Source organism: Panthera onca, chromosome B2 (assembly GCF_046562875.1).
Source record: "Panthera onca isolate mPanOnc1 chromosome B2, mPanOnc1 haplotype 2, whole genome shotgun sequence".
In the NCBI taxonomy this organism is placed as follows: domain Eukaryota; kingdom Metazoa; phylum Chordata; class Mammalia; order Carnivora; family Felidae; genus Panthera; species Panthera onca.
Window position 1 is genome coordinate 85,156,308 of NC_138343.1, and position 72,089 is coordinate 85,228,396.

The 72,089-nt window shown below is 34.8% G+C and overlaps 1 long non-coding RNA gene across 1 annotated transcript; it reads right to left on the minus strand.

The window, feature by feature from the left end:
* Positions 1 to 12,332: 12,332 nt before the first annotated feature.
* Positions 12,333 to 51,280, minus strand: LOC132666460 (uncharacterized). Its single transcript, XR_009604675.3, has 3 exons — positions 51,209 to 51,280; positions 14,298 to 14,350; positions 12,333 to 12,429 (listed from the first exon to the last, which is right to left on the minus strand). It is a non-coding gene; the product is annotated as an uncharacterized LOC132666460 (long non-coding RNA).
* Between the last annotated feature and the right edge of the window lie 20,809 nt (positions 51,281 to 72,089).

Below are 72,089 nucleotides of genomic sequence, written 5' to 3' on the forward strand. Positions count from 1 at the left end.
TTTTTTCCAAATTTTATTTGTAAAGCATTAAGAAAAGCCCCACAAAAGGAATAATTGATGTCCTATTGTGTGAATGGTGACTGATATGTTTCTGGAAGGATGGATAGATGAGAAAGAGAATATAGATGCACAGATAATTAATCTGTCCAAACTAATTTTTGCTACTCATAATCATAAATTTTGCATTATCTTCTGTATATTGGTAAGTGCTTAGTGGTAATTATGAAATAAATTGCACTTAGACATTTGCCAGGCCTATGGCTCCATTAACAATGTGTGTGTGTGTGTGTGTATTGTATATACATATATGCAGTATATGTGTATAATATATATATACCATATGTGTATATGTCTATATACATTTTTTTTTAACTCAGCACTTTAGGTAACCAGGCCAAGTACTTTCTATCCTATAGGACACATATTCAATTGCTATCCTGCCCCTTTGACAGTTCTGTGCTCTCTCAGAACAGTGAACATAATTATTTTAATGCCACATGCTGATCATAACAAAATCTCAATGTAACTATATGTTGAATTGTTCCTCTCTTACTAAGGTTATTGTGTTACTCGTATCTGGATGCCAGAGTCTAGCTCAGTGGTTGGCACAAAGTAGGTTCTCATATATTTTAAAATAACATCCCAACTTTGCTCCAGAACTGAGTATGTCAAGGAAGAGGTTGAGATCAGAACTAAAGACATGTGCATAAAAAATTGCCCAGATCCAGGGAATACATAGACACCAGATATACACACACACATTTATTTCAAACAGGGCAAAGTCTCAGAAGTAAACGAACATACAGAAGATAGAGGTGAAGAAAGTGCATCAAAATTACAGTGGAAGCGGATGTAATAAACAAGAAACAAGCATAAAAAAGAACATTTTAATACTCTTTCTGCTAAAAAATGCATCCACAGGCTACATCTTAAGAGGGCAGAAAACATAGGTCTCTTCGGTCCAGTAACTTTTCAACTTGGAAGATTTATTATTTGTGCAATTTTATGCCTGATTAGGAGAAATGAGACAGTCCAACATGGGTTGGTCAGTGCATACATGTCATCAAAATAGCAAAAACAACTCAAAGCACAGTACTTATACAGTGACTGACACATGACTTTTGCTTCAATGTGTAATCATGAAATAAGGCACCATCTGGCATGAATAGGGAAGACATCAGAATCCACAATGAAAAGCATACCAGAGAGTTTTTAATGTAGAATATGTGGCCAACTACCTCTCCAGCCTTGTCTTAAGGCCTAAGTTCTGATACCAGAGAAACTCTGATATGAAAGAGAAGTTGAACTTCTCTGGTGTTTGAAACGAGGCTTTTTGGATTAATTTAATGTATATTATCTAATATGTAGAAATGTAGTCCCTTCTCTGAACACTCACCTCAGTTTGCAACTGATCTGGAAGAGCCTTTCCAATAAAAAGTATGCTCCACTTATCTAAAATGAACAAGAAGATATTTAAAAAAGTTTTTTTTATGTTTATTTATTCTTGAGAGAGAGAGAGACAGAGCATGAGTGGGGGAGGGCCAAAAAGAAAGGGAGACACAGAATCCGAAGCAGGCTCCAGGCGCCAAGCTGTCAGCACAGAGCCCGATGCAGGGTTCAAACTCACAAACCATGAGATCATGACCTGAATCAAAGTGGGATGATTAACTAACTGAGCCGCCCAGGAACCCCAACAAGCAGATATTCTTAAGGGCAACCTTAATATCTTTACAAAACTCTGTTGTCATACCACATCTAATCTCTGTAACAGTGTGGTGAGAACCAGGGACAACCACTGAGAGTGGAGGCTGCTGAAGGGAGGCAAGAAGAAACTTTTTTCCCCCCAAATACTCAGGATGTAATTATTTATGTTTTAGAATAGGCTAGGTCATGCTAAGGTAATGAATAATATTAAAAACAATATGGTACAAAATGATAAGGTTTATTTGTACACAGGTCCATCATGGCTTGCCTGGGGATGTTTCTCAATTATCCAGGTTGATGATGTATCCAACATTTAGAGCATTACTGGATAGGTGGGGGAATGCACCTTGGCTCTTAATTAAAGACTTCTGCCTAGAAATGAAATCACTTCCATTATCATTTATCAGCCAGAGCCCAGTATGTGACTATACCGAACTTCAAGGGAAGGGGAAGGTGCCATCCTACCAGGTACAGAGACAGAATGGGGGACCTATAAATTTTTGTAAAGTTATCACAGTTTATCATTGTAAGCAATGTTTCTTCAATTTTCTATTTTGGGGAACTAAAAAGCAACTGACATGTTATTTAAATGTTAAGAGACTCAGTTGTTTTCCATGTGCCATGTTATTGAGCAAAGACCATAAGACCTCATCTAAAGTGGAGAACGTAAACTATCCTATTATTGATGATAGATATGTTTAAAAGTTATGATGCTATTGATTCATTGCAGGAATAAAATTTAAAATCCCTTAAGGATAATCTTTTGAAAACTATGATTGTAGCTTAAATGACTAGCTGAATGTTAGAGAACTATTTTTTTAAAAGAACAAATGACATTTTTATTTAAGTACTATTTCGTCTTGTTTTGCATTTCTCTGATTAGTGATGTCGAACATTTTTTTTCATGTGTCTCTTGGCCATTTGTATGTCTTCTTGAGAAAAATGTCTATTCAGATCTTCTGCCCATTTTTATTTCACTTTTTAAAAATGTTTATGTATTTTGAGAGAGAGAGAAGAGAAGAGAAGAGAAAAGAGACAGCTAGAGCACAACTAGTGGAGGGGCAGAAAGAGGGAGAGAGAGAATTCCAAGCAAGTACTACACTGTTAGCTCAGAGCCCAGTGCGGGGCTTGAACTCACAAACTGTGATATCATGACCTGAGCCAAAATCAAGAGTCAGACACTTAACCGAGTAAACCACCTAGGTGCTCCAAGATCTTCTGCCCATTTTAAAATCAGATTATGTGTAGGTTTTTTTTTTTTTTTTTTGGTGTTGAGTTGTATAAGTTCTTTATACATCTTGGATATTGACTCCTTACTGAATATATCATTTGAAAGTATCTTCTCCCATTCAGTAGATTGCTTTTCATTTTGTTGATTTTTTTCCCTGTGCAAAACTTTTTTATTTTGCCATAGTCTTGCTACTTTATTTTTGCTTTTGTTTCTCTTGCCTGAGAAGACGTATTCATAAATATGTTGCTAAGGCTGATGTCTAAGAGATTACTGCCTATGTTGTCCTCTAAGAATTTTATGGCTTCAGGTCTGACATTTAAATCTTTAATCCATTTTGAGTTTATTTTTGTGTATGATGTAAGAAAGTGGTTCAGTTTCATTCTTTTACATGTAGCTGTCCAGCTTTCCCAGCACCATTTGTTGAAGAGACTTTCTTTTCCCAATTGTATATTCTTGCCTCCTTTGTCATAGATTAATTGACCATATGAGTGTGGTTTTACATTTGAGTTCTCTTCTGTTTTATTGATCTCTGTGTCTGTTTTTGTGCCAGTACCATACTGTGTTAATTATTATAGACTTTTAGTACATCTTGAAATCAGGAATTGTGATACCTCCAGCTTTGTTCTTTTTGTTGTTTCTTCTTTTTCAAGATAAGTTTGGGATTCCATACAAATTTCGGTTGCACAAAAACTAGATATGGGAGTCCTAGCAAGCCCCAGTTCATGTGAAAAACAACTGAGGTGTTTATCTGATGACAAAATCCATACAACTCAAGAGTGTTATTTGTCTGGTGATGAAGCTTAAGAAATTTTACCCTGGATTCATAGAAGTCTGGTGCCCCATTACGGGCTAGAATGGTACCTCTGGCAGCTGCACTGATGAGTCCAAATAGTAAATGTTATGTTGATTCTATTCCCCCATACATGTATATATTTATAAGCTAGAACTGTGTCTAGAGTATCAGTAACAGTATATGTAAATAATTTTAGGAATGCCCACTTAATAAATTGTTGAAAGAAATGCTTAGAAAGAAAAGGTTAAATGGAGAGTGGCATCTGTCCTAAAATGGATGAAACATTATCAGGAACAAGAAAGGGATTCATCCCTGAGTTGTTTCAGAGATAACTGAAATCAAATTCATATTCTGGGAGGCAAAATTTATCTCAGGATAAATAATTGTCAGTTGATTTGTACATTGGAACTAATCTTGTGATGAAATCACAAATTCCCCATTCCTGGAGATTTTAAGCACAACTCATGGAAGATTACCTGTCCTTACCTGGACGTGCCTTGTACTAGATGATTTCTAAGCCACTATCTGTTCTAAAGTTCCTATTTTAATCATGTAAATTTGTTTGTGGTTGTTTGCTGCATATTTTTCAAAAAACTTTCAAAGTTCCTATTCAAATTTAATGTGTTGATTTCAAATGAAACACCCCCTTATAAACTGCGTATATGTAAAAAGACTGCTGTTATGGCCAAATGAACTCACACAGATAAAGCTAATCTTGTTCCAACATAGCACAGACTCACCACACACATATACATACACACAAACTCACAACACACACACACACACACACACACACCAGTTCACACATTGTTACAGCTAGAAGTGCCTCTGCTAAGTGCTATCTTCAGATGTGGGTCCTTTCTCACTGTCATTTATCAGACTTCTTTCTTGGTTTGAGACACAGTGAGATGCAGAGAATGAGTGAGGACTGCATGGGGGATGGAGGCTCTTTGTCTCTCACTGACCTAACAAGCTGGTGCATTTCATGTTCTTGCAGAACACGCTTGCTTTCACTACAGCCCCCTTCTCTCAGCTCCTTCATTTTGTTTTCATTTTACTTGCACCCCTGGCTGAAGTTTTCCTTAATAAATTCGAGGTAAAAAACAAAAGTTCTTTGCATGATTAGGTTACACTCATTACATTAAGGACCTGAGAATTATCATATATATAATTTTGGAAAACAGGGCACTTTGCGAAGGCCAGCTGTGGGATGCCTGGTAACTTAGAAGACCAGGAAGACATGTGGGATGGTGAGGGGGAGAAGATCAAAGAACAAGGAACAATAATGGTTAAAGACCTTTCTGTGTTATGGAATATTTTGTAAACCTTATGTCACTGAATCCTAACAGCAACCTATAAAATGAGTATTATTAAGCCTTTCTGTAGTTCAGAAAGAGCACTTAAATAACTTGCTTAAGATCACATCACTAATCCATGGCATAGCTAGACTTGAAATCAGAATTTTTGATTCTAAACCATTAGTTTTCATTTATTTAGCAGATGTATGCTAGGGAATTTCCACAATAATCTTATAAGCCTTGTTTGAAGATTAAGGAGATGAAAGCTCTGAGAAGGAAATGAGCATTCCTACAGACAAAGAATTAAGAAATGTTACAGGTGGAATGTCAGTCGATGTTCACGATCAGAGTCTGTTCTCCCTTCACACGTGGATAGAGAGTGACCCTCTGTATTTTGTCTGTTGCTTTCCCTGGATTTGAAGAGCATTCTTAAAATAGGGGGGTAATCAAGATTTCTGGCATTACTTTGGAAAGTTGGGAGTCATCCCCTTCAACTGTTTTTTTCTGTCATTCTTTATTGTCTGCTTAATCATATTTTGTCTCTTCCTTTGCTATCCTGGGATTAGTTTTTCTTTATTCCCTAGAAGTTTTCTTGTGATACAAAAACTTGCTAAAATATTAACATTTATGTAAAGTCAAGACTAATGGGAGAGTAACATATTATAGTAGTTAATGGCCTAAGGACTTGGTGTCAGCCAGTGTTCAGTTTGAGTCTAGTTCTGATTGCTTAGCTCTTTGCAAGCTGTGAAACCCAGAGCAAGTTTCTTAGTTTCTAACCCACTTATTCTCATCTGGGTATAAAGATATTAATGCCTCTCTTATAGTAGGGAGCATGGTTAGTAGGACTATGAGAAATTATGAGTATAAAAGAGCTTACTCTGGGACCAGACATGTACTATACATCTCATATATTATCATATAATGCCAGACGTGCTCAATCCATGTAAAATACAGTATAATTTCCCAGATGATTGTGTTAAATTTTGTGTTCTATCAAATGATGCCCGACCACATCAAGAAAAAAGACATTAAAGACATATTTTGAAAGTAATTTTTATTGGTTTCAGAAAAGGAAGTTTAAGGGATTTTGGTGACAACAATCTCACAGTGACATAATGTCAAATCTGGGCATTAAATTCAGAATTCTCAGCCTTTGTTTTGCTTCCAAAATGCATGCATCCAAGAGAAACACAAGAAAGAAATATAGCCCTGTAACCTAATAATGCACTGCTGAACCCTGTACCACTCCTAACACATTTTCAGATTCAGATGGCTTTAAAGCAAATTTCTCAAATGCACTTAAATTTGTTTAGATACAAAGCATAACAATAGCTATGTCGAAAAATCAGTTTGTGGGCTTATCAGAATTCTATTTTAGTTATGTGCAAAATGTCTGCTGTACTCACTCATGGCTCTGCTTTAAAGACTTGGCTGTTAGACATTTATACATCCATTAATTAGCAGCTAAGCATGATTTAAAGGATAACGTTCCTGGCGTTCGGTGTACATGAAGCAGTAAACAGCTTTTGTGGAAGATTAAACGCTGTAGCAAATCAGAGACATTTGGTGACCCCCAGCAGCCATTTGTTGCCAGAAAACTGCAATGCTAGGATTTTTGTGCCAGGGGGGGAAAACATAGTCAACTCATAACACAACAAACAGAAGAATGCATTTGAATTTGCCTCTTGCATGTTTAGAAATAGGTCTCCTTTTTTTTTTCTATTTTAATTGAATTTCATTTGGAAAAAAGTTCATATGAGTCATTACATACAATGTATGTAAACATACCATAGATTGTAAGGAGTTAACAGTTCTGGAGATCAATGTATGTTTGTAACTGAGAAGTAAGGGTGATGTGCCTTATTTTTATTTCCCTTATTAAAATTGAATTTAAATTTGAAAGAGGTTTACCTATTCCTATTTATTAACTCTCAATAAATACATGGATTTTATACTGATATATATTTCTAAACATAGTATTTTTATTGGTCATTATCAAAATATATTTTGGCTTAAAAAGTAGAGAAATGAATTCTAATTATTGTTTGGAAAAATCTGACTATTAACAGTTTTGTAAATTAATATATTGATTTGGAAATGTATGTTTATATGGACAAAGACAAACTAATTTAAGTTAGGATAATAATATTTTTCTAATGCATTTGTAAGACCACTGGATTTACATGTTGTTCTATCATTAATTTTGCAATTTCTTGATCCGTGTAAATCGATTCTAAATGAAATATAATTGAAGTTTAAAACAAGAGGAAAATATTCTGCAAGAATAAAAAAGATGTTTGATAACACAGTAGCCAATGCATAGAGAAAAGTCCTTTTAATACATATACATGTTTATGTTCTAGGCTTACTGGAAAAAAATTACATGGTTTAGTAAGCTGGTTTAGCTCTCTATAAGAAAAGAATTTCCACCGTTCTTTCTCCGTAATTGGATTTGGTATGCATTGTAAAAGAAACAGCGCCTTTCACTGAGCAGTGTTAGTAACCCATTTTATAATAATACAAAAGGCTTCTCACACCACGTGTTGATCACCATAAATGCTTGTCTAACTCACTTCTCTCTCTTCCTTCAGGGGCCTTTTTCTCCAGGCCCATGGTTGTGGTTGGGGGGTGGGGGTGGTGGGTAGTGAAAACCTTTCACAGGAATCTGGGATCCTCGTTTTCAATGTTCCTGTTTGATTTTTCGGCAGCACAACTTTTAAAGTGCCATCAGAAGTTTCTAAGTCTCAAAATTGCTTTAACGCCAAAGGTGCATTTTGTTTGGCGAAGTGGGATGCTGCACTCCGTGAAATCTCTATCTTTTCAATGACTGTTGGGGAAGAGACATTCCAATAGTTCCAAGCAGGGCTTTAATACCTACAGAAAAGGCTGAGGATACATGGAGGCATCTGCCGGCACTGTGACTAAAATGTTTACTTTAGCAAACACTGCTCTATTAAATTTCAAAGTGGTGCTCTTTGAATTTTAAATTGTAAGGGAAACCTGGCCTCCATTCTTGAAAGCTTTGGTTTAAACATAAAAAGGAGAAAGTAGCTTTGAAGTTTGAATGAGATGCATGAACTCTTCTTTTTTCTGCAGTTTGAAGAACTTACAGGGCGAGTGTGTGTGCTATTTATTATTCTAACGTAGGACTTGAGTGATATTCTTATTTCGTTCACCCTTGACCATTTTTCCTTTTTAAAGAAAATAGGATTTGAATGTCAATGTGAGGTTTCATTTATTTTTCTCCAATCAGGGAACGTATCTAACAAGATAATTTTAGGCATTTTTAAACAAACCCATTTCATTGCTCTTTAATGGACATCTAATTTTTTTCAAATTATATCTAGACTCCATGGTTTTTAATTGGTGCTGTAAATCTATTTCTCTAGAGTTTACAGTATACATACATAGTCAAAATGCAGAAAATTTGTATTTTTGGCATAGATGCTCACCTTAATGAGTATTTATTTTGGCAGATGAGTGCTTGCATAATTGAACAATTCATGGACCAGAGATAATTGAGCATTACAATAAGTTATGTCACCTATTTACAAATGGGAGCCATTAACTCTCTACTTTGCTTGCTGGAATGAACTTTTTAAACCAAATAATTACAAATGCACATTCACAAAATAAACCTTTACAGGGTCAGTTCATTTTTATCTACTTTGATAAATAATAATTGTGACAGCATTCAGTTTCTGTTTTAAAATGAAATAAGCATTTTATCATAAAATCTGTTAAAGCGTAATTCTTAGTAAGTCAATAAAAACTAATTATAAGGGTCATAGAATATTGAGTAAACTTAATTAGTTCACTTCATATTTTCTTTCTAGAAATTACACATAACATTTACAGTAAAAAATTCATAACATTTTAATATTATAAATTATTACATTTGTGTCCTAGTTCAACAATAGCTCCTCCCTCCAATAAAATCTTTTCTAAGTAGAATAGGTTCTTTCCTTATTAAAACAAAGAGATGGCTAATTTGTTTCTGAATGTGGCAACAAGAGAAGAGAGCCATTTAGGAGTTATTTTTTTCATCCCCCAAACATCTCTTTTACACTCCTTCCTTACTTCTGTCTTGAATTAAGTGATGTCTTGGGTTAAGACATTAAGGATGTTTATACAAAGTATGGAAAATATTTAAGAATGAGTAAGGCATGACAAGGCCTTACTAAAACAACTGATCAGTTGGGACTGATGTTGGCTGTTAGCCTACACAGCCATCTACCCCACACATACCAATACTGTCCCTAATGCATCTCCAATTTTAGGGGGGGGGGGGAGGCAAGTGGACATTAACAAGGGATTCAAGGAACTGAGTGGCCTTCTTCCCTGGTATTGCCCCAATTGCTAATTTTGTGGAAGAAGATCTTTTGGCAGTGGTTTTGGGTCAGACAAATTCTAATAAAGGCTGCATGCCATTTTCCTTTTGGGGAGATTTCCCATGCATTGCTTTGGGTCCTTTTGTACAGGAATCAGGGCATTGTAAAAAGGCCCATACTCTTGTCTCTATTTGGTAATTGTTTGACCTGGTGCCTGGCACTTAAGAATAAGAAAATCAAGAAGAAGTAATGCAAGTAAAATTTTTATGGCCAAGTAACTTCTGCATATAAATATTTTGTAATTTCATTTTAACATGAAGATTCTCTTTCTGATATTGGACCATTCAATAATGGAGTGGAGTGCATTATGAGATAGTGAGATTTCTGTGTCATTTGTTGGTATTCCAGCAAACACTGGTATGTGTTTAGCAGTCTTCTGTGTTATAAAGATATCTGCCCTACTTTTTTGTACTAACAATCCCCCCCCACAGAAAACTCAAAAGTCTATGACTTTTCAATACCTTATTTAAAACTTTGTTGTTCATACACATAACTTTGAATATTAATAAATTAAGTAATTTAACAGATGAGGAACCCATATCAAATACTTAAAATCATAATTGTATATGTATGTAAATAACTGTATTACTAATATATATATTTAAGTCAATGTATACTATTTTTACTCAATGCCAGTGATTGGAAATTAATTCAAGTGAATTAAATTATGTATAAACTATGAATTAAACATCTTTTGAAATAACTGACATGAATGAATACCAAACCACTAAAAATACTATCTTGAGTTAATGCCAATTAGTTATAAAATGCTAACAGGTTTTTAAATGCTTTTGTTCTACCATGATTTTTCAGTTTTTGTTTTTTTTTTTTTTTTTTTTTTTTTTAGTGTTTGTTTATTAGAGAGAGAGATGGAATGTGAGCAGGAGAGGGGCAGAGAGAGAGGGAGGCACAGCATCCAAAGCAAGTTCCAGACTCTGAGCTGTCAGCACAGAGGCCCAAAACAGGGCTTGAACTCACAAATTGTGAGATCATGATCTGAGCTGAAGTTGGATGCTTAACTGACTGAGCCACCAGGGTGCCCCTACGATGCTTTCTAAATAGCATGTCAACTATAATGCTTAAAATAGTAAACACTTGTTTAATATAAATTGTAATATTCATGTCAATTTCTACTAGATATTTAGGAAAGAGAGCCTTTAGATATGAATCACATGTTGGCCTTCTCGGAAGTTTCTCAGCACGTGAATCAAGTTACTTAAAATACATATGCCTATGACCAGATGCCTCTCAATGTTATCAATATTCTTTTGTGAAATATTTAAGAACTATTATAATAATATCATATGAAAACTGAAATGGATTAAAAACTCCTGAAATAGAGAGAGAGAAGGGGAAGGAAGGAGAGGGATACATATCTGCAAAAAGGAACTTAAAGGGTTCTAATCTCTCTGATTATAATAAATATATGTACTCTTGAATGTACTGATGTTTGTGGCATCAAATAAACAGTAAAGTTTAACATTTCCCAACTATAGCATATTATAAAGTTTCTATAAAAAGATAGTGTTTTTTTCTAACTACTCTAAGTATTTTTAAATCCCTAGATTTTATTGAAAATTCAAAAATATACTAACTACTTAGCATCACTGGAACAAAGGAATCTATTTGAAGGACTAGATAGAAAAAAATTTGAATTATCACTGTGTGAGTATCTATAGTGCTAAACTTGAAATCATTTTAGACTTTTGGAGGTGTGTTTGACTTTGCATAAGATGTGGATAATTTCTTTGACTTACTTGATTTAAATAAGACGAGATTACTACGTAATGCTGTAACTCAATCATTATGCAGTAATCCAGAGCGAAAGTGAAACGTTCAGAAACATTTTCACATATGTAATTTGTATAAACCATAAGGTTATGATTAAGAAATCTTAGGAATATGTATTACTGTGGCAAAAGCAGTAGTACCAGCCTTTTTATCTTCTTGCTATAGACAGGAATATCCTCAAGGTTAGAAGGTTGCCTGCCTGTTATTTTATGAACCAAGAAAGTATTTCTGCTTTACAGGTATGGAATTTTCTAAAACCTCTTACAAGCCATAAGTAAATGTTAACAATGTGCTACTTTACTCCAAACTCTCGTCACCAAAAGTACCTACATTAGGAGGATTTCAGACTAATTCTAGCATGCAGTTTTGCCCTAAGAAGATCTCAGTATGTAATGTACAGCCATTTTTTAATGGCCAAGTTCTTAATGAACTGAACACATTACAGGAGTATTTCTATTCTCTGTAGTGTGCACAGTTCAAATAAAGTTGCCCAACTTCCACAAAATATCTCACCTCATATCAACCATTGCACAGTTAAAATAAATTTTCCAGGGGCGCCTGAGTGGCTCAGTAGGTTAAGTGTCTGACTTTGGCTCAGGTCATGATTTCACATGGCTTGTGAGTTTGAGCTCCATGTCAGGCTCTGTGCTGACAGCTCAGAGCCTGGAGCCTGCTTTGGATTCTGTGTCTTCCTCTCTCTGCCCCTCTCCCACTCATTCTCTCTCTCTCTCTCTCTCTCTCTCTCTCTCTCTCTCTCAATCTTTCTCTCTCTCTCCTTCAAAAATAAACGTTAAAAAAATTAAAAAATAACTAACTAAATAAATAAAGTTTCCATCTAGCCTTTAATGAGAACTTAAGTAAGTCCTTAAATAAAGACCCTTTCATTGGTTTTATACTTCCACAAATGTCATTCAGTTTAAATGACTGACTTATTTGCATAGCTTGTTGGAGGAATTGGTAAAACATTATTGCTGCATTTCTGATAGTTTCCTAATATTTTGCTACGTTTGTTTTATCCACATTACTTTGTCTCACATTACTTTCTTTTCTTATAGATGTTCAAAATCGTACTGACATGTTTTATTCAATAAACAAACACATTTTAAGCATTACCATATGAAAAACACTTTGTTAGATGTTATGAGAGACAAAAAGATACATCAATCCTGGTCCCAGACTTCACAGTCCGGGGGAAGTAGGTATATAAATAATTCTTATGTCCTGAAAGAGAAAACAAAAATTTCCATGATGAAAGAATACAATGGGAAAAGGAGAGATTATTCCCAGTTGTGGAATTTTAGAGGAAAGCTAGTGTTTCCACAGGTGACAGAAATATTCTATGGAGAGGGAATTCCCATTATTGGCAAGCAGTATCCGTTTCACTGGGATTTCTGCTAACCATGGCCTAGTGAGGTATCTGGTGCAGTGTCTTCAATCCAAAATCAAAACAACACATTTCTAAGAGCACTTCATTTATTTTGGAAAACCATTTTTCTGAGTTTTCAATTTCTTTCTCTGTAAAGTACAGCTTTTCTAATCTATATTCATGAGAAGCTCTATAAGTTTGAGTAACAAATGGAATAATGTACAAAAAAGCACTTTGAAAATTACTATTCAAAATCGCAGGCTTTTTTTTGTCAAGCTCTTCATGTGTATTTAAGATATTGATATAGGTTTTTGAGTGAAAGTTCTTGAGAAATAGAAAATCTAAATGTATTGCTGATGCATCACTGCTCATTACAAGAGCATCCCAATTCTAAGGAGACATCAGAGAATTGAGACTTGAAAGTCAGAAAGGTATTTGCTGTCCTGTTTCAGGCCCCAGTTAGTTACAAAGAGACAAGGATGCCCCTTAGATTATTTATTATTTTTCCTTCCAAAAACTTAAGTTCTCCAAAAGAAAAAGGACTTAGAAGGCAATTGTTACCTATTTCCTCCCCAGCCTGTGCATGGGGTAAGAGATGAAGCTAAGAAATTTTGCCATTTGATGATAAAAATATAGTCAACTTACTTTTTTAATAGCCAACTTATTTTTGACAACACATTATTAAGCATGAGTTGAAAGAATATCTGTGTAAACAAATCAGAATCCAAGGAGATTCAGGCTTTATGATGCTCAAGTCATTCTCTTGAACCATGTAACTACACTTCTAGCACTATATTTGATGTTCTCACTCCCAGAACTCTTTAACTGCCCTAAATCACAATGTTCTACTTTTTAAGAGACAAATAATTTAAATTTCCCCTGTGGCTTCCTGTTAAAATCATAATTCTTCCCTAAAAATCGTAGACTATTCCAATGAGTTATTGGTGAAGTTACCACCTTGATGAATAAATGGATTCCAGATAAATGAAAAGAAAAAAAATCATCAATTTTTCATCAATATTTTATTGGCAAGCTCTTAAGAAGTAGTTTCCTACTATAAAAAAATGCACACTGACAGTAAATTTTGAAATTTCTAAAAGATAACCAAAATACAATAACAAATCACATTCAAAATGGAAACATGAACATTATAAATGTATTCAAATTCACATCTAGTAAATTTGTGAACTGAAAAATCTCAAGTCTTAAAAATAGTGAAGTATGACTGAACACAGGAAAGATCATTTGAGATTTTCTCTTTATTCATTCAAAGATGATCATATGATATACTCCCATTTTCCATAGAATCTATTGCAGTAGGCAAACTATTTAAATATTAACAAGTTTTCATCAAATATTAACTTTAAACACATTAGAGATCATTTAAATCTAAGGAATACAATAACTTAAAATAATACAGTTATGGTGGCATATAATTAGTGGCACTTTGTAATAAGCTATTTCGCTTCACATTACATACTCTGAATGGGAACAGGTTTAGAAAGACATTAACAGAAAATGTGACAGAATTTGCCTGAAGACTATAAACTGATTGATGTTTTGGAACTTTCCTCAGACCTTACTGAATGATGTTCTCATTCAGGCAACACTAAATGTACTAAAATATTCAAATTCGGTTTTATAATTTTCAAGAAAGAAAAATGAAAGAAAGGTCAGCAACAATCGTGGCTTAGAATTTAGGTTAAAAGAAAATGTTACATACTTGTCAATGTTGTTTGTATGTCATCCTGAAGGAGACATATGTGGGCATATTCACTGAAAATAAATGAGCAACGATAAGTATTTCCTCTTAATATTATCTTCCACTTTACAATTTTGTAGAGTTCATTTGCAAGTTCTTTCACAAAAACAGAGGGCTTCAAATCAACTATTCTAGGAAGAAATACAGCCATATTTTTGTTGATACTTTAGAATGCAAGCACAGAAGACAAGATACCCTATTATAATCTCAAAGATATTTAACCTCATGTTAACAAAATTAAATAGGATTCATACATTTTATGTAGCCTTACTTTTAGAAAGCTTCATCTGTAATAATAAAGACCCCATCTCACTGCCAGAGCTTTGATTCTGCATTAATTAAATATTTATTTCCTCTTTTATTCTTAACCTAATTTCTAACCCAGAGCTTTAGTTTCATGTTTTTGCTTCTGTAAACTTTAAACCACTGCTGCTAATTACAATAGCAGGATATATATGCTGAGTTATCCAAACCAACCTAAAACATTTGAGGTCCACCTGATTTTGTCTCATTATAGGTAGAAAATGGGTCAAAGCAAAAATTTCTTTGTAGGCATACAAACATTTGGTTCTTAATTTCACTGACACTGAGTTTCTGGGGAATGGATGTATTTTTCTCAGAATTGTCTTGGATATATGTACGTGACTCGGACTTTGTGTCAACACAGTAAGAAAGAATTCTGGTTCATTGATCTTTTTTAACTGAGATACCTGCAAAGCTAAGTCATTATAATATTACAAGGCTGAACTTACTTCCTAACTAAATATGTTAAGCATTTCAAATGTAGTACCCGAATTTTCAAATTATTTAATGGAAAGTCAACAATACCCTGATGCAAGGCAATGTGTAATTAGCAAAAATGTTTCCAAGATATGCTTAACATTTCAAGTTTATGTTCATTAACGTATAAAAATATATATTCATCAACAGAATAAATATGAATTCAAAATCCTACAGGATTTATTTCCCCCATTGATCATGAACGAAAGCCATTAAAGGGTGAAGTGTATCTACATCAGTGAGTAGCTTTGTTCTTCATTTCTGGATAAGGATTTAGGTTGTCTTCTTTAGATTTTTCTCATGTCTATAACTCAGATGTCTCAATGGCTTCTTCCCATTTTTAAGTCAATAAATCACGTCAAATAATGTGCAATTATGTTTTCCCAAAATCTGACTACTAATATCCTTTCTTGGATGACAATTAGTTATATGTACTCTTTATTCTCATTAAGAAGAGCAATATCAGAGATCCAGTAGAAGTATTTACCTTGACATTCAAGTCAGTGTTAATTTCGGCATCTATGAACCCCAGCCCATAAAAACAAACTTCCTCTATCCTCCTAGGTAATGTACCCTCCGTGCCACGGCAATTTAAAGTTGCTGCTTTGCATGAACATTTAAGTATCCTCTAGACTACATAGCCAATTTTAAGATCTTTGGTGATAGACCATGCTAGCCTTGGGACCAATTGTTCCCAAACTCATCCCTCTTCCCATTTTCCATTCTTTATGAGAGGGGCTCACCTCTTCATCCATTTCCCAGGTACATTTCCCAGGACCACTGTCAGTTGGCTTCTAGCTGCATTGGACAGTGGAGACACTGGTGGGATTTTTAGAGTGTAGTGAGAACGGAAATGCCAGGTTATTTTCACCTTCATCTTTGTTGGGCAGTATTTTCTGTTTAAGCTTATATCTGGCCCACTGTGGTTCGAGCTTTGAAAGAATGATTCTGACTAGTACCAACATTTAGTCCTCCAGGTTAAGGGTGACAGTAACCTCCCACTTTTGCTAATCTCTGGGTTAGGTCATAATCACTTTTATGGCTTCCCCAAATCCACAACACCTTTGTAACTAGTTCCCAGAATTAAATAACCTGTTACAGGGGCACCTGTATGGCTCAGTTGGTTGAGCATCTGACTTTGGCTCAGGTCACAATCTCACGGTTTGTGGGTTCGAGCCCCACATCTGTCTCTGTGCTGAACTCTTGCTCAGAGCCTGGAGCCTGCTTCAGATTCTCCTCTCAGTCTCTCTCTGACCCTTTCCCGCTCGCACTCTGTCTCACTCTATCTCTAAAAAATAAATAAATGTAAAAAAAAATTTCAAATACCCTGTTATAAACATTTTAGGTGGTTTCTTTCTTCCTGGTTAGACTTTGATATACCAATCCTATACATTGTTATAGTCATATAAAATGTTATGACATTGTTTTGATCCCATTTTATGTATCAGAATATTGATATTTGGAGACATTAATCAGATTTCTTAAGTCATAATTGATGATAGTTGGTAGTGGAAATTGAATTTGGATTCAGATTGGTCTGTCTCTTTAGCCAGTGCTTTTAAACACGGAACATATGTTTTGTTTGGTGCTCTGTATATCTACTAGACAAATATCTAAACTTTTCCTTACTGGATCAAAGTCTTTAATGATCATAATACACAGCTAAAAGGAGCTTATATTCCTTTACTTTGTGAGAGGGCCTTCTGAGTGACACAGGGTAACCATGTTTTCAAACGTAACAGGATGCTGTACTGTACATGGGAGCAGTGAGACCAGAGAGGACGCTGTGTGATAATCCAGGCGGGAGCTCTTGTTGGTCTGGCCCAGGGTGGCAATATTGGGGTGGTAATAAGTGTTCAGATTCTGGATATACTTTGAAAATAGAGCCATCAGTATTTTTGGATGGATTAAAAGTGATCTTAGAACGAACTATTGCCATCATTTGAGATGAAGATATGTACGGGAGGAACATATCTACAGGAGTGCCATAGGTAGTTTTACATATGTGAAGTTATATTTGTAACAAGTGCATTATGTTATTATGAAAACTAGCTTTCCAGTGATAGAAATATGTCTATCATGTAAGCACCCACATGTATGATTGTAATCTAAGGAATTCAGAGAGAAGTTAACCCAATTTTGTAAACCACTGAGACCAAAATAACAACATTTTGAAAAAGTCGCTTTCAAAAAAGGAGCAAATGATCAAGGATGCGCAAGTCATGGGTAAAGTTCCTAAAGGAAGAGTCAGTCCTGAGGTTTGGGCCTTCCTGAGTGGGGGACAGCCCCACCCCCCTCTAGCCTCGCAGACTCAAAAGCTTGACAAAACCTATGGTTCAATGCAAATGAGAGATTTACAGAGTTTATAATTAAGCATAACTTATTTTAGATACTCAGCCTAACTTGTGTGTACATGTCTATTTTCTGCTCATTGGCTGTTGATCTAGAAAGCAGATTTTTGCCATCTTTCTACCATTTGCCCCTTTGTTGTTTCAAGCCAAGTTCTCAAATAGACAGGCAATTCCTTAAATACTGAGGTAAGTTTGCCAAAGGGTTTAGTGTAAAAATGAGTTCATATATAGTACATGACAGTCTATAAAAATGAAACCAGAGCAAAAGAAAAAAAAATAGTATATAAGGAATACATTGCACACGGCAATCATAAATCCAAGTTTGGAACTTGTATTCTAGACACAGCATTGTTGCTCTATGTGTAACTAAAGCTTCAGTTTCATTATGGGTCCTTTCTTAGAGACTTCACTTTCTCAATTAAAGATTTCCTGTTTGTTGTAGTCCGCAGGAAACTATTTTTATAAGTTTCCTCCTTTTATTTTGATGTTTATGAGTGTGTCTAACAGTAATATTTTTATATCGTATTTGTACTTTGATATTTAAAGGTAAGCTTAGGCCTAGAAGCAGATAGTATCAAAATTTTGGAGAAAACTAGGTAAGTTTTTTTTTTCTGTTTAATGAATCTTTGTATGTAGAGTTCAGAACAGTGCATTCATTCACTAAAATAATTCTTTGCTTTTAGAAGTTTGAGAATTCAAAGTCATAAAATAAATTATATTTCCCTTTAAGGGACTTTACCTACATTCGTAGAACAAATAATAAATGCCACAAAAGGTAGAAATTATTTCCAGCTGTTTTTCCAGTGTGGGAAATAAAATTCATCTAGAGGGTGTTGATTTCCACTGGAAGGCCGGATGATGGGTAGAGAATTTCCTTAAACTATCATTTGGAAGACAGGCCTCAGGCATACTTCACTTAATGCATGGGCATTTAGTTCCCTTAAGACACCAAACTGGAACTTATATCTGCAAGTTGATGACTATTCATGTATCACCCATTGGTTGAGGTATACAGCAATGACAGTTTACTATTCAGACACTGTTATACACATTGTTTGCACTACAATTGCAAAGAAGTTAACAGTGTGAATCTCATATCCTATACAAAAATAGGAAAACACAGTAAAAATTAGTTATAGTAATACTTCTGGTAATGATCATGGTAATTTATCAAAGCCTAATAAATACTACTTTTCCTCAGTGAAATATACATATAATAAAAAAGTTAAAATATTTGCAGTTATCAAAAAAAGTAAAGGGAACAATCTGATACTACAAACCTCAAAAGATGATGACAAAGGAAAAAAAAAAAAAAGATTAGAGCTTCATGGTATTGTTTCTAACTTCCTTCCAGGCCCCCTTGCTTAAAGACATAGTGTCTAAGAAATGTGGTTGGAATATAAAATGTGTCCCCAAAAGTTAGTTCAGAGAGGATACTGAACAGGTCTCAGAAGAAAGTCAAGGGGAAACTGAACAAAATGTATCAGCACAAGGAGAAAATCAGGGCAAAGTTCTCCAAGTATCATTCAAATAAAATGATGTATGAAATATACAAATACACCGTAGAATAAAAAAATTATAACTATTCAATCTAGAAAAAAAGGAAAGCCAAGGAATAAAAGGTATGATTGACTGCTACTGTTAGAATACGTGGGGTGTCTGGGTGGCTCAGTTGGTTAAGCATCCTATTTCCACTCATGTCATGATCTCGCGGTTTGTGAGTTCGAGCCCTGTGTTGGGCTCTGTACTGACAGCTCAGTGCCTGGAGCCTGCTTCGGATTCTGTGTCTTGCTCTCTCTCTGCCTCTCCCCTGCTTGCATTCTCTCTCTCTCTCTGTCTCTCTCTCTCTCTCTCAAAAATGAACAAACATTAAAAGAAAATTTAGAATATGTGTCTTTCTTGCTTAAGGGAAACTCTCCGGCCCTGGGTATTTATGTTTTCCACTTTTGTCTGATAAGATGACAGTGACTACAGTGAGCTTGAAAGCTGTGTGTTGAAGACCCAGAGTCTCCATTAGCCCCAGTCCATGAATACCCATAGGGAGAGCCACCCACTAACCTGGAATATCCACCCAGAGCTGTTAGCTAAATGGGAAATAAAAAGTCTCTCTGGTTTGAGCACTTGTATTTTGGGGGTTTCTTTATTATTAAATCTAGTAGAGCCCTAAATGAGTCACATGAAAATTTTGATCTTGGTGTGAAGGAGAGCGTGGTGTATAGAACAGCTAAGTAAGAGCATGCAATCAGTTAAAAAACAAAAAGACACACAACATTAGAGTTTAAAAAAGAAAATAAGGGGTCTCAGGGTGGCTCAGTCAGTTAAGCATGAGACTCTTGGTTTCGGCGCAGGTCTGGATCTCACCCTTCATGAGACTGAGCCCCACATCGGGTTCTGCAATGAGAATGGAGCCTGCTTGAGACTCTTTCTCTCTCTCTATTTCTCTCTCTCTTCCTCTGCCCCTTCCCTACTCATACCCGCACACTCTATCTACAAGAAGGAGAAGGAGAAGGAGATGAAGAAAATGTGATTTTAAAGACTACAAAGCTAAACAAATAGGTAGAATGCCAAAAACAAAAAACAACAAAAAAAAGGGGGGGGTGGGAAGAAAAGGAAAAAGATGTGGAAAGATTCAGAAACTGAGGAACCGTACAGAAAAAAAATGAAAGGGAAATTCTGATGCAGAGATAGATCCTGAAATAATCACAATGCGAAAAGATAATAGTTGTACAATTCAGATATTCCTTTATCAAGATAGTTTATGTTCCTGAAACAAAGAACTCAACACATAGAATCAGAAATTATTCAATAATGCAGTTCAGGAAAAAAATGTCTGAAATGAAGGAAGAAATTATCTACAGGCCAAGTGATACACCACTTTCCAGGAAAAGCTTGATATGTACAGCTAACAATGACTTGTATCCTAATTATATTATTGAATACCCAGCATGAAGAAAGGATTTTTAGTCATCCTGGAAGATAAATAAAGACCCTTACAGGAAGAAAAAAATGACTTGAGACTTCCTTTCATAACATTCAACACTAGAAAAAAGTCCATGTGAACAAATTTCTGAGAGAAATTAAAAGGCGCCCAAGATTCCTTGGACACTGAACAGATATTACTCAGTTACAAAAGCAAGAGATTTTATCAAACATAAAATTACTCAGGTAATGGAATACCTATAGTCCCTTTGTGAAAAATAAATTCCTGAACACCAGACCCAGTAAATCAACAAATGAACCAAAATATAAAATTAATGAAGATGCTAACAAGGGGAACCAAAAGTAAGCATTGTTATGTTTAAAAAGTGGAGATGAATCTCATAAACCATAACAATAAAATATAATGTAATTGGTACAGCTTTATGCGAAGGAAGAAAGTGTGAATATTATGATGTATTTCCACTTTATTAGACTATCAGAACTAGGAACACAATGATGAAAAGACCTCGCACACAAACGAGATCAACAGCCAGGGTTATCCAAAGAATGTCAAGGTAAGCGAAATCAGAGTTACACAAAGGAGAAATCAACATGTTCTACAGCCAATGGAAAGACAAAATTCTGCACCCGAAAATCTTCGCAAAGTGTTGCCAGTAGTAATTTTCTAATTGTGTGTGAGTCACTTCAGACGTTTTCAGTCCCCCTCTTAGCCCTCTGTCTTGTATACATTGGCTTATATACCTAAACCTGGACTAGTCTTCATTCAAGCTAGTTGATATGTGCCAGGACTATCTCTTCTGGACTAAGTGCTTCTCATCAGTTTTAGAATTTACATAATACAAAATACTGTAACAAGGTAAGGTTTCATATACACAACATCTACCCAGATTCCATTTATCAGCCCCCTGCAGGCTTACACAGCCTGATATAAGTACATTACTTGACTTTGGGCTGTAAAATAAGAACAAAGATCAGTTACCCAGATGTCTTAGGTAGTCATGTTTATAGGTCTATTGATAAGTTCTATCTTGCAGCTAATTAACTCATCATTTATAAACAGAGTAAATTAATACTGTAAAAAACTGAAAAATGTAGATTAAAAACATACTAATTCAACCTCATAATGGGTTTCATAAATCCTTGACCTTAGCTTGATCTTTTGCAAATAAGTTCTTCTATGACAAAGAAACATTTTTCTCATGATCATCAGATTCTTTGTTTTTTCCTGTTTCTTTTCCCGCTGTTCAATTCAAATAAAATTGAGTGTTTGCTAACACAGTTTATGTATTATCCCATTTTAGTCAAATGACTTGAATGTTCGCTCTATCCATTATTTAATCGCTATGGCTGCATAGAATGTGGAGGTATCCGAAATGGCATCACCTGATGTTAATGGTGACTGTGAGCACTGTAGCAATGATGTCCAAGCACTGTCTCCCAGGTTAGAAAATTTATTAGAGTGTGACTCAGATTCATGTCTTTTTACTTCTATGCCATTAGTCACCATGTCTCCTTAAGGCTCCCCTTCACTGTAACATTTTCTCAGCCTTGTTTTTGATGGTCTTGAGAGTTTTGAGGAGTAATCATCAGAAATTTTGTTGACTCTTCTTCAATTGATATTTGTCTGATGTTTATCTGCTGGTTAGACTGAGGTTATGGGTTTCTGTGGTGAGGACCACAGAGGTAAGGTGATGTTTCATCAGATCACATCAAGGATCCATATCCTCAAAATGACACCACTGTTGAAACAAACCCTGATCGCGTAAGGTAGTGTTTGTCAGGTTTCTCTGTAAACAATAACATTATGCTGCCCCCTTCCTTCTTTGATACTGTACTCTTTAGAATCAGTGAAGTAGTTTTTAACCATTTCTTTCTTTCATATGTATATGACAGGAAACAAAGTGTGTCAAGGTTAATAATTAAGTATTTTGAGGAGATTTGGGGAGATTTTTAAAAATTAAATGTTTGTTAGAAAGAGAAACTATTAACTAATTAGCTAACTAGTTAATTCTTATTGAGTGTTTACTCAACACTAAACGCTAAGCACTATATATGAATTATCTCATACAAACATTCATCTAACCATGAGGGAAGTAAGTATTATCCCTATTTTACAGACACATAAGGGATAGACTCAAAAAGTGGCTATTTGCTTAAGACCATACTATAGCAAGTGGCAGAACTATATTTCAAATCCAGGCTTGCATGTGATTCAATAACATAATTTATATTACTACACATTAGTGCCCCCTAAAGTGTCAGATGCTGTTCAAAAGAAGAAATCTCTAATAGTCATGCCATACTATCTAGACATTAAGTTTTAGGGAAATACCAGAAGTTATGTGATCTCCTTTCATCAGATTAAGCCTAGTTTGTTACTATCTATTAAACATTTTTGTTATTTGAGTTTTTTCCCAAAATGAACTACCTGGCTTTCTTTGCCCTCATTGACTTAAATTATGCTGGCATGAACTTTTTCTCAAGGTTATATAAATGATATTTCTGTACTCTATAGAATAAATAATGCTATGTAATATATCTATCATCAATAAATGAGTCTACTATTTATTCTGTCCATAAAACTGAGGATAAAGCATTATTTAAATAAGTCTATTTTATGCCAAAATAAGTGAAAAGTGCAATTCTTTCTTCCCTATTATTTGAAAATACGAGTCAGCTTCTAGTAAAGAAAATGCAAAAATATAAAAAGAAAAGTAAATTAACATTACTGCTGACATTTAAATAAGTGATATGTCAGGGTAAAAATACTGAGTGGAAAAAAAATCAGTAAAGGGTATAATTACATTTCACAAGTCCTCAGCAGAGGTTCTGGGTTATTTTTTCTTTTTAGTAGCCAAAACCTCTAATAAGATAAATAGATTGAGGTATAAAGAAGCATCTCAGAAAATTGTTATAGGTGCCAATCCAAAATCTGCCAAGGATATCAACATACACAAAACAGCCAAATTTCTCTACTGATTTTCAGTAAACAAACATGTCAATGATTAAAAATAATAATAACCTCTCAATTTGTTTTACAAACATTACAAACATCTCAAGAACTGCCGTAAAAATGTTAGTATTAAAGTATCCATAATTGAATTAAAAATCAGGCCCAGAAAGGTTATTTAATTTTACTGATGTCACACAGGAAATCTGACATTGGAAGAGGAGCCCACATTATCATTTAGATTCTCTATGCGGAGTAATGATAAATACAGAGAAAGGCTGATATGAAAAAAAGCCTCACTTTTTGTAGTATTTAAATACATATAGTAAGTTGGCAAATGGTGATTAGCATTTGAATAGATAGACCGCAGTGAAGTCTTGGTCTTCATTAATGGTACAGGTCAGTAGATTTGGAATTAAAAGATGAGCTTAGATTTTCATTTACAAAACCAGTGAAATAGTTGGTTGTCAGTACAAAGAGCCACTAAGAACTAGGAATACACTTTAACTTTTCACTCATGTTTCATAAAGCACATATTTTTATTCCCTTAAGGCCAGGGCCTCTGCAGCCACTGCAAATATCGCAGGCCATAGAACCCCGTAAACTACTGAAAAATGAACATTTCATCCTTGGGTGAATATTGTTATTGGCTCTGTATTTACATTGTGCAGTGTATATAGATATAACTTATCTATTTTTCCATTAAACGAAATCATAACTGGCATGTAGCAGTATGGAATTGGCTTCTTCTGTATGCTTGCTCTCTTTGTAAGAGATGATGTCCTCATTCTAGCTTTGCCAGGTCTTGGTAACAGTAGTTTTTGTTTGTAAAATGAAACAGCACCACCTTGTATCCTCAAGTAAAGCTACAACCTCTCTAAAATCTAAGAACATTCAGATCTGTGTTTCAAACATATGTACTGATGACTATCTTATGAAGCAGATGAAATTTAATTACTAGTGTGGTCTGTGCTGTGTTCTATCGTACCATTATTAAACCACTAGATTCACGCTACCATATTCACCCTCCAGAAATTACTCCTTCTCTTACTATCAAAATATACTCTGATGCAAACAAATGCAGAAAAATGTCATCTGCTTAATTGTGCAATATCTATCAATTGCCAAAAAGCCTATAATACCTCGCAAAAATTATGATTGATCCTCTCTAACCTTGTTATTTTATGACTCCAGTAATGTTTATGTACCTACAAAATAAGACAGGGTTCCTAATCTATACAGCACATGCGTTAGACAGCTCTTAAACTTACAAATAACATAGGCAAATGCTTTGATGTGATATATACATATAGATATAATTTACTGAATTATATAGTTGGAGTTATAATTATGGCATTTATTTTTGTTACTGTTGGTTTCTTTTTCAGTTTTAGTTTTCAAAATACATGATTTATTTACACCTTTATTTCATCCTCAAGAAAGGATCTTTGTCATTTATTTAGCATACTTTTAAATAGATTTAATTGGCCGTAAAAATGATTCCAGGCAAATACAGGCATAGATTTTCAAACTCCTCACCAATATCATGAAATGATATTCAGTCAGTTCCTCATACAGGTGGAAAATCAAAGTTCCTAATTGCTTTTGTGACTTAACAAAATGGTGAAGTGTGCCATGATCTATGCTAATATACTAAAATGTTTAAGTGCATTTTTATAATGATACGAATCTTATTTAACAACAAGATATTCTGCTTTCTAAACCCTTGCACATTGCAAACAAATCTAATTCACAACTCACTGAAAATGTAAAGAATATTAAAAATGTACTTATACAAATTATAAACGTTCTAAAAGCAAGTATATGCATTTGCGATTGCTGGAGCTATGTTTGCATTATGATTTCTAGGTCAGTGGCGTCATAACCTCTTTAAATTGTTGGCCAGAACTACAACATTGTTAAAGGTGGAATGAGATCTCTTATTTTTCTCCTTGCCAACACAATATTACACTCCCTGCGCACAATTGCCAAGTAAGGGTGACCCCGTATTTTGGGTTTCAGAATAGATTCCGTGCCATAAAATCAAATTACAATATAGGAATACTTAAGCCCAGCCAGGTGCCTGGAATTTTATTCCCCATCCATTTGATTGCTTACAATTAGATATTCTATAAGGAAGGTTCACTTGTCACATTCCACTCTGCATTTAGAAGTGCTTGTTTGTATGCCTCTGCTCCTAGACTGTAAAATAGCATAAGGCTTGCACTGTACCTGACTTATTGTTTTAAGTCAAGCCCCAACACCAGTGAAGGGTCCATAAGAGGCACACAAAAATAGGTTTCTATAAATACATTTTCTCATGCGACTGACAGAATGAAGAGTATGTAGTATTGAAAAACTTCACAGAGCTGAAGTTTCAGGCTGCACCCTTACTGTCAACTGAAAATATTGATAGTATGATATGCTTAATGAAATAGGGTGAGGGAAAGAACATATCTTTCCTTAGGGTTCCTGGTAGCCAACAGTAAACCATTTCCATTTTGTTCCCTCCATTATCTGTTTTGTCAATTTTAAGGATGATATAAATGCTGCTTACTTTTATCAGAATTAGAAAGGCTGTGGCTCGGGTCATGGCAGCTTCTGCTTTCTGCACCTATGGAGTAATTATAACCCGTTAAGATTTTATACATATTTTGTTTCAAACTCAGGGATACTTCAATTTCGGTTGGTCTTGTTTTACTCTTCTGGGAGAGTCTAAGTTAATGCCTAGTGTATCAAAAGGCAGTTCAATAAATGTTTGTTAAAGGAATAAATGAATCATATTCTATATAAAATATGTATTAAAATATACCTATACCTGTGTACAGGTATTTAAATAAATATGGAGGTAAAGGCCTTATGTAACTAAAGTACACCTGATATAAGAAAACTTTGCAAATATTTTCTACTATTTACTTGTATGGCATTATTAAGAATAAGTAGAGAATCCATCCAACATTGTGTCTATATAGGAGTTTAAAAAATATATCTGGAAGCTGAGAAGATTTTTTAAGATTGGTAAGTGACCTTGGAATCCATCAGATCTTCAAGTTCCCAGCATATCCATTCTCTCATAACGTAGACAATATTTTAGTTCTCATCTGCTGTGAATCTTATTTTGACCTGAAATTGAGCTCTATTCCTTTGACACGTTGATAGTAAAACCCCCTAGATTCTACAATGAATTTCAAAGATCCCGGAAGTTGAAAAACAGGATGGGGGTGAAATGTTAAGTTATAACAAATTCATTTAAGCATTTCATTTCATTAAAGTATGAAACTGAAATTAGATAATATATTCAATAAATATGATTCAAAGTGTAGCATATGGTATATTCGGAAAATAATATTTTAAAATATTCTGAACTTATGATTTCTAGGAAATGAAGAAAATTGGAGAATATGTAGAGATGGGATTGATTCAAAATTGAGGCTTAATCAAATGTGAAAAACATTACCAAACTCTAAAGAGAATAGGGAGTAGAATGTGCTTGCTGATGACCTTACAGTTATTAACTGTGAATTAAACTGAATGGTTCAAATTAGATGCTGGGGAAGAGAGGACAGGAGGAAGCAGAATTTAGTAACTAATTTATTATTACTTATAATAAGGAACCATTAGATCATACCCCCACCCCTCAAAAAAAGGATTAGGAATGCTGTGGAAAGGTACTGTGTATGAAGGCAACCACTAGAAACCTTCCTACATACCAGAAGTTTGAAAGAGGGATCTGTTTACATTAAAACACAAAAATAAGTACACGATAGAAGACTAAACATTAAGGGGGACAACTGTTGGCTCTAAGAAGAGAGAGAGAATAGCATAGAGGGGCAAACCCAGATCCTGGACTTCCTTGTTTTGTAGATATGACTTTAGAAATCTACAAACATTTTACATTTACCTTTAGAATTAAATTTTTAAAAGAAGCAAAACAAGAAGCATGCAAAACTAAATGTGTATTTAGTTCATAGTATAAAGAGAGGAAATTTTTAAAAAGTGACTTTAAGTCATAGTAATTTGACAAAAATAAACTGCAAAAGAAAATCTTAAACATTTAAGCAATCATTTTTGTTTTAGTGTTTGTGTTTTTATACTGATATATTTGTACACGTACTGTGGGATAAAGCAAATGAGTAATGTTTTCTTTGTCTAATTCTACAGTCTCAGTGTTATTGAGAACTGGAATTCTCAGTATAGATATGAGAGAAACATATAATGCAAAAGAGATTAAATAAAAACCTTGGAGGCCCTAAATTTGAATTGGATGCATCATTATGAGTTCATGAGAAATTTTAATAAAAATATCTTTAAGAAAAAATAAACACATTTCCTATATGTTTCTAGAAAAAAGTTTAGAAACAATAACCAACCATTAACAATGAATAAAATTTGGTCTTAAATTATATAGGTATTTCATATGTATCTATCTCTATTTATCTATTATCTATCTATCATTTTTTTTTCTCTCTCATCAGAAGGAACTAGAACTTCTTACAGAAAAGACAAGCAGGAGGGATCAAGATGAAATGGACCATATTGTCATGACACAGAGTACAGAATGTTTCAAAGATGTTGAGTGCTGTGTCAAAATGATGCAGGAGTCATCTTAGAAAGGATCCCACTTGGACAAAATATGAAAAGTTTGAATACCAGTATTACTTGCAATAGATAAAAATGTACAAAATATATTTAAAACCATGAAATTACAATGAGACCAGAGCACAAAACATAAAAGAACTACCATCCACCAATTGGTTATGGTTGAAAGATGTTTTCCATTATTTTGAAGCCGAAAAAAAAGGAAATAATCACACATTTATCTCATCTTTCCCCCACTAACTATTCTACTGGGTAACCAAGCACTAGATAACTAGACAAAGGAACCTTCTCTTTAGGGAAGTATTCTGCCTAAGATACAAAGAAGACATGATCTAATTAGAATAGCACTTTTTTGGGGCGCCTGGGTGGCTCAGTTGGTTAAGCATCCGACTTCGGCTCAGGTCACGATCTCACTGTCCATGAGTTTGAGCCCGGCGTTGGGCTCTGTGCTGACTGCTCAGATCCCAGAGCCTGGTTCAGATTCTGTGTCTCCCTCTCTCTCTGACCCTCCCCCGTTCATGCTCTGTCTCTCTCTGTCTCAAAAATAAATAAACGTTAAAAAAATTTTAGAATAGCACTTTTTTGGTCTGAATTAATGGATCTATGCTGTTATCATATATAACTGCTAATATCAATAGAGACAACCAAACATTATGTGCATCCTGAGGGAGAAACAGAACACCACATGAATAGTAGCCATGCCAAATAAAGCAAAACAACACAAATTACACACACACATACACACACACTCATGCACATGAAAACTAAATCTAACCAAGCTTCTAAGTTTTATCTTTATTCATAGGACATAAAAAAAGAAAAACATATTGAATAATGCCATTGTTATGTAGTCAAAAAATTCCAAAATGTGGGAAACTGGTGGACAAAGAACCAAATTGCTTCAATGACCAATTGTAACCAAATAAAATTTTGCAGAGAAAGAAAGCAAGAGAGTCTGCAGTGTAAAAGACAGTTAATTATATCCTGTTCAACAAGCAATCTACAAAAAGAAAAATATATAAATTTTATGAGACAAGTGAATATTTGAACACAGTATTTTACACTGTTAAGGAAGCATTCTTATATTTAGGTGTGATGGCAATCTTTGTTTTTGATTTTTATGTTGGACTGTAATTTTCTAAAGCAGATTTAGGTTCACAGCAAAATTAAACAGAAATTACATTCTGGGCTCTTCTTCAGATACAGCCTCTCCCACTTGAGATATTTTAACAGGCTTTTGTTAAAATTGATAAGCCTACATTGAGTCATCATTATACACTAAATCCAGAGTTTATAGTAGCATCCATTCTTGGTATTGTATAATCCATGGGTTTTGACAAACATATGATGGCGTGTACCCCCCATGACAGTATCATACAGAATAATTCCACTGCCTTAAAAATCCTCTGTGTTCTGCCTATCCATCCCTCTCTACAACCCCTGGCAACCACTGATCCATCTACTGTCTCCATAATTTCACCTTTTCCAGAATATCAAATAGTGTCATACAATATGGGGCCTTTTTAGAGTGGTTTCTTGTAGTCAGTCATATTCATTTAAGTCTTTTCATGACTTGATAATTCATTTCTTTTTAGTGCTGAATGATATTCCTTTGTCTGGTTCTAGCACAGTTTGTCTATTACACACTAAAAGACATCTTGGTTGCCTGCATGTTTGGGAATTATGAAGAAAGCTGCTAAAAACATCTGCGTGCAAGTTTTTGTGTGGACATAAGCTTTGAACTTATTTTGGGAAATACCAAGAAGCAAAATTGTTGGATCATATATGGTAAGAGTAAGTTTAGTTTGATAAGAAATTGTCAGTCTTCCCATGTAGCTTGACCATTTTACATTCCCACAGATGACGAATGAGAGTTCTTATTGCTTTACATCCTTGCCAGCATTTGCTATTGTGTTTTGAGTTTTTGCCATTGCAATAGGTGTGTAGCGGCATCTCTTTTTGTTTTACTTTGCAGTTCTCTTATGACATGTTAAGAATCTTTTCATGTGCTTGTTATCTATTTTAATTTTTAAGGTGTCTATTCAGGTCTTTTGACACATTTACTGATGAGGTTGTTTTCTTATTGCTGAGTTTAAGTGTTCTTTATATATTTTGAATAGCGCTTTATCAGTTGTGTCTTTTGCAAATATTATTTCCCACCCTATGGCTTCCCTTTTCATTCTTATTGTCTTTTGCAGAGCAGAAGTTGTTACTTGTGATGAAATCTAGGTTATCAATTATTTCTTTCATAGGTTGTGCCTTTGGTGTTGTGTCTAAAAAGCCATTACCATGCCCAAGATCAATTTTCTTCTACATTTTATCATAAGCATTTTATAATTGTGTTTTACATTCAGGTCTATGATCTATCTTGAGTTAATTTTTATGAAGGGGTATAATATATATATATATATTTATGCATATGATGTCCAGTTGTTCCATCACCATTGTTGAGAAGATTATCTTTGTTCTATTGCCTTTGCTCCTTTGTCAGTGATCAGTTTATATATATATATATATATATATATATATATATATATATATATATATATAAAATCATAAAATCTATTTCTGGGCTCTTTGTTCTATTGATCTATTTGTCTATTCTTTCCATCAATACCACACTGTCTTGATTTCCACAGCTTTATAGTAAGTCGTAATGTCAGATAGTACCAAACCTCTGACTTAGTTTGGATCTTTTTAAAGAATGATGATACTAGTTTTTGGAAAGGTATTGAATCATAGGAAGAGATACACATTGCTGATGACACTACAAATTGTTAAAAGAGTTTTAAAATCCATTTGGTAAATATCTAGTAAGGTTCATACTTTTTATCCCATATTCTCAACTTTTTATAGATCTAAAACTTTGGCATATATGACAAGATATATATTGTAGCCCATTATAGCAAAACAATTGTAAATAAGGCAAATGCCTGCTAACATGGAGATAAATTAGGCATGGGATACTTATAAAAATTTTAAAATGAATTTTATTTAAATTTATTACTGTAGGTAAATACTAAATACAAAAATGTTTGAAAAATGAAGTTGCACTTCAAATTGAATGATAGTGGGGTATCTAGGGGGCTCAGTCAGTTGTCTGCCTCTTGATTTCCACTCAGGTCATGGTCTTCCAGTTCATAAGTGCAAGCCCCGCATCAGGCTCTGTGCTGACCACAGGGAACCTGTTTAGGATTCTCTCTCCCTCCCTCTCTCTCAATAAATAAATAATTTTTAAAAAATGAATGATACTTACATAATAAACATTAGTGTAAAAATTTAAAAATAATAAACAATACTATATTAATGCAGATACATAGTAATTTTCTACAAAAATGTCTTAAAAACATCAACAGCATGTCTCCTCTAATATCCTTTCATATTGGGGTTGAGTATCTGTGTGTCTTTGCTATAGAAGAATTGGTCTTCATATAACTTAATATTTCTTTCATGATGCTTCCTCATCTTTGCCTACCTCCTTTAAAATTTATTCCTTTCCTAAAGAATATCAAATGGAATAAAGACAGTCTCTTCAGCAAGTGGTGCTGGGAAAACTGGACCACTATCTTACACCGTACACAAAAATAAACTCAAAATGGATGAAAGACTTAAATGTAAGACAGGAAGCCATCAAAATCCTCAAGGAGAGAGCAGGCAAAAACCTCTTTTACCTTGGCTGCAGCAACTTCTTACTCAACACGTCTCCGAAGGCAAGGGAAACAAAGGCAAGAATGAACTACTGGGACCTCATCAAAATAAAATCTTCTGTACAGCAAAGGAAACAATCAGCAAAACTAAAAGGCAACCAACAGAATGGGAGAAGATATTTGCAAACGACATATCAGATAAAGGGTTAGTATCCAAAATCTATAAAGAACTTATCAAACTCAACACCCAAAAAACAAATAATCCAGTGAAGAAATGAGCAAAAGACATGAATAGACACTCCTCCAAAGAAGACATCCAGGTGGCCAACCGACAAAGGAAAAAATGCTCCACATCACTCATCATCAGGGAAATACAAATCAAAACCACAATGAGATACCACCTTACACGTGTCAGAATGGCTAACATTAACAACTCAGGCAACAACACATGTTGGCGAATATGCGGAGAAAGAGGATCTCTTTTGCATTGTTGGCTGCAGTGCAAGCTGGTGCAGCCACTCTGGAAAGCAGTATGGAGTTTCCTCAAAACATTAAACATAGAACTACCCTACGACCCAGAAATTGCGCTAGTAGGTATTTATCCAAGAGCTAGAGGTGTGCTGTTTTGAAGGGACACATGCACCCTATGTTTATAGCAGCACTATCAACAATAGCCAAAGTATGGAAAGAGCCCAAATGTCCATCAATGGATGAATGGATAAAAAGATGTGGTATATATATATAATGGAGTATTACTTGGCAATCAAAAAGAATGAAATCTTGCCATTTGCAACTACGTGGATGGAACTGGAGGGTATTATGCTAAGCAAAATTAATCAGAGAAAGACAAACATCATATGACTTCACTCATATGAGGACTTTTAAGAGACAAAACAGATGAACATAAGGGAAGGGAAACAAAAATAATATAAAAACAGGGAGTGGGACAAAACAGAAGAGACTCATAAATATGGAGAACAAACTGAGGGTTGCTGGAAGGGTTGTGGGAGGGGGGATGGGCTAAATGGGCAAGGGGCATTAAGGAACCTACTCATGAAATCATTGTTTCACTATATGCTAACTAATTTGGATGTAAATTTTAAAAAAAGTTAAAAAAATAAAATAAAGAAATAAATACTTGAGTAAAATAAATATTTACTCAAGGCCTCAAAAAAATTATTCCTTTCCCAGAACAAATCCCACACACTTGAAAAAAATAAAAAGATCAAATGCAGTCACCTCCATGAAGCCTCTGTTCATCTAAACTCCAACACTGATCCTTAGTGTAATTGCTAAACTTTAAACAAAATCTATATTTATCACTTAAAAATAGAATGTATTCTACATCACAATGCTTTCTAATTGTTTTATAAGCTATTTGAATGTTTATGCAGTGAGCATACTCTTTTAAGAACATATAAACATGTAAAAGATAACCTACCAGATCCATCAAATTCACAAAATGGTGACTATTGGTAGTCAGTCTGGAGGGTCTATTCCATGTGAGGTTCTAAGAGCTAAACATGTTAGATTTTTGAGTAAAATCTTATGACTTTCTATTTGAATTTTGAGTTATCTGATAAAGGAAAGATGACATGAAATGCCACTTTTGGACTCCTATGAGGGTTTAGTTTTTGGTGGAAAAATTTGGTGGAAAAATTAGTTATCTGCATTACTGTATCTAAAATAGTCACACAATGAAAATGCTCACCTATACAATATATGAAAGAAATGAGAAAAAAAAACTGTATATAGAATATTTAGACTTGTGACTTTCTTGACTTGCTATGATGGTAAAAATAACATAATTATTGTTAATTTGATAGTAGCAATCCTAGTGGTAATAAAAATGGGATAAGTGGTAGTGGTATTGATTAGTATAAAGTAGAAAATACAAAACAAGCATAGGGACACTTTATTGACCTTATGATGGCTAAGAGTATCTTTCAACTTTGTATCCAGTGTCTCAATCCAGGTCAGATAAACCTTTTTTATAACATTCTATATAAGGTTGGTAGCTCTCTCATACTCATAAACACATTTCCAAATTCCGTCTCCTTTGATTTTTCTCTCCCGCCATCACCAAAACAATTAAGACTACTTAGAACAATCTCATGGAAGCACTTGCACTTTTATGGCATTTTCCCTTAAGAAAAGTTTCCAATCTTAAAAAAAAAAAAAAAAAGAAAGAAAAGAAAAGCTTCCAGAGATCAATACTGGAAATGAGTAATATTTAGAAATATATTGGAAGTAGTTTCCTTCAAAATTCTTTAGGTAGATTTGAACCAGAAGGAAGTAAAATGACAATTTAAAAGTTCCTCAACTCCTCATGCTGTCTGCTCATCACTCACCTCTAACCCTCCTTCAAGTCATGAGAGCTTTATGGCAGATGAAATAGTTCATCATTTTCTACTGCCAAAAATCAGGTTTATGGAGACAATTGTTTTGGTCATATGTGACTCAAAGATCAATTTGTGATAACTAAAACAAACTTTTAAATTCAGTAAAGAAGATAAAAGTCCATTTTAAAATGAACCAAATATTCAAAGCAAACAAAAGCATTATTTCAAAGAGATGTCTGCAGTCCCATATTCATTGAACCATTATTTACCATAGCCAATGTATGGAAACAACCTAAGTGTCTGTCTATAGATGAATGGATGAATAAAATGTAATGTATACAATATGGAATATTAGCCTTAAAAAGAGAAGAAAATCCTGCCATACGCATCAATATAGAACAACCTGGAGAGCATAATGCTAAGGGAGATAAGCCAGACAGTGAAAGATAAGACAAATACTGCAATGTATCACTTATATGTGGAATCTAAAAGAAAAAAAAAAAGGATTTATAAGGTCTGAGAATCTAACATAAAACATGGTTATTTACACTGTATTGTACAGTTGAAATTTGCTAACAAAATAGAACTTAAATGTTCTCACCATTAAAAAAAAAGGTAAAATATATGAAGTGATGGTGTGTTGATAAACTCAATGGGGGAGTCTTTTCACAATGTTTATGTATATGAAATCATCATGTTGTACACTTTAAAGATCTTATAATTTTGTCAATTATGCCAGACTGAAAATTTTTAAGCACTAAAAATATATAAATACATAAGTGGGCATTTATGTTTTTTATTTCACCACTTTATCAATAGTCTAGCTGTTATAATGGAAGAAAAAAATACTTCATTATTAATAAGCGGGGCATTTGATTGTAGATGAATCTCAAAATACCAATAGCGCGCTTTTAGTTTGTTAGTTGGTCAAATAATGCTTCTATTCCTGTTACATAACAGACATCACTTTGTCAATCCATGATCAAATCTGCCACAATTGAGAAAATATTTTTTTCTTGGCTGTACATCAAATCCATGCAAGTAGAATGAAATTAGAAAGAGACAATGCAGATTTCCAACCACCCTTGTAAGTAATTGACATAGGTCTTTAGTAAGCAATCTTTCTCACTTAGTCCCCTTTTTGCTTTAAGCAATCTTTCTCTCTCAGCCCCCTTTTTGCTGGATAGGGAATAAACCACAGACACCCAAGAAAGAAGAAATAGGAAAGATCATGAAAGGTAATATGCTTCCAATTTTACAGGAGGCACCCTATATTCTTCTAAGATATGAAGACAATCATTAACAGGCTTTTGTAAATTCTTAACTTTTAATTTGGCTTCCTGATTTCATACCTTCAAGATAGCTAGGCTTCCAAGTTATGCCAAATTCCTGAAATTTCTATTTAGTAGAGGGCTTGTTTGAATAACAAAGACCTAATAAAAAATCTCCAAAATTCTCCCTGCCACTGGGCTTCTTGTTATCCACCAAAAAAAAAAAAAAAAAAAAAATTGTAAAGCTTCACAAGTGCTCACTTGGCCTCTTTTGACAGAGAAAACCAAGGTTGATAATTTAAGCTTGAAAACATAGAAAGGTTAACGTATAAAGCCCAGAAAAGTCCTTACGACGTTTCACTTGAGTTCAGGACTTAAGTATATATGGTTTCAGTGATCCTTATAAGAAAAGGCAGAACGGCTTAGTGGACCAGAGTATGTGAATTGGAATCAGATGCCCGTGAAAGCCAACCCTTGAACTTGGCACCTTGAAAAATCCTTTTAATCATTTTGTCCTTAGAGAATTGTCACTTACCAGGTAGGGTGCACCACCTTACACAGATGCCAGAATGAAAATTTATAACTCATATTAAGCAGAAGTCATAGTGTCATTAAGCAGATCGTGACTCTATTACAACATATCCTGGGCTGAAATTGAGAAATGAGAGCAATTGGATTCAACATGTTGTTTTAGTATGTAATATACTCCAGCATATACGTAAAATCAACCAGCTACACCTTCGTGCAGAAAGCAAAAGCACATATTGCCATTTAGTCATCTTGCTAAAAATTGAAAATAAATGTTTTTGCAAATGTTAATGTTCTCATTCAAAATGTTCTTTTCTAAAATTGCAATCATTTTTCAGTGCTTTCATTTTACACATTTGTAGCATTATTTTGTAAATGGATAGCTCCAAGCAATTTATAATGAGGTTACATTAATTTGCTAAAACAAATTCAGAATCCCTAAATGTTGTATATTATTTGGCTTTATATCATGTAACACATGTCATAGATGCATCATCATATGCTAGTTTGAGATCTTGAAAGAAAGAAGTAAAGTTTATCACAGTTGTTTATCATTTAATCCATTTATTCAACAAATAATTATTGAATACCTTATATTTCCACGTTCTATGACAAGTGTCAGGTATACGTGTTAAAAAAATACAAGGTATGCTCTCATGAAACTTACACTTTAGTAGGAAACACAAACTGAAAATAAAGAAATGAATACAAGAGCACATTTTTTTTTTTGAAAAATCACCTATCCCAAAGAAGCACATTTTATAAGTTTAAGAGAATTAAGGCAGAGTCTGAGGACATGGAATTTAAATTAAGATCTGGACTTTGACGAAATTGTAGACAAGTGAAGGACATTTCATAGAATTGATAGCATGTGCGAATGCCTGGTGTAGGAAGTCAGTAAATTCAAGGAATTGGAAGGAGGACAGTGTTACTGACACAGTGAGTTAAGGAGAAAATGTCTAGAGATGAAGTTGGGGAGGTATTCAAACCAAGATCCTATAGGGTCAGTTTTACTTCCTGGAATAACTCATTGAATGCCATTGATTTTTGTTTTTAGTAGGGTGATAACATGATTAAGTGTCCAGTTGCAAAATAGCATTTTGAAATTTATGAATAATGACATATTTGAGGGCAAGAATAAAGCAAGCACACAAAACAGGAGTCTATTGTAGTAAAAAATGATAGTGTCGTGAGTTAGTGATGCCAATAGAAATGCAAACAACTACAAGTCAAGAATTACAGAGAATGAGAACAGACTGAGCAAGAGCAGAGAATGAGAGAAGTGACAAGAACGTTTTAAAAATATCTATTTTGAGTATATGCATCATGGAGGTGTCATTTTAAAAAAATGAGAAAAAACAAAGCAAGAAATTAAGCAAAATCTGATCGAAAAGAGCAAAAAGTAAATTTTGGAACATAAAAGTTTATCATCCGGAAGCGTTCTGGTGAATGTGTCAGTTGGGTAGGTGCATACATAAATTTGCATCTTGTTAGCAGGTTCATGGCTAGAGATTAAAATGTGGGGTCATTTAAATCCATTAGCCATTAAGGACTGATGAGGGAGCAGTTTTCTTGTAGCAATTTGAGTAGAAGCCAGATTGGAGTACATTTTGGAGTGAAAGGAAATTGGATTAAATGAAAACAGTCATCCTAAATGGCTTTTTTGAGAAACTTACATGAAGAAAAGCAGAAGGGTTTTATATGTTAGATGTAAGGTTTGTCAGAGAGGGGTTTTTACTTATTATTATTATTATTATTATTATTATTATTATTTAATATAGAAGTATAGCAGGGCATATTTGAATGCAGGAATGATTTTAATGGAGGGAAACACTGAAAACGCAGAGTGGAGAAGTAAATATTGAAAGAAACAAGTTTAAAAAGAGGCATCAAGATCATGACCAATTGTGGAAGGACTGAGTCTGTGGTAACAGGAGGTGGCATAGTATCTGGGAGGGCAGGGTCACTGATCTTTAAATAATAAATTTTTTAATCCAATTGTAAAATAATCCTGCCTATTGCTACACCATTTCAGAGCATAGCTATGAAAATCTTCTGCCGCCGTTTCACACCAATTTGTTGATATCCTGTCCTTTAAAGATGGAGACTAATGGGTTATTGTTGAGCCTGTATTTAAGTGTGTGTGTGTGTGTGTGTGTGTGTGTGTGTGTGCGCGCGCGCGCGCGCACGCGCGCGCGCACAAGACACAATGTATGGAGTGGCCATGAAAGCCTTATGCTTCTAAGAATTCTACTTCCTCTGTTAAGTATCTGTATAATAATAAATCTTCACAAAAAACTGAAGATCACAGGGGAAAATGAAAATGCTTGGTGAGAAAGGAGTAGAACGTGGATCTCCTAACATAGATACATTGTGCCTGCTTTATAGCAGACTAGGCTTCAAGCAAAATAATCTCAGTTCTTTCACTGCTTTCTCTGGGTTTAATGCTTCTCATGTTATTTTAGGAAAATAGGTTGGTCTGGATTGAATTAATACAAATGAATAATAAAAGCAAATGGGCATTTGCAGATGAAATCATGTCTAATTCATCTCATGTTCATGGTATGATTTTTGTCAAAATAAATGCATGTGGGTGTTACAAATGAACCACTGTTTCAACAAAGGAAAGGAAATAACAATAGTGATTGTCAAAGTGATTTTAGGATGCATAATTTTACTAATATGTGCTATAGAGTCTACAGAGAAGAAAATATTTTGGAGTCTAGAGAAAAACATTCTCTGGAGTAAGACTAAAAATTTATGGCAGGTTAAGAATCATATGGAGAACTTTTAAAAACACAGATTTGGGGCCGACGTGCAGAGATTTGGATTCAGTAGGTCTGAAGTGGGTCCTGGAAATCTGCACTGAAGAAACTTTTCCATGCAGTTGGCTTGCAAAGTGGCCATATCTCACAATTTCAAAAACGAAGGTTAAAAAACAGGATCAGAATTGTTCTTTTATCCAAAATCTAACTTGTAGCAGTTAAGCAAAATAGAAAAAATACAGGATGGAGAGGTGATCATACTTGGTTAAATTCACAGATTATTTTGACCTAAGATAAGTGGTCTCATCTCTTTTTGGAGTAGAGAGAGTGGGGCAAGATAAACATTTGAAACTTGTCAATCTAGGAATTTATTTATTTATTTAGAGTGCAAGTGAGCATGGGGCAGAGAGAGAGAGAAAGAAAGAAGGAATCTCAGGAGGGATAGAGAGAGAGAGAGAGAGAGAGAGAGAGAAGTGGGAAGTGGGGCTCACCTAAAGCAAGGGACTAGCTCACCTGATGTGGTACTCGAACTCACGAACCATGAGATCATGACCTGAGCCAAAGTCACATGCTTAACAGCTGAGCTACCCAGGCGCCCTCAATTTAGTATTTTATTAACTGAAATATATATTGGCAAATTTTACCAAGGGAGAAATTTATAAAATTACATTTGTGGCTTCATGTAATAGAATTTTCCACATTCCCCATTATAATTTCAAATTAAATATGGCCAATGAGTTTCAGATTTTGTCTTCAAATTTTATTATTATTAAAAATGTTTTTTAATGTTTATTTATTTTTGAGAGAGCGAGCGAGCGTGAGTGGGGGAGGGGCAGAGAGAGAGGGAGACACAGATTCTGAAGCAGGCTCCAGGCTCTGAGCTGTCAGCACAGAGACCAACGTGGGGTTTGAACCTATGAACAGTGAGATCATGACCTGAGCCAAAGTTGAGCACTCAACCCACTGAGCCTCCCAGGCGCCCCTAAAATTAAATTTAAAAAAGTATATTTCTGTAATTTGTTACAATTATATGTACATCATCAAAGAATAACAATTAGTAACAATTACATATAGGTAGAAAAGTACTGTCATATTGAAACAATCACTTGAATATTTAAAATGCTGAAAGAAAAAGAAAGGTTACTGGGGTGCCTGGGTGGTTCAGTCCATTAAGCCTCTGACTCTTGATTTTGGCTCAGGTCATGTTCTCGTGGGTTTGAACCCTGCATATGGCTTCACTCTGGCAGTGTGGAACCTGCTTGGGACTCTCTCTCTCCTTCACTCTGCCCCTCCTCAGCTTGCTCATTCTTTCAAAGTCAATAAATAAACTTAAAAAAATTTAAAAAAGAAAAAGGAAGTTTACTGAATGATATAATAGGTCCTAATGGCTGAACATTTTTGTCCATGCATCACTCCTAAACCATGCTGGTCACAAATGCCAAAACGAAGCTATTCAAAGAACAGGATATTCTTTCCTTGGTTGTAGATAGAAAAATTAAATCAGACAAATTCTATATATCTATTCTGCCAGTAATACCAGTGTCTTAATTATGCTTACTATATAGTAAATATTAAAATTGGGTGGAGTGATTCCTTCCACTTTACTTTTTATGTGTATTTTATTTTTTAAATTAACTTTATTTTAGAGAAAGAGAGCAGGGCAGGGGCAGAGACAGAGACAAGAGAATCTCATGCAGGCTCCACGCTCAGCACAGAGCCCGATGAAGAGCTTGAACCCATGACCCTGGGATCATGACCTAAGCCAAAATCAGGAGTTGGACACTTGACTAACTGAGCCATCCAGGTGCCCCTATTCTTCTTTTTCGAGGTCCCATGCCCTTGCATAAAAATAATAATAAACGTCTTTATGTCTACCAAAATCTATGTTCTGATCTTGACAGAAATTGCTTCAAACCTATATGAATTTGGGGAGAATTATCATATTTACTTCCTTGAATCTTCCAATCCATTAATTTGCTAACAGTTCTGCTTTTTAGATACCAGGGCTCTGTCACTCATAGCAAAGCACCACACATTATCAATGCGTAAAGCTGCACAGGGGGCAGGTCATCAAATTGGAATAATTGTAACATTAGATAGACTTGCATTTTGTTTATTTTTACTCTACAAAGTGATTATTTTATCTTCTGTTCAAAACTAGATAATAGACAAATGAATTGATCTACAATGTGTGTGAAGTATTACTGGGGATATTAAATATTTTAAGTGGAATGCAGTTTATCTTGAAAGCATAACAGTACCTATTTATTGCCATCTCCAGATTAGGACAAAGAAGAGAAATTGCCCTGTGGTGACCAGGCCTTTAGGAGGGCCCAGAGAGGCAGTTGGTGAAGAAAGTGAGGTTGTTCCCAATTAACTCTATAGGTGAACCATTGACTTCATGAAACTGTGGGGCTTCTCATTTTGCCTTCAGCATTATTGGTTCCCTTTCCTCCCTGAGCTATTTTACTAAGTCATTTGAGGTTAAACACAAAGGTGTGTCTTACGGAAACGGCAGAGTGAGAAAGGATAAGTGACCCAAAGTGATTCAAACCAGACTTGGAACCTCTCTAAATATGGTCTGTTCACCAGTTTCCCAGAATGGAGTGGGGCTCTGACAGTGTATTTTCGCATCCTGTTCCTCATTTACCTTCTGACCGTGGAGAGAGAAACTTCTCAATTGGGTGGTGCATTAGATGTGCTGTGATTTACAAACAGATTTGCCAGCATCCTTCCCTGCCCCCTCCACCCCCTGAGAAAGACAATGAAATAAAAAGTTTTTCACCCCACGTACCATTTAAAAAATTCCACAGGTGGTTCTGACACAAAGCCTAGGTGCAGAACACTGGTGTGGAGACTAAAGTAGGTAATGCCAGTTATTAAAACCAACAGATGCAGAGAGCTTAATGGAAAAGCCATTGTAACTTCCTACTGATCTCTGCCTTTTCTATTAGCTTCAGTTGGATTTTCATGGGAATTGATGTTTGTGACTGAATGGTGAATTTATCTGGTCACAGGTGGAAACCAGTGGTCTCATGGCCTTGTGATTTAGAAAGCAGTAGGAGAGGAAAACATTGCTAAGGTGGGATAAAGGGGAATTTTGTTCTGGCAGAAAACCGTAAACCTTTCTCTAAGGTTAAGCTCTACACCACCTCCAGCCAATTAGCGAGAACAACATCGATAGGGCAGCCTTGCAAAAATGGTCATGAGCCTCCCATGCTAAACAACACAAAATTCTGAAAATTTATAGGCAAATTATGTAGAGTTAAGGTGCACAGTCAAATGCAGTCAATTAATGTTATCATTATAAATCAAGATTACAGCTTGCCATGTAAATAATAGTTCATAGTAAGCATAAATAACAGCACAAGTGACTCAATTTAGCAAATCACACAGGCTGCTGTGCATGGTCAGTGTACCGAACTGTTGAAGAGAAAATGAGCCAATTTAGTGCTGGCAGAGAGATTGCTGGAATGCTAATTCAATATTAAACAGACATCAAAGTAGCTGATGGAACTGAAAGCAAACTACAGGCAAAGAAATTAAAGACCAGTAGCAAACAAACAAAAGGCTCAGGAAAACAAGGTGACGAAGTTTTAAATTAATAACTAAAGAAACCGCATTGTCTTTTTAAAAATGTAGCCGATGCAGTAGTGGTTCTGAGACAGAATGCAGCAGGGAGCATAGGTTATGCACAGCAGTGAGAGGTCAGATGGTCTAGGTTCAAACTGCCACCAAACTTCCAAAGTCACTCTACCTCTCCTTTGAAAAAATGGAGAGCTATAAATGGCCCTTAACTCATAGAATTGCTCTGACAGCAGTACAGGCTAATAAACATAGCATGGTGTGTGTTGTGCAGTAAACTCAATAGATGTCAGCCAAAAAAACCCACAAAAAACAAAAAAACAAAAACTTAAACACTCAAGCCTTAGCTGCTGTAGTTACATTTGATAATTCATCACGTCACTCAAGATATGTTTTGTTGTCCACACCTTTGCTTAAGAGAAGAAATCTGCTTTCTTATTGTAAAGAGGGCACTCTGAAAGTATTGTAGTATAGTTTACCCTTCTGTATTTCTCTCGGAAGTCAGAACACGGAGCACGGAGTGTGGCAGCTCCCCAGGACGGCTGTAACAGTGCCACAGAATGAATGGCTGACAAAAATAGAAATTCATTGTCTCACAGTTCGTGCGACTGAGTATGAAGTCAGGGTGCCCGCAGGGCCAAGCCCCCCTCTGAGATTCTGGGTAGCATCCTCCCTTGCTTCCACCTTGACCCTGCAAGGCCAGCCACCTTGGCCTCCCTGGTGCTTCACCAAGCATGCCGAGGCTACTCCTCCTTCAGGGATTTGAACACTCCGCCCCCTTTGCCGGGAGCATTCCTCCTCAGCATCCCTGTGTTTACTCCTCATTTCCTCCAAGTCTTTCCATAAATACCACTTTCTCAGAGACAGCCTCTCTAGACTGCCCTCCATGACAGAAATTCCGATAAACCTTCCATATACCCTGCTTTCGGCTTCCCCATGTCATTAATACATTAAAAGTCCAAGTATTTGTTAAGGTTCTATATTCAGTCCTGTAAAGTAAAAATATCACTATAGGGTGTGTTTTTGTCTGTTTATATGGCACTTAGAACATAACCTGCACGAATTAGGCACTGGATAAGTAGGTTGAATGAATTAAAAAAATGAAATTTAATAATCTTACAAGATACTTGGAAAAGTGTCTGGTGTATTGTCAGCATTTGATACATGTAAATTATTGTTTTACTATTACTAGTAAATGCTCTTTGAGAAAAATTGATGATCATCATCATTATTGCACTTACGGAGGATATATTGTGTTTCAGAAAATGTACTGTTCTGTGTATTACCTCATTTAATTCCTTCAACAATTCTATGGGGGCAGGTATTGTTATTATTAATATCACTATTTTACGAAGGGGAAAACAGACATTCAGAAATAAAAATAACTTGTTGAAGCTCAATTATCTTATAAATATGGTAAAGTTTATTTTTTATTAAAAAACATCAGCTAAGTGACGGGCACCTGGGTGGTTCAGTCAGTTGAGTGTCCAACTTCAGCTCAGGTCATGATCTCACAGTCTGCAAATTCAAGCCCCACATTGGTCTTGCTGCTGTCAGCACAGAACTTGCTTTGGATCTTCTGTCTTCCTCTCTGCCCCTATCCTGCTCACACACTCTCTCTCAAAAGTAAATAAAACATTAAAAATATATATCCGCTAAGTCATTAGACTTTTTAAATAATGGACCAGATGAAAATAAATTCCATTTTAAAAGAAAATGAAATGGAAAAACTGAAGTCTTCATGATATTTTATACTTTTAGATGGCCTAATTGCCCTGAATGTTCCTGATCAGGCTCTCATGCTAGGGTCCCTATGCCCCCAACACTGAAACAGAAGCATTCCGACACATGCTTTATAATTTCCACCAATCACTGAGGACAGCCCAAAGATTAAATAGGATTGATGGTTAATACTGCCACTAATCTAAACACAGCAACCCAGTGGTTACATTCTCAAAGCTGTTCTGGTTTCTATGGCACCATTTGTAGCTGGGAAAGGAGCTGTGTCACTCCTGAGGGGTCTGTTCTCTTGTGTAAGAGCACAGGAGGCCTCAGCTAGTGTTAGAAGATGCTAAATTCTGAAATTCACTTATTTCCAAAGAAGCCCAATTGTTAAGGACATTCTAAAGGACTTATCATCTGTAAAATCAGAAGGAAAGCAGCCTATTCATTTAGTGCTCTTTGGAAAGAAACCAAGTCATCCCCTTCTATCATTGAGAATTCTGCCAAAGACATGGGACTCTGTGGGCAATGGAGGTCAGACTAGTCCCAACCCACCCCTGTGAGTAACATTAAAAAAAAAAAAAAAAAAAAAAAGCTTCTCAGAAACATTTGGAATCATGGTAAATGTTTCCTGCCTACACAGAATATCCTTTAAAACTTCTCAGGAGTTAAGTCTCCAACTGTGGAAACATTTGTATAAATTATATGTAGATTAGGCACTCTGTATATGCATTATATAAAACTGAACTCTCTATTCACTTTTATAACCCTCTGAATTTTAACTGAAGGCATTGATTTTTAAATTTTCCCTAGTAAGAGCAGTTGATTTCATATCTACAGCTACCATTTAAGGGTTATATAAATTTTAAAACGTCTTTGAGAATGAATAGCAATAATATATAGAGTGCTTATAAATATTTATATAATACAACCTAATATATAGCATTAATAAAACATGTATAGCTTATTGTATACTAGGTACTCTTCTAAGTTCTTCAGAAGCTGTAAGTAAACAGTGAATTGTTTTGAGATTCTGATGTAATTATTGTGAATTATATCAATTAGAATAACTACTTTTTAAAGTTTTTATTTAAATTGCAGTTAGTGAACATACAATATAATATTAATTTTAGATGTACAATATAGTGATTTAACACCTCCATACAACACCCAGTGCTCATCACAAGTGCACCCATTAATCCCCATCACCTCTTTAACCCATCCCTTCACCCACCTCCATTCAGGTAACCATCAGTTTGTTCTCTATAGTTAAGAGTCTGTTTCTTGGTTTGCCCTCTCTCTCTTTTCTTGCCCTTTGCTCATTTGTTTTGTTTCTTAAAGTATACATCTGGGTGAAATCCTATCGTATTTGTCTTTCTCTGACTGACTTATTTCACTTAGCATAATACTCTCTTACTCCATCCGTGTTGTTGCAAATGGCAAGATTTCATTCTTTTTTTATGGCTGAATAATATTCCATCAGATACATATATCACCTCTTCCTTATCTAGTCATCAGTTGATGGACACTTGAGATGTTTCCATAATTTAGCTATTGTAGATAATGCTGCTATAAACATTGGGAGATCATATTTTCCTTTGAATTAGTATTTTTGTATTTTTTGGGTAAATACCTACTAGTGTAATTACTGGATCCTGGGGTAGTTCTATTTTTAACTTTTTGAGGAAACTTCATACTGTTTGCCAGAGTGGCTTTACCGGTTCTCAGTCTCATCAATATTGCAAGAGGGTTCCCTTTCTCCACATCCTCCCCAACACCTGTTGTTTCTTGTATTGTTGATTTTAGCCATTCTGACAGGTGTGAGGTGATATATCATTGTCTTTTTTATTTACATTTCCCTGATGATGAGTGATGTTCAGCATCTTTTCATGGGTCTGTTGGTCATTTGTATGTCTTCTTTGGAAAAATGTCTATTCCTATCTTCTGCCTATTTTCGATCAGATTACTTATTTTTTGGTGGTTGACTTTCATAAGTTCTTTATATATTTTAGATACTAACCCCTTACCAGACATGTCCTTTGCAAATATCTTCTCTTAATCCATAGGTTGTCTTTTAGTTTTGTTGATCATTTCCTTCACTGTGCAGAAAATTTTTATTTTACTGTAGTCCCAATAGTTTATTTTTTCTTTTGTTTCCCTTGCTTTAGGTTACGTATCTGGAAAGAAATTGCTATGACTGATGTCAAAGAAGTTACTGTCTGTGTGCTCTTCTAGAACTTTTATGGTTTCTGGTCTCACACTTAGGTCTGTCATCCATTTTGAATTTATGTTTGTATCCAGTGTAAGAAGGTGGTCCACTTTTATTCCTCTGCATGTTGCTGTCCAGTGTTCCCAAAACCATTTGCTGAAAAGACTTTCTTTAGCCCATTGGATATTCTTTACTGCTTTGTTGAAGATTAATTGACCATAATAGTTGTGAGTTCATTTCTGGGTTTTCTATTCGGTTCTATTGACCTACATGTCTATTTTGTGCCAGTACCATACTGTTTTAATTAGTACAGCTTTTAATATAACTTGAAGTCTGGAATTGTGATGCCTTCTTTTCTTTTTTAAGGTTGCTTTGGCTATTTGGGGTCTATTGTGGTTCCATACAAGTTTTAGGATTATTTTTTCTAGTTCTGTGAAGAATGCTGGTGGTATTTGGTAGGGATTACATTAAATGTAGAATATTTTTTAATGTGTAAAAATAAATTTAAATGATAATGCATATTATTAAATAATCCAATTAGAGATTTATGTGTTTTGTGCTGTCAGAATAAAATTCTGTGGCTGTGAAATCAGTTTTGCCATATTGCCATCATTAGTATATAGCTAATATGTCCAATTCTAAACTAAATACTATTCTGATTGTTTAGTGTCATTTAGATCTGTCTCTTACTATTCTTTTACCAGGTATTCTGGTAAAGTTCTGGTCAGTTTACAGATGAACAATTCTAGTTTCTAACTTGGTTGCTCTTAAGCCTCTATATTTTCTCCATAGTTTTACTTTTAACGAAGCGTACAAAGTAAAACCATCCTTTTTAATCAGTATTATGGCTACGTTGATCATTTTTAGTATGGTCTGTGTTGAATATTTTTAGGGCAAGTATAGTCTACTTTATTTTCCATATTGCCAAGTATGACACCATATTATGCTTAAATTATTGTTTGATAACTCTTCTAAAATTCTTTATTTTTACATGTGCAGTATTTTATATGAATCATTCATCTATGAGTTTAAAATAAAACAATCTCACTGTTTCATTTGGCCAGGGGCATACCTTTTTTCCTCCCCATTAATCTTCTCTTTAAATACTAACTAGCTATATTTCTTCTATGTTTTCAGTTCATATGTTCTAGATTGAATTTCAGTCTGATATCTATTAAAAGAATGTTTATGAAAAATACGATCCCTAAAGAGAATAACTTTAGAGAATTTGTCTATTGTTCCAATGGATTCTGCATACTTTAAATATGATATTTTAAAATCCACAAAATAATTTAGTTTTATGAGAATCCAATGTCCATTTGAAAGAAGGAAAGCCATTTATAGAAATTAATCTAAGGGAAAAATTAACACAATTATCCTTAGACTAAAGCAGGTTCATAATCTCTGGTATGTCAAATGGGATTTCACTCTGTAATAGTAATACATTAAAAAATATGTCTACCAAGTATTGAAAAATGGACTCCAATGGCATAAAAGGAAAACAGAATATATGAAATTATTGACAACATTTTAATTTTCTTTGGAAGTTAACTGAAATGTCCTTATATATTATTAAAATAGAAATTCATACCAAAATTTGCATTTTGAGAGCCATGGACAAACAGCGTTTAACTTTATCCCAGTAATTTCTCTTGGAACTATAATTACAGATTTTTTTTTTCATCAGTCTATTCTCAGTCTGAGATTTCAGTTCTGATTGGTATTGTAGGTTTAATTTCTGGGTGCTAACAGAAGAGCAAAAGAGATAACATTAGTTAAGTGTCTATTGTGTCTATTAAGAGTCATTAAATCTCAGTATAACTTCTCGATTAGGTATATAAAAGAATGAAGATCTTTAAAAAAGTGGCTGTTACAGAAGCATCAGTTATGATAGGCAGAACATGGTAATATAAGTCCATGAGAAAGTAAACAAAACAGACTTTCATCAAATGCAGGGAAATTGATAATCTCAGTAGCACTTAGATCCTCAACATTTATCGTTTTTAACCAAATGCAAAATTTGCATCAGAAATGCTGTGGCTAATTCGTTCTCTCAATTTATTATCGTCAACAGTAACTACTGAGTGGAATTAACTGTGCTAGACTAGAGATTGACAAGAAATTTAATGAGTGTTTATTTTTTAACACAGATCAAATAACATCATTCATGCACACATGGAAATTGTAGTATAAAGAAATGGTGTCATCATCATGAACAACTAAAATGGAATTTACCATGTGACTCACTGATCCTAAGAATAAAGTCTTTCAAATCCAGTATCATTAAAAATGCTAATATTTCAATTATACAGGCATTCTCTAATGTCCTAAGCATCAGGTCAACAGAAAGATGTGGAAAGCTATAATTTTAGAATTAAAACAAAGATATTAGATCATCATATAAAACTCAAGCTACTAATAAGATTAAAGGTCATTCTTATCTCTATACTTTAAGAGAATAGTTAACAGTTTTTTTCTAATTATATTTTTTCCTTACAATTTAAATGCCTAGGATATGTAGGGAGGAGAATATGAAATTTACCAAAGGAAAATATAGCTTATTTCTTCTTGTTAAATAATAACTAAATTTTCTGGAAATTTCGTTGGACATGGTCCAAAAAAAAAAAAAAAAGATTTCACTGCTAAGATATTAGTTTCCAGCATCATCAAGAATATGTTCAAATTTGTCTCTGAAATCAATGAGGTGTCCTGCCAAGAACTCTTGATCATAAAACATAAAGTTGTATTGATCTCTCCTCAATGGGGGTGGGGTGGGGTTAAAATGTCTTTTAATAAAAAACAAATGGGTGTGTGGAGATCATAAAATTCTGTGCAAACAATATTCTAAGTCCTATTAACCTCCATGCTATCATGGTTAAGAACAGTTTTCAAACATCACATAATGAAATGATTATACTAAGGCAAGTTTCTGAGGAGAAGAAGGGATGATTAAAACACCAAGAATTTACCAGAGCTGCAAGAAGAGAAGTGTTGAGTGGGTCAGTAGACATATTTACTGTTAAAAAATCTACATAAATGAGCCTAGACAGAGAAAGCATCTGTGAATTTGTTAAATTTGAAAACTCTGAGGAGAATAATAAATATAGCACAGGCAGCATGAAAAAAAAAAGTCCGTGAAATTTGGCAGTCTACTGTGCTAAAAGTAGTTGTATGTACAAAAATGGAACCTTGTACAGCTGGCTTAAGTATAAAGAACCAAAATGGAGAGCCAAAAACTCTAGTACATTAAGAGCCCTTATAGAATATTCAATAAAAAATAAGTGTCTATTAATATTAAGGACTGTATTTTGGGCATGTAGTTGAGAAAAAGAAAATACAGGGGTTTAGAAAAATATGTTAGAAGAGACAAAATGATTGATGTGAAAGTAATATCAGTTTATTACCATACACCATCACTGAAATGTATGTGGTCACTATTCATCTAGTATCTTTTAGACAGTGTAGTAGAGTTAGTTAAATCTTACATGCTACATAATAGCAAATAATTATTTTTCTGCTCACAGAAAATGTACCTTGTGAGGAGGATAGGGGCAATGGTTTCTAACACTGGTTATAAACCTATACATTTATTAACATGTTTAATTATTTTAAATTAAATTATTTAGTACCTATTGAAAGTACACATTGAAAGCATTTTAATGTGTTGCAGAGTTTTACATTTCACCAGGTACATAGGACAATGTTGAATGATAATTTTTCAAAACATATCTCCAAACTACTACCATTTTAAATCACTGTCCTACTTCTCTCTTCAGCAGCAAACATTTTAAGAGAGAATTGTACTTGAATCTGTAACTGTCAGAGACAGACTTTTACCATGTTGGTAGAAGCTAAGGTGGGATGGTTTATCTCCTACTTTGACTCTATTGTGAAGACAAGATGTTCATTAGAGTCTACTTGAATCCAAGAAGTTCTCTTACATGACTTCTGTGCCATAGTAAATTTGGGACTGAGTTTAGTCATTTACTCACCTACTCATTTATTACTTCAAAAATATTTATTGTTCCCTATAGTCTGAATTTGTGCTAGGTGCTGGGGATATAGCAGTCACTAGAAAATACAGGGCCCTGCACCTTTTATTTGGGAATAACTGAAAGAGGAATTCTTATTAAATTTAAAAAAAATGACTACATTTAATAAATCATTAAATTACAGACAATGAATCATGAATATCTCCAAGAGAGCAGTATACTATATATTAGAGTCTACGATTAATATCCTTCTTAAGGGTTGATAATAACTTGCAAGACTACAAGGCTACAACTGTTTTATTCCATTTACTATCTGTCCTCATGCTCTTGGTCTTTCATTTTCTGAAGCTGCTTAGTCCTTATTGATACCATCAGTTGATACATGAGTTGATCATTGTCTCACAGGGCCTCCATCCTCATTTCAAGAGGGACTGCCGACTCCCTCACCAGGTGTGCTAGCATGATATTTCCATCATCCTTAGGGTTTGCTACCCTTGTCACAGAACCTCATAACTGTGTTTGTGTTTTCTCATTCTCCTTTGTCTCTTTCATTTCTTCTGTATGCCTCATGCACTGGGAGGTATACATGGGGATGCTTCCTTTGCTGCCTTTCCTATCCCAGGATATTGGATGGCCTCCCTTCCCTCTCTTTGTCCTCCTCACTTATAGTGTATAATACTCTGTCGTCCAGACTCTTTTTTTCCATCTATTCGTCCATTTTAACTTTCCAATTTTGGTCATGGAAAAAGAAGTTATCTATTCATTTCTCAGTAAACCACATTGTTTTAGGTGAAAAATAGTACCATCCATCCATGTCCTGTGGAAAGGTGCTTAAACTTGATTTTTAAGCGCCATTCTTTTCATTTTACAAATGTTCATAGCTGGATAATTGTATTGTGAATCTCACCACAAGCTGTAAATATAGTGATCCACTTAGCACATTGATGCTTTTGGCCTTTGCATGATGGCACACTTCTTTGTACATGGCCCGATTACCGATGGCCACACTGATGATGTCTCTTTTTGGATGCAGCTGGAGAATTTGCCTGTCATCGTTTCTTCAGAATTAACATCTCTAAAAATGAAGTTATCTGAATATTGTCCAAACCATTCAAGGTTTCCTTTTCCTACTCACTTTCCTACTTCTAATATCATCTACTCAAAATAGGCTAAACAAGCCGAGTCCCTTACCTTCATCAATGCTCATCTGCCTTGAAACTCCTAACATCCTGGGGTTTTTAGTTTCACCTGCCCAAACATTTCTTCTTCTTTATTCTAAATTCTAAATTCTAAATTCTAAATTCTAATTCTTCTTTATTCTAAATTTATTCTAAATTCCCTAATAGATTTCCTCATTAACTTTATTCTTATTTAATTTATTCTATTTAATGTTTCAAGTTTTTATTTAAATTCTAGTCAGTTAACATATAGTGTAATTCTAGTTTCAGGAGTAGAATTTAGTGATTTACCACTTACATATAATACCCAGTGTCCATCACAACAAGTGCTCTCCTTAATATCAGAAAGACTCCACCAAAAAATTGCTAGAACTGAAACACAAATTGAGCAAAGTCACAGGATACAAGAAATCTGTTGCATATCTATATACCAATAATGAAGCAGCAGAAAGAGAAATCAAGGAATCAATCACATTTGCAATTACACTGAAAACCATAAGATACCTAGGAATAAAAAGAGGTAAAAGATCTGTACTCTGAAAACTGTAGACCGCTTATGAAAGAACTTGAAGATGACACAAGGAAATGGGAAGACATCCCATGGGATGTTCATAGATTGGAAGAGCAAATATTGTCGAAATGTCAATACTACCCAAAGCAATCTATACATTTAATGCAACCCCTATCAAAATACCACCAGCATTTTTTACAGAGCTAGCACAAACAATCCTAAAATTTGTATGGAACCACAAATGATCCTGAATAGCCAAAACAATCCTGAAAAAGAAAAGCAAAGCTGGAGGCATCACAATTCTGGACTTCAAGCTATATTACAAAGCTGTAGTCTTCAGGATAACATGGTCCTGGCACAAAAACAGACACATAGATCAATGGAACATAATAGAAAACCCAGAAATGGACCCATAACTATATGGTCATCCAATCTCAACAAAGCAGGAAAGAGTATCCAATGGGAAACAAAGACAGTCTCTTCAACAAATGGTGTTGGGAAAACTGGACAGCAGCGTGCAGAAGAATGAAAATGGACCACATTTCTTACACCATGCACAAAAATAAATTCAAAATGGATGAAAGACCTAAATGTAAGACAGGAAACCATCTAAATTCTAGAGGAGAACAGAGGCAGCAACCTCTTTGACATTGGCTGGACCAAGTTCTTACTCGACATGTCTCCAGAGGCCAGGGAAGCAAAGTAAAAATGAACTATTAGGACTTCTTCAAGAAGCTTCTGCACAGTGTAGGAAACAATCAATGAAATAAAAAGACAACCTTTGGAATGAGAGAAGATATTTGCAAATTGCATATATGATAGGGGGTTAGTATCCAAAATCTATAAAGAACTCATCAAACTCAACATCCAAATTTCAAATAATCCAGTTAAAAAATAAGCAGATGACATGAATAGACATTTTTCCAAAGAATACATCCAGATGGCTAACAGACACATGAAAAGATGCTCAATATCACTCATCATCAGGGAAACACAAATCAAAACTAAAATGAGATGCCTCCTTATTAACTTTAACTGAGAGTATTTTACTCTTACAACAGATCTTCCCATCTACATTCACCCTTATTTTTGCAGCCCAATCACCCAATTTTCTTCTTTGATATGTCATTCTGATTTTAAGAAGTCTGCAAAATCTCTCTCATGCCTAGAAAATAAAGCCCACATTCCAATCCTACTCCTTATTTGTTTTTGTTCATCTACCCTACTCCCCAGGGCATCTCCTTTTCCCTGAATATTATTTATACTTCTCTTATCTGTTCCTTCTAATAAAATATCTCTACTTGTAGAATGTTCTCCCAGTGTCTTCACTGCCATGCCTCTTCTCTAAACCTTATGTCCAAATCTTGCCCATGTTCAAATCACAATAAAAATATCACTCTGTCTATGGTCCTACCTGCAAGATCCATTGTCTTCCTCTATACTCATCATTAACTCCCTTTGTTTGTCTTTCTCAATTTCATTATGTTAATTTGTTTATGTGATTAGTTTGTTTTGCTTTGCTTTTTTGTTATGGTTTACAATTTCTTATTCAAAGTATATTGTGGAAAATATTTTTTTTTTCTCCTGGAATTCAAATTCACCTTGAGAGAAATTACTGTGTTACCTTATTTAATAAAAAGAAACAGATTTGTAGTCAGATAGGCCTAGCCTTTCTGTAGTCCAAGAGACTCTAAGTGATTTGGGGCAATATGTGGACTAGATCCTTGCATGCATAAGCAATTTTAACCTCAACATGAGGAAGTCAGTTTAATTATCAGTAATGAAAAATTAAACGCAATCTGTGATGGTGAGATGAGAATCTTACAATGTCTAGCTGTCTTCCAAGCCTAGAAACCTAAGGGATAGGATGTCAGCATTCTGGGGGTCCTGAGGCCTCTGCATTATTCTTGCTTTTTGACTCATCCTGCTCTGTGAGGAAATCACCCATGTCTTGCTAATAGGCTACTCTGAAGTCTTTTCGAGGTCGTAGATTTTCACCAGCCTTTTTTACCTAGAGATGTTCATGATCGCGTTTCTCATTTGGCTGGGAAAAGGTTATCCAACATTCAACCATGGCACTTCTCACATGGCAAGCTCCCCAAAAGGGAAATAAAAAGTCTTATACTCTCCTCTATTGTTTAATTGTTCCTGCAAGAGACAAGATTAGAAAAATAGTTTTTAAAATATTAGAAAAATATTGACAGTGACACCTAAGTTTTATGTAGGTAATGTTGGCTGAAATAGGCTCAAAAGATACAAAGAGAGAAGAGGCTGAGGGATGGTCCATGCAGAGGCCTCCACTCTGCAGCAGTTATGACAAGGGGGGCGTGCTCAGGCTACCCACAGCGAGGCTCTCCCTTATAGTAGAAAGCCAAGAGAGAGGTTATAGAAATCCTTTAAAACCTTCGGCTGCACCACCCAGAAACTTCAGCATAAATACTTTACGTAGTAGAAATTAAAACTTATGAGCTTTTGTGAAATCACAGCACCTAGAAATAAAATCCCAGGGATAGCTGCTGGAATAGTTTTCTAATATAAAGTTATGCACAGTTTTCATTGCCAAGGCTATGTGTCACAAGGTCGAATGGGCACTAAAGAGGAGATTACACAAATGTGTAAATAGCAGGAGGCCAAGAGAGCAACTGTTCACCATAATGTTTGACTTAAAAAGATGTAACTAATTAAGTGTAGAGTTAAGTGTAGAAGGACAGCAACATTGTAACTTACAAGGAGTTACCCTCCTAAAAGATTATCAAAGTAACTTCACCAGCTTGGCTCAATAAGGAGCATAGAAAAAGAAGAAATAGTGTCCAGAAATGCTTACAATTGGGGAGGAGAAAGGAGGACTAATGAAGAATTCTTGGGGAAGACTGTCCAGAGGATTTAGAAAGAAGCCTCACTGTGAGGGAAGAGGCTTTGCAGACAGACAAGCATGAACACAATCAGAGCTCCTCTTTTCACCTAGTTGTAGTGTGATTTTGAGCAAGTTGTTTACCAATTCTGAGCTATCATTCTTTTGCAAAAATGAGGTGACTGCATTTGCCCAGAATAAAAATGAAATAAATAAAAAATTGACTATATACGCATATATACTTGGCACAGTGAATATGCAAAAAACGGCAGCTATTTGGGACTAAAGCCAGATATAGTATCATGAAGGCTATAATCCTTACGTCTAAGGTAAACTTGAAATTTAATAGTAGATCAATGGAAATTATTTATCATCACTCTATTTCTATCATCACATCAAATCTGAAATTGACAGACATAAAAACATAATTAGATAATTTTCTGCTTCCTAACCTCCTAGGTCCCCAACTTCCTTTACGAAACAGAACAAAACAAAACAAAACAGTTTTGAGCTAATTTTATCACTGAACTTAGTATGTAGCAGTTGTTTAGAACATTCTTGTTTTACTACCACAAATGGCAGGAAAGACTCCTATTTGGATAATGTCGAGTACACCATCCAGTGTTAGCATTTCAAGTCAAGGCTAACTTACGATGGTACAGCTAGACAGCTATCTTCCCGTCATCCCCAGAAGCTCAGCAGAGCCAAACAGTGGTTGTACCTGCAGTTAAAATTTACCATTTGTGAGCAAAATTTTAAACTGCAGTATAGAATTACTTTACCATTGATACAAAATGCAGTTTACTTTTTAAGCATGCTTCATTTTAGAGATTTCCTATGGCACAAAATTTATAACAAACTAAAACTAAAAGCTTGCCTATAAACCAGAAATCTAGAAATCCAGAGATAATATATTCAAAAATGTGGTTTATAGACAGGCTTCAAATCTTATTGACAAATAAATATGTATGGGTATATACATGTATAAATGCATATGCATATTTAAAATGTAAAATAAACATTTTAGACATACATCATACTGTATATATTTCTAAATACATTATTTTTTCAATTGAATAATACCTCATAGATATGGTGTATCATATTAAATATCCTTGAAAACATGATTTTAATTATTATATCTTTTTGTATCATTAAGTCAAACAATTTTCTCTCTTGGCAACTTAGGCATCGTTTTTGTATTTTGTTTTAATATTAAGATAATACTATAAAAACATATCAAATATATGTGCACACACACAGTCATGGCTATCACTGAAGTTTTATTTTATTTGTGATACATTTACTTTATTATTTATATAACCTTGACTAGACAATTTTTTATATTTATGATGTTTAATGTCCAAGTACAAATAAATTTCTACGCACGTACTAGTTCTTGATTTGTTTTAGGAGATGTGCTATGGAGGTAGAAATGCAGAAATTTGTGTTTGTTAACATCTTATTATTATCATTTCTTATTTATTGCTGTTAAAGGCCCTTATTTCCATAGGCCTCTGTGGAATTCTCTCCTGTGTTTTATCTCTAATCCCTGTCACTAAAGACCAATGCTGTCATTTCCTGCTGGTTAATGGAGAGCTCCATCCTGTGGCCACTCTTCAAGCACTTCAATCCTTCAAAACCAGACACTGCACAGCTCTCACATCTAATTAGTTTTGAAAGCCTATTGATTACTCCCTGCAAAGATCCCCTCACATCTGCTGCCTCATTTCCAGACCCAGTGGCTCTGCACTAATTCTGTCCTTATCATTCCACCTCTGAACCACTGCAATAATTTCCTAACTCTTTAACTCACCAACATGGCCCCATGATGTAAATTACAAAGATGAACACTCAGTATCTCTCAACATACTGTCCTCCATGATCCTTCCTCTATAGCTATTCAGGTATACTCAATAACCCTGTAATCACCTTGAAATCACCACTAAAATTTTCCCCAACCTACTCCTGCAGCCTAGAATGCACCCCTCCCCTTCTCTTCTCCTTTCCCTTCCCCATTCCACCCTTCTTCAGAAATTCACTTGTACCTCAAGCCTCACATCAACTTCTTCCACCTCTCCCTAAGCTTACAGCACTCTGTCTTCTCTCTGAATTTCTATTACACTTATTGTTGTGGGTCCTCCAATTTCCTTGGTCTTTCTGTCTCCCTGTTTCCTCATTGGCAAAATGGGTATAATGTCACCAACATACCTCATAGAATTAATATAAAGATTGGATGATGGGATCTGTGCTTAGAAACAAATACTTCCGGGCATTGTAAATGCTCAGTAAATTTCGTTTTGCTATTAAAACGAAGTGGATGAATATCATAATGATGTTGTGTTAACTCATTAATTATATTTCCTGTTGGCCTGCATCGGTATTCCCCAAGTAGAAAAAAAAAATTCCTGCAGAATAGAGACTGTCTTCCTATTTTGCTTCTTATAGAATGTCTTATATAAAGTGGATGTCTCATGACTACTTATTGATTAACGTATTCCTTTAAGCGCAAGAGGGCTGAGGGGCGGTACTGCTGTCAACATTCCCTTCGTAAGACCTGTAGCACTTCAGGAATATTGCACAACTATGAAGAAAACGAACGTTAGTCTCTGTGAATGAATCTGAGTAGATTTTTATTGCAAGAAAACTTGTCAGCCTCACAATAAAATAATTTTGATCAACACATAAAAAATAGGAAAAAAAACAGCCCTTGTCTTAGTTCAGGCTGCTATAACAAATGGCCACAGGTTAGGTAGCTCAAACAACAACATTTATTTCTCGTAGTTTTAGAACTTGGATGTCCAAGATCATGGTGTTTGCGTAGTCAGGTTCTGGTGAGAGCCTTTTTCTGGTTTATAGAGGCCTGACTTTCTGTATCCTCACATGGTAGAAAGAAAGCCAGCTAGATCTCTGGCCTCTTATAGTAAGGGCACTAATTCCATTCATGAGGCCTCTGCTCTCATGACCAAATTACCTCCCAATGGTGGCACTTCCAAATACCATTACTTTGGGATTTGGGTTTCAATATTTAACATTCCAAACTCAACATTCAGGAGGGGAAGGGGAAATATGTATAGCATTATGTCCCTGGCCTTATCTCTCATCTATTTACCCTGTGAAGTCCGCTCATAGTTTTTTTTTTTTTTTTTTTCTTAATGTTTATTTATTTTTGAGAGAGAGAACAAGAGAGAGAGAGAGAGAGACAGAGAGAGAGACAGAGAGAGACAGAGAGAGTACAAGCAGGGGAGGGACAGAGAGATCTGCTCTTTTTGAAGGCTGGTAACAGCTCATAACTCTGTGCCTTCAAGACTGAAATAACCTCATTTACTAGATCTCCCGCAGACCCAGGGACATCCCTTGGACTCTCCCCAACATCCTATATACTGGAACTTTGTTAAATTAACATTTGTTAAGTAGACCCCCAGGGTGCATATGGTGAGCCACAGTTCAACAAAAGACCACAAGGGCAAGTGAAATAGAGAAGTTTTTGACTCACAGATCCTGGAATAGGTACACAGCACACCTGGAGGAGCCACGTGAGGAAGTCAAAGCAGGGTACAGGTAGAGCATGGGAGGACCTGGGGCACAAGCTTTTATTAACATCCAAAAGTGGAGTGCTTTGGAGTTCCCAAGCTAAGGATGGACTGGTCAATTCAAACCAAGAGGAGTTCTGGTAAGCTTCAAGAGGGGAGGAGGCTTATCTAAGGGTTGCATTAGGGGAAGGCACTGGGGAGACTGCTTATCACAGGATTTGGGGGGAGTCATATCAGGAATTTACATTTACTTTTACTTGTGACTTTGAAGGCTGTTGCCTAGGGCTGGAGGGAGGGGCTAGTGTCAGTTCAAGGCAAGCCACATGACCACACAATATGGATGCCAAGAGAGCAATATTATGGAGTAATTTAAATACATTCTCAACATCACAGTGAACAGTAATAATACATCAACCAGGTTACACTTAGCTCCTAGAATTCCCTGTCTCAGTTCCCTTACTCAGCCTCCATTCTGTTAATCTAACACTCCAAGTCCTTTTCTCCTAAATCCATTCATATCAGTTTATCTTATTGAAGCATACCTCCCACACATCATCCTTTGACTGCTTAACATTCTGTAGTCTTAGCTTGCATGGTATGTCCTTAACCTTTTGAGACACTCATTCTAAAATACCCTTCACTCTTTTTTTTTTTTCTCCTAAAATTTATTTATTTATTTTTGAGAGAGAGAGAAAGAGTTGGGGGGAGGCAGAGAGAAAATCCTAAGCAGGCTTCAAACCTGACTCAGGGTTCAATCTCACGAATGGTGAGATCATGACTCAAGCTGGAATTGAGGCTGATGCTTAACTAGTTGAGACACCCAGGCACCCTGACTTCACCTTATTCTTTGCATATTTTAGTCTGTTATTATTCTTATTCTATTGCATATTTTAGTCTGTATGTATTTTGTAATTTTTTTTTTTTGGTCTCAAAAAATCAGGAACTTTGTCTCCTTTATGTACTATTACCTAGAAAAATGCTTGCCATATAGTAGGCATTTTATTCTGAAACATGTGCATAAAGAAATAAAAGAGGAAAAATGAAATATTAAAAAAATGTTAAAATATTTTTGCTTGTAAATAATTTAAATGTTGACTACTACATTCTTTTAATGAAAGCAGTACACAATTCTCAAAAAGTGTCTCTTAAATTTTTACTGATATTTTTTCCAATAGAAAGTGGGATTACTGAAATAATGTTAAAATAATGTCTTTTAAAATAACTGAAAATTATGATTAATTCTTATTAAGAAGATACTTTATAATATTCAAAAAAAATCTCTTAATTTTTTTCTTTCTGATTCTTTCCAAGTGTTACATAGAAATTCATGCCAAAATTTGTAAAGTGTTTTGCAATTCCAATGAATTTTTCCTTTGTTTTATATATGTACCTGTTTTCAACTCCTACATATGTAATTCTCAAAAAAAAAAAAAAAAAAAAAAACCTAGATGAAGAATTGGCATCTACAAAAATCTGGTGTTTCAGAATTACATGTATTCAAATGCAATGGGTCTAATCTGTTCTAAAAAACAGATATAAAGAGATAAGAAAAATATTTTATAAATATGGTTAATATAAGATCATTCTCTCCATAATATAAAAAAAGACAAAATTATAATTTTATTTTTATGTTGTTGTTTGTTCTATAAATACCTACATATCATTTTATTAAAATTTTATCAAATGACCTAATCACATTGACTAACCTTCCCTTAATGTTCTCCAATACTTTTCCATGCGAATTTTCCCCAGCGTTTGAAATTCCTTCTGACTTTTATTTAAACAGAGTTGAGTTTAATTTCTTTCCCGCATTGCAATAGTCTTGAACAAATTCTTCCTAGCCATTTTCAACAAGCATCCAGTGCAATTTGTCTTTGACAGTTTTTACCTAGGTAACCTGCTTTGAGAGAAGCTTAATTTGGCAGACAAGAAAATAATTGAAAGACCAAGCCAAAAGACCTAAGACTGGAAAGGAATCGAAAGACCAAGACAAAAGACCAAAGACAAGAAAGGAATTGAAAGACCTTACTGAAAGGGCCAATAATATAATACCACAACCTGACAAGTGTAGGGTTTGTTTTCCCCTAGGTGAACTAGATGAGTGGGTTGAAGGTGGGAGGAGAATTAAATCAGTTACAGTGAATTAAAAATCAGTGTTTTCTTTACACGTTAGATTGGAGTGTAAATGAATTGTGACCCCTTTACTCAAGTTATAGGAAGTTATGGCAGAGCCAACCAAACTCATGAAAGTCACCCTCCTGTTATAAGCCAATCCAGGCACCCTCCCTTCACAGGGAGTATTGGAGGAATCAAGCTGCTCTGAAAATCAATTGACAACAGCTCAGCATTTAAAGTGAAATATGAGCATTTGTGGATGTAAATAGTAACAACTTTTTGAAAATAGCAGTAAGGAACATAAAATAAAGACAGTAAATGATTCTTACACAGACATAATTAAACAATAATGCCATAAGATAAACAGAAGAGGATTAGTATGAGCTGTAAGATGAGAATTTAAACCAGAAAAGAATGTATATTATTCCCTTAGTCCCTGGCTAAGTGATTTCTTCCAATTCAAGAACTAATAAATTGTTTATGTGTGTGTGTGTATATATACATATGCACGCGCGCGCGCGCGCGCGCACACACACACACACACACACACACACACATATATATATATATATATGTTTTCCTCTATCAACATAATCCAAAACCCTAATCTACTGTGCATGTTTATTCTTGAGACTATGCCCAAGAGTTATACAAAGTCCAGAAATATGACTTAATACCCAGGCCCTGGAGAGGACCTTTCAACCATTGGCGCTCAGTGTTCACTAGCTACACCCATCATACCCAATTTGAAGATCTTCATGGTCCCTTTGATCTAGAGATCTGTTGCTTTTGTCCCATATTTAGCATGTGAAAATACTTGTCATGGGGAGACACCCAGTACTCACTACCCAGCATGCCCAACATTCATTTCCTTGAGGTTGGCTACTTCCCCGGGGATACAGCCATGGAGCAGGGCATACAGAAATTCTGTCCCCTTCCTAGGCTCTAGGAATTGTGTCTCTATCTCTTGCTTCCCAAAACCTTCATCCATTCCCTTTCCACTCTGTGACACCAAAATTCTCTGCTTTTAGAGCAGGAGCAAATACAAATCGGATTATGCTACTTATGAGTAAATAAAATGGTATATTAGAAGTTATTTAATGTGACTGAATACTAAAGTTGCAATACAGATTATTCTTGCCAGTTATATTTTTTTCTGAGAATAACTTTGACTATCCAAAGTAAAAATTAAATATTTGATCAACCTATTGTCTTGTCACAAATGTTTACATAAAAACCCCTTTCACAGCATTTCTGGATATTATTTATATTTACACATATATAGGTAGATAGATATGAAAAATATGCACAAAATTACACACAATAATATGAATGCATATATACACACATATCTTAATATATAGTAAATATATATATATATATATTATTTTTTTTTCTCATTTGAGAATATAGTTACAATTACCCTTCACAGATTATTTGGACATTTGCTTCAAGTTCACAGGTAATGACTCATAGATATTGATATATAAGGAAACCTAAACCAGGTGAACAATATCTGAAGATTTCTAGTGCCAAGAATAGAGAGAAGTTATGCAGTTCTTACCTATCCATGAACACTGGCTTACTAAGGTTTGCTTCTCTGTGTTTGTTGTGCACTCTGCTTTTATGACAGAGGTGGGATGACTCAGAAACATATTGTGGTTAAAGTTCACACCAGTCTATCAATTTTAAATTATATTCCATGAATATAGTTGTAGAGGGTAATCTGTCACTCTTACAGCGCTCAAATTAAACAGATTATTAAATAATTAATGTATGTGAGCATGTCTAGAATAGTGTCTTTTCTGCCAGGTAGCCTTTCAGTCCATGCTTATGTAATCCAGCCATGAACTATAAGGAAGGGTACTTACAGTGAGGGTGGTCCTAGATCTTAAGTGTTTTTGTAGTTTAACATGGACTTAAAACATGAAAAGACAGAAATTCGGAGGGCTTGAGATTCTTCAAGTTCATACACTTGGAGTGAGAATTAGAACCTGAGATGCATAATAATGTCCAGGCTGGCAGTCTTTCCACATGCCATGCTACTTCCCTAGACACTGGTATCATAACAGGATCATACTGCATTAATATGTAGATCCTGATTTGCCATGAAATAGCTCCAGAAAACTTTTTGGCTCTAAAATATAACAGAAAGATTGAATAAGCAATCCAAAACATTTCACAAGTTAAAATCCTATGGAGACAAATGTGTGTTCTCTCACTGTTTCTTCCAGTGAAAACAGACAGGTGGTATCTATAGATTACAGAGCCAGGAACTTGGCTTATTTCTGACTTGTGAGCTCTCATTGCCAACCCCAATCCTGACAGTAACTCATTAAAAGACGTTGGGCAAGCTATTGTTCTCCATATGAGAACAACCTCATTATGCAAAGAGAATGAACACACACCTGACTGAGAGCTGCATTACAGCTGCAAATATTGGCATTGGTGACTTCTTCCTTTAGGAAACAATGTCCTCAGACACAACACTCTCCTTCTTTGATTTTGTGACTCTGTATCATTCTCATTTGGATTATCCTCATCTGACCCTCACCCCTGGCACTCCTGAAGAAATCTGTTCTGCCCTAAGTTGTATTCCTGCTTACCCTCCTACCATAAACTTCAGAAGCCCTAGCCACAGGACTCTTTTTTTCTCTACCCCAAAGTCTCCTTTGATGAAATTGATCTATCATTTCCATTCAGGTGAAATCTGTGTTAGTACTGCAAATTGCTCTTTATATGTGTTGTGGATTGAATGATGTCTTCCCCAAAATTCAATTGTTGAAGTCCTAGTCCCTCGTGCCTCAGACTATGACCTTACTTGAGAATAGGATGGTTACAGATATAATTAGTTAAGATGAGGTTATGCTAAAGAAGTGTGGGCTATGAATTCAATATGAGTGCTGTCATTATAAAAAGGAGAAATTTGAACATATATATGGTGAGAACACGATGTGAAGGTGAATTCAGAGATTAAGGTGATGATTGTATAAGGCGAGGAATTCCAGAGATTGCCAGGAAACCACTGGAAGTTAGGCAAGAGGCATGGGACAGATTCTTACAGCCCTTAGAAAGGACTAGTCCTACTGAAACTTTGATCTTGGACATCTAACCTCCAGACCTATGTGACAGTAAATTTCTGTTGTTTAAGACACTTAATTTGTGTTATGTCATCAAAGCAGTTCTAGCAAACTAATAGAATATCTCAATCACTAGCAGATCGTCATCAAATTCTGTTTCTTCTTCCTTTTGGGTGCACGTCTAGATGATGTTTCCAGCCCCCTTCATAATTAAATGACTCTTCTGGTCAGTGGAAATATGAGTGAAAGCAATCTACATCTTTTTCAGGCCTAGTCCATAAAAATGTCCTCAGGCAATCTCTGTTATTTTTTAAATTCTGGTTGGCTAGAATGAAGAACACCTCCAGGACAATAAAACCATATGTTAAAGATGAAGGAGCCACAAGTTAAAGCATTAGTCCCTAAATTGCTTTCTCAAGATACCAGCCTGACCAGAAAACTACTATAGACTGTGAAGTAAGCAACATTTTTCTCTCACTCAATCAGCTATTCTCCCTAAACTTGCTAATCACCTATCTTTACAATTTTGGGATTATTCTATCTTCATTTTCCTTATTTTCACAAATCTCCTTCATGTGCAAGACTCATAGATACCCCTTCCCAAATCTCTCCCATGGATGCATTCTTTGATTTTACCAGTCATGCATAGATAAGTTTGGTTTTGGGAACTAATATAGTTTTTCTCCATCTATCCCTCCTATCTAAAAACTCAGCTGTTCTAATATTTATGTGCCCCAAGCCAGTGGTTTTCAAATTCCTGGTTATAACCCAGGTTAGGGCCTTACAATGAGGCTAGTGGGCCATAAACAGTATTTTAAAAAGAGAACAGAACAGAAAATATTGGAGAGAATAAAAATAAAATACAACACAAGTAAAAAAATATCTCTTATAAGTGTGTATAAGTAATTTTATGGTATCTTTTTTTATGACATGCATATGTATATATGGGGCAGGTGGTGGTAAAGTATGTCTCTTACTGTGATTTCAGGCAAATAAAAATAAGTATGGCCTTATATGCTACTGACCTAATATTTAAAGGGTACACGTCATATTATGTCAGGTATAGGCCAAAAAGGAAATATAAGTGACCTCCTAGAACACTTCTACACATAAGATGAACTCTAATATTTTGTACCATACACCAATTCTGTCCTCCAGTATAGTAGGATTGTTTGTGTCTCCTTTACACATCTTCATGTTTTTATCTCCACGTGATTACTCAGACTCTTCCTTAGAGATAAAAGCCATCTGTACAATTCCACTTCTATAGTACCATCTAGCAAAGCCTGCACGCACGATACAACATTGCTGTTTTTCCTGATATCCTGAAACAAATGATAGCACCCTGTCTCTTACTATCATGAGAACATTTTGGACCCCTAATCCAGAATTTCTCACATTCTGTCTAGCATTTCTGCCTCCTATATACTTTCCCTATCATGTACACTTTAGTATAAGACAAAGACATTAGCTTAACATCAAAAATGTTGCTGAGATGATTTCTTAACAGGCTTAGGCATGAATATCAACAGATAGTACAGTTTACTAAGTATTGTGCATGGGTGGGTGAATATTTCTCAGGTTCATTAAATGTACTAAATAAATGTGAAGTTGCCCTGATTCTAAATTCATTGATAAATACATTAAAAAATAAATATGATATGAAGGGCGAAAAAAATCAATACTTCAGTAGGTATTGCAATTTCACAAGTTATAAAAAACTGCTGCCACTGATACTTAGATCTGGATCTAAAGAATTTACACAAATGGTCAACCAACTCAGGTTCTGAGTGGCTACTACCTGAGGACACCAGATGTCGTGATGACAGAACAACCTTGAATTTCCTACTAAGATCTCCGATAATGAATCCACTCCCTCAATGAATCTACTTCTCAATATGAAAACATACATGTCTGAAAATACTTTCCCCCAGGTACATGCCTACCATATTGTGAGAGATTCTGAGTTTCTTGGGACAAATGCACGTATGAAAAAAATAAGTTTTCTCAAAGGAACTTGAAGTAATTTAGAAGCAAATATGAACATATGTAAAAAATAAAGTAAGTAAATTTCAGAAATAGGCAATGAATGCAAATGTAATATAGGATGATGAATAGCTTCCAAGTTTCAAAGTTGATTAAGGACCTTAGTTAAAAGTAGAGAAGTATGACCATCATTGAAAAGTAAGATAGAGATAGTGAAGAGTAGAGATGACCAGAGATCAAGTGCCTCAGAAAAAGAAAACCATTTATCATGACTAATAAAATTAAGAATTACAAAAGTAAAAATAAAAAAAATAAAACCTGTCTTACATATCATTAAGATTCCAGTACACATAGCTGCTCCCACATCTGAAAAGTAATGGCATTGCTGGTTGAATTTTCTGTTTGACTTCCCTACTATGGAATGTCTAACACCATATTAAATCTCCAGATTCTGGTATGATATGAAGCATATCCTGACTTCATCTCTGAGAACTGAATCAAAACTTAGTGCCCTTGAAACACTAGAATTCCTTTTGCTTTGGCAGTACTTTTTTATTCTATAGCCATGGCTTACATTTAAATTCAGAGTCATTCTCTGTTACAGAAGCTAATTATTTTTGGCATACATTCTAAAATCAAGTGCAAATGGTGTTCCTTATTTCCAATTCAGGAAGTTAAGAGGCTTTGTGCTAATTGGGTGGGGGGAGTACTTAAACTAATAGAGTAATGAAGTCTAAAATATTCACCTTCAGTACCAAATATATATATATATATATATATATATATATATATATATACACACATACATACATATATATGTATATATATTAACTTTGAATATATATATATGTATATATATATATATATATATACATTCAATATTCAAGGACCTGATGATATTAAGTCTCTATGGCCTGAAGATTATGGTATAATGACAGAAATTAGAAGAGTTTAAAATATGTCATTGTATGACAACCAAGAAAAATACAGTTTTAGGCAAATCTAAAAAAATGCATTTTCATATCCATTGACTTGCATCTCATAGTTTAAAGAATAACAAAAAATACTAAAGGCATTTTTATACAATGTAAAAAAATTAGATAAGGGAAAACAAAGATACCAATTATAATAATATTCAAAGTTAAAGAAAAGACTATATTATTCTCAGACAAAAGACATAGGAATATATATTAAAGAACAGAGATAAAACCACCCACTATATTGTAGTTTAAATGAAAATTAAATTAAAGCTTTCTGGGATTGATATCTGAGGTATTATTATTGAGGCAATAATTGAATCTATTTCTGAGGCATTACCTATTTTTTAAAATGTGTATGTTAAATAATCTGTTGTTTTCACGTTTCATGGACTATTATACAAGAAGCCATTATTTATAAATATTTGCAGATAAGCCAATTTTGACGTATGAAAATTACTACTTGATCATTTCTATCGGAAGAAATATTTGGTCTAAATGAAATTAAATCAGCAGTTTATTGTGTAATAAAAACAACTAACATTTTTTGAGTATGTACTGTGTGCCGAGCTTATTTCCAAGCTCCTTACAAGTATTCATATATTTAATTTTTATGGCAGTTTTATGAAACAGACAACATGCTCTTAGAGGATGCAGGCTGAGGGCTCTGATTTTGAAGATGATTGTATTGCCATCGCTCCATTTGGGTGTTTGGCCCATGGTTTATATGCCTACTCTTAGTTAATACAAGATGCTTCAGTCCCTTTAACTGACAAACACAATCTTGACTAAGACATGTGGATGTCAGGCACATGATGTAGTCAAAGCAAATCTTTTTATGTCTTTTTTCCCTCTCTTGAACCTGTTTTCACCTGAATGTTTGCCAAAAGATAAGAAAAAATAAAAAGGAAAAAAAAAACAAAAGACAAGTTTGGTGTCTTCTCTAACAGTCTTTTTTTTTTTTTTTAATACATTTCTGATTGAGACCTGGGGTGGACATGAGAAGCGTGATGGGGAGGGTATGAAGCATGATAAGAAGTTAAGGTAGGGAAGATCTTACTTGAATTGGTTGTATGCAGTATAAGCTGAGTGTGCGCTGCTCTGTGTGCCTGATGACTCTCTCCTGTGGATTCTTTAGAGTCATTTGCTGGGGACCTCTGTCCTACAGATCATTTGAGTTGACTGAAGGAATTCCTTTTGGGTGGTCACCTTTAACTCCTCCTTTATCCTCCAGGGGTCTGGAGTTCACCTTCATCTTCTTGCTGTTGTAGTTCTTCCACCCCTGTAGGTGGCCTTACAGGACCCAATAGGAGCCATGGTTGTCCTCTCCTATATCTGGTATATAGTCAGGATTTATATGCAACCTTTACTTTGAAAAAAAAGCTGATTCTGGGATTGCAAACCCAAGTCAATACAATAGCCAACTCCAACTGATCCCCAAAGTGCTGCCATCTCTACTTTCGAAGTAGTGAGTTAGTCTGTCTTTTATTCTCCAGATCTCTGTGTAACCTGATGCTTGTCTTCTGTGGCTCATGAGTTCAAGAAACGTAATTCAGAAATCTGAATGGTCCCATTGCTTTGCCAACCTAAGGAAAAGGAGATAGAGTCATTCCTCTTCTTAGGAATTCACATTCTAACACAGCTCTCTTCAACAATCCTTCTTAGTCTTTTCTCATCTCAACACTCTGATCCATTTTTCTAACTTAGATCTACAGGGTCTACAGATCATGGAACTCATTTTTGTCATTTTCTCTGTAAAGTCTATATGTAATGATTTTCCCACATGCACTTTGCTGTCAGATATTTATTTTATTTGTATTTCAGCCAACTTTGAGTTACAAAAGTACTGTGTAGACTCCTGTCAATATTTCAGATCAATATTTGTCATGAAATTATAATTCATTATATGCTACATATATACGTTTGTGTGTGTGTGTGTGTGTGTGTGTGTATATATAATATGTATTTTTTCAGAGTAATGTTTTATTGCTGCAGATAGCATTAGAAGTAAGGTAAGAGTCATTCCTAAATGAGTGGTGGACATTTTGAATTTCTAGATTGCCTCTATTTCTTTCTTAGTAAACCAGTGCAGCATTAACACCTTTTGTGAGGATCTCATTTCTTAGATGGATGTTGCTACTAGAGAATGTATCCGTGTTTCTTTTGTGTTGTTGAAAGTACATTTTTTGCATGTTTTTAGGTATTGTGTTTCTAGGCCTTCGAGAGATTTGTTCCAGTGGGTTCATAACAAATTGACATATTTTAAAATATATTATGTGGGATATTTAGTGGTATGTGTCTCTTTAAGTTTGAATCAGTGTTTCTAAAATGGTGGTTACTTTGAATGTTACAAATGGATCAAGGCATTAAAATGTATGAGATTTATCTTTCCCCAAATCCAAGTACTGATGCTATTGTAAACAACAGTGTGTATAGTGCCTAAGAATTGTATGAAAATCCTTTTAACCATTTCAACCAGATGTTTAACAAATCCAATCTCTTATTCTAATAAATATACTATCAAGTTAAAAAAAACCAAAAACAAACAAAAAAATGACATGTGGTTCTATTTCTTTTCCTAATTAATAAAGAGATAATTAATTATATAATAACTAATGACTTTTTCTCTTTAAAACGAAATATTTCAAGAATTAATGAACTTATATTGAGTGACAATCTCAAGTTTGTGGGATCACATGGGCAACTCCTGGCACCATTAATTACTCAGGTTATCAATTCAGTTTGCTTTCACTAACCAGAGCATAGTTATAATCATTAAATAGCTTTAAAGACCTTTTTTTTTTCATTCTCACTCACACTTTGGTTACGTTATGCCCATAATGGACTATTAGTAAAAACAGGAGGCTCAGAACACACTGATATGGAAACATGACAAGATAATGAGAAATACTGAAACTGATAATTTTGCAAAACCACTTAGATTTTACCAGATGTGTACATTACATTCTTCTGATAAAATGTCTTTGGCAGTACATCAAAATTCCTCTAGTAATTGAAAACTAATGTAAAAGTGATAAAATATTTTATAACATTAATTCCCATTTAGATTTTTATTAGTTGGGATCTAAGCTCTCTTTTCACCAAAGCTACATTCAGGCAAATACTTAAACACAGCAACCAGGAACACTCTCACCTTAGCCATTATTTGGAATAGAAACGTCCTAATTAAAAAAATAACTTATTAAATATTATTAAAGTATGACATATAAGAATTCTAAAATCGAATGACTAGCTCTGTCATTTCTGCTTATTTTAGATGAAGAAAGCTCTCATTTTAAGATGCAGGTTTGGCTTCGTTTTGTGGGGGTTTTTTGCTTTCATCTCTACAATAGGCCAAACCTCCCAACTGATTCAGTTGATCTCAGCACTGTTTTTTCGACAGAAGTCAGTCAGAGATGAGAAGTACAGGTTATCATTTCCACTTGCCATTATTCCCTTATTAATAGGAGCAATCAATGACTTGGCCAGATACGCCACATTTCTTAGCTCAATATAATCAAATAGCATCCCAAATCCAAAACTTACTATTTCTGATAATCGATGTACATCATCCATGCTCTGAAAATTCCAGGACTTAAAATAATTAGAAAAAAATATATAGTAGACCTACAATATTAAATATTCCCAAGTGAAATTTTAAATAATAAAAATTTAAATGTATTAGTAATTGAAAACAGCACCAAATTCAGTAAGCAGATTTGATAGAAATGGGCAGATATAATTTATAAGTAGAAAGTTTCTTCTATTGTCTAACCTCAAAAAATAGTGCACATAAAAAATTAAGTTCCATAATTTTATCTCATCTTTCAAAAGAAAATTCTATAATTAAATTCAACTCCCAAAACAAATTGTGCTTAGCATCCCCACGTTAAAAAAAAATTCCATTAACTGAAGGTATATTGCAACAGAAGCCTAAGGCATAAACATTATAACTACTAATGTAAAGTTTCACCTTATTTCCTTTTATCTCATAACTTAAATAATTAAGAAGAGCAATGAATTTTGAAAGTGTTGTATTGTTTTGGAAATACGGATGTTTTATCGGATGTATATTAATGTAATGTAATGGGCCTTTCATTTTGTTATTTGTGTCTTAGAAATAGAAAAAAATATTTTTTTAGAATATACTTTAGATATAGTATGGAGTAATGTATATATATTGTCTCATTTAAATAAAATCACAATTTCACATTGGTTTATTTCTACAGGCTTTTTGTGACAGAAGCCACACAGTCATTCAAAATATTAATAGATTGCATCTGTGTGCAATAAGTCTAATATCTGAAAGAATATGGAGCATTTAAATTCAAATCGCCTGTGGGCCAGGGAGAATAGTTTGTAATGTGCAAATCACAATTTCATCTTTAAGAGAGAAATAATATGGATTTTAGAAAATCATTTACTTGTCATCAAAGAGTAAATATCAGCTTCTGGTTGTGGAATAAAATCTTTCATCTATTAATAATTTCAAGTAAACTTGTAAAATACTCAGACTATGTGTTTTTATTTCCCTGCCCTAAGGAATTAATCAAAATATTCTGAATAAAAGTATTTCATTAATTGAGTGGTTTGTTTCACATATTTATTGAACCTTTCCCTAAAACAGACACTGTAAAGCCATTCAAGTGGCTCATAATGTAATAAAGAAATAGACATGTGTGAAACAATGAAATATAATCAGTCTATAATAAAATGTAAAACATATTTGAACAACAGAAGAAATCATATGATAGCTTACCAGAAGAGGCTAAGAAGAGGGACAGAGTAAAATTTGGAAAGGTGAATTTTGAGTGATGACTTCAAAGATTACCAAGAATTGTTCCTGTTATCAAGGGATTATAAGGAAGAGCTAGAAGACAAGAGGGTTGCGGGAGGTGGGGGGGAGAAGAAAGAGGAAAAAGGCCAATCATAAAAGGAGATGTGCATGACAAGAACAGACACTCAGGTCAATGGAACAGAATAGAGAACCCAGAAATGGACCCACAAACATATGGCCAACTAATCTTTGACAAAGTGGGAAAGAATATCCAATGGAATAAAGACAGTGTCTTCAGCAAGTGGTGCTGGGAAAACTGGACAGCGACATGCAGAAGAATGAACCTGGGCCACTTTCTTACACCATACACAAAAATAAACTCAAAATGGATGAAAGACCTAAATGTAAGACAGGAAGCCATCAAAATCCTCAAGGATAAATCAGGCAAAAACCTCTTTGATCTTGGCCACAGCAACTTCTTACTCAACACGTCCCTGGAGGCAAGGGAAACAAAAGCAAAAATGAACTACTGGGACCTCATCAAAATAAAAAGCTTCTGCACAGCGAAGGAAACAATCAGCAAAACTAAAAGGCAACCAATAGAATGGGAGAAGATATTTGCAAATGACATATCAGATTAAGGGGTAGTATCCAAAATCGATAAAGAGCTTCTCAAACTCAACACCCAAAAAGCAAATAATCCAGTGAAGAAATGGGCAAAAGACATGAATAGACACTTCTCCAAAGAAGACATCCACATGGCCAACCGACACAGGAAAAAAATGCTCCACATCACTCATCATCAGGGAAATACAAATCAAAACCACAATGAGATACCCCCTTACACGTGTCAGAATGGCTAACATGAACAACTCAGGCAACAACACATGTTGGCGAGGATGCGGAGAAAGAGGATCTCTTCAGCATTGTTGGTGGAAATGCAAGCTGGTGCAGCCACTCTGCAAAACAGTATGGAGGTTCCTCAAAAAACTAAAAATAGAACTACCCTAGACCAAGCAATTGCACTACTAGGCATTTATCCACGGGATACAGGTGTGCTGTTT